General features: G+C 39.4%; 1 protein-coding gene across 4 annotated transcripts; it reads left to right on the top strand.

The window, feature by feature from the left end:
- The first annotated feature begins 38,083 nt into the window (after positions 1-38,083).
- Positions 38,084-59,447, top strand: MAP9 (microtubule associated protein 9). 4 transcript variants are annotated; one of them, XM_074589734.1, is made up of 12 exons: positions 38,084-38,262; positions 39,253-39,349; positions 40,618-41,034; positions 46,573-46,826; positions 47,711-47,769; positions 48,314-48,479; positions 49,601-49,690; positions 50,383-50,544; positions 50,991-51,136; positions 51,881-52,013; positions 55,495-55,585; positions 57,951-58,085. In XM_074589734.1, exons 1-11 carry the CDS (start codon positions 38,209-38,211, stop codon positions 55,540-55,542), a joined length of 1,626 nt encoding a protein of 541 aa, XP_074445835.1. In that variant the 5' UTR covers positions 38,084-38,208; the 3' UTR covers positions 55,543-55,585; positions 57,951-58,085. The 4 variants fall into 4 exon arrangements, with proteins under 4 accessions (XP_074445835.1, XP_074445837.1, XP_074445834.1 ...); XM_074589736.1 differs by lacking the exon at positions 57,951-58,085 and adding an exon at positions 55,989-56,155; XM_074589733.1 differs by lacking the exon at positions 55,495-55,585 and having other exon boundaries at positions 57,951-59,447.
- Positions 59,448-72,089: the final 12,642 nt, after the last annotated feature.

The following is a 72,089-nucleotide window of genomic DNA, read 5'->3' as shown; positions in this document are numbered from 1 at the left end:
AGTTTGTAGAAAAAAAAAAAACAACCCAGAGAAAACAGTCCCTTAATATGAAGACACTTTCTTTTACCCTAAAGTAAAAAAACTGAAATAACTCTTTAACATAATAAGAGTTTAGAAATCTACTTGCAAAAGCTTGCAAAATCATTTTAAATTAAGTATGTTATTTATCCTGTTGTCTTCACCATTCTTTCTGTGGCTATAGAGCCTGCAAGAAAAAGGACCAAATATGAAGCACAGCGTGTCTGGAAAAAGAAGCTTTAAAATAGCACTTGGCATTTTCCAGTTTATTGCACTGAATGTTAATGCACATTGGGAATTCATAAACACAGAGAAATGATTTAGACTTCCCTTCCTGTATAACAAACACAGCAGGACAGAGAAGTGCAAAAACTGATATTATGGTGTTTATAGCTGGGATCCAATTATTTGAATACTATTTTAATCTCAGCTAGCATCTTGCTCATACACTAGGCTGTACCTATATTCAACCCAGGAAGAAAGGTTGGGTGAAGCACATATAGGACAGCTTTAGTTTAGCTTGTTCAGGTCCTAGTACGCGTGGCCATGTGTATAGGTGTTACTTAATGGAGATGAGTCCATGGACCCAAGCACTGGTGTGTGATTACCGAGTATGCTCCTGTTGCATTCGTGCTCCCTAGCCCAGTTCTGGCCAATGCCAATTAGCACTCTCCTGGGGAATAGGCTGGGGAAGCAAAGGCCAACAGTGGCTCCCGGTTGACGCTGCAGTCCAGGACTCTCTATTTTGGGAAATGAAGAGAATGTGGCTGTGTAGACGTGAGCTATGCTGTGACACTTGCCCTCGGGGCCAGCACATAGGCACGGCTTGTTCTAGTTACTAGCATAGGCATAGCCCACGTCACCCAGTTTTAGCTACATGAGCAAGTCCAGAGGGTCTCTGGTGGGCTCTCTTCAAATCCCACACTCGCTGTGCTCCCTGCTCTGGTAGCTGGATTACAGCTAGCTCGACTGAGGTAAAACCGTGTGCTGCGGTCCAACCAGTTAATTACAGCACAGCCTGCAGCAGCAGAATGAGAAGCAATGACCTCGCTGATGAGGCTGCTGGCTAAGGTAGGAGCTCTATTCCGAGATGGCTGAAAAGGAAAGGTGCTAAAAAGTGCTTTGCCTTTCATTTGATCTGGCATCTTCTTTTTCAATAGATAGAAAGTGTGACTGATCTACTCTCTATATGTTTGACAGTGCTAATCCCACAAGTTGTCTCACTCTGTCAAACCTTCCATGGATCACCTTGGTGGCACTTGTCAGTGAAATAACAAAAACTCTTTCAAGAAAACAAATTCAATATGTACACACACGTGTGTGTGTATACATATATATATATCATATAAAATTATTAATTAACCTTACTCCTTTTTGTCCCCTTTCTATTCCAGGGTTAGATAACATCCCCCCTTGCTGGTTTTATTCACTTTTTTAAAGAAATGTCACCCAAAACAATTGTTGGAGCAGTTTATTTGTCAAGCGTGTAATTTCCTATCAGATTCCTTCTCTTTTGATTTGACTTAGAAGTTTTGGAAAAAAATTAAAACAGATTTTTTGACAGACTAAAAAACTGTGTGTTTGCCTAATGAAAAAATCTCTCTGTCTGTATGCAGTGGATTGATTTCATGTGATTCTAGCTAACCTAAACAACTTGAAAGACATCTCTGGCAGATGGGATGAGAAGTTAAAATATAAAGGGAAGCCAACCCTCATTCAAATCAAAAATGTCATAGTTGCTATCTCTCTGGCATGTTACATGCAGTCCAGACAAGTGAGTGAAATTCCTAAGTAAAAGAGTTACTCTGCATCTTCTGTTTCAGACTGACCAGCACAAAAATAACATTGCACAAGCTTTGTTATGTAACTCTAATATTCTTTGCTGTCCACGACAGAACATCATGAAAATACTGACTATGTCTATGGGAGATCCTGCAGTGCCACCCAAAAGGATCCTGCCCTGGAAAGTCGGGACATCATCAGCCAGGGGTCTGAGATAACCAACTCTGCTCAAGTGCAAGGTGTGTTAGCCAGAGCAAAAAGCCACAGCAACATGACTCTGCTGCTTCCCAACCTAAGCAGTTTTACATGACTTGGCCCAAAACAATGTAGATGCATCCCTAGGATAAAACTTCAGCCTTGTATAAATTAGCAAAGGCCAGAATTATTCCAGTTGACACCAACTGGAAGATTTGAATCATGTTTTGTAATCAGAAGACATGTCAGGATTTGAGAATGAAACATAAGCACCAAGCGAATTCCCCCCATTCCTGAACTGCAAACTGTGCCAGGTTCATCTTGTTAGGATTCTTAAATGTATTGCTATATTTTCAGTGGGCAGAAAGGATGATTTATTTTCTTTTAGCATTTAGAGACAGTACTTACTTAGGTTATTTAGTTATTGAATCAGCATGACTTCTTGCTATACAGAAGGCTGAATGCATTAAAAATATAAGAGAATGAAGATGAGCTTTCTGTTTAATATTATTCTTCCACATAATATTTTAGAATATTTTTAAAACATAAAATTTAAAGTCAAGTAATCCAGAAAACTCAGTGCTACACTCAAACAGTGTATAGAATTACATGTTTGAACTGGCTTTTCGACATGCTTCCCCTCATTTTAATTTGGCACCTAGCAGCAGTTGTGAAAATGTCCATGGCATTCACTGGGGCAAAGCCTAGGAAATAAGAAAGAAGCTTTGGAAGCATATTTGAAGTTTGAGACCTGTGAGAATTGTTGATCTGTATAAACTTGAAAATGAGAACTGCCAACAGTTTTATGAAAAATGAAAATCCAAAAATGCCACTGCCAACTAAACAATAGGCATATCAGTGAGCACAGATTATGGACTGGACCCTGGAATACCCTAGTGATGGGGTTAGGTATTACTTTGAGTAGGAAATCAATCTGTATGCTTTCTGTGGAAAAAAAATTGGTTTTGAAAAATTCACAACTTGAAGTACAAAAGCATTTTATCAAAAGTTTCTAACTGTGACATCCAATACTTTTTCCTTATTTCAGCATTAATAAATCCCAGAATCAGAAATATTAGAAATACCCTCTCTTCCTTCTCAGTCTGTCACTGCTTTGATTACATTATTTTTTCCTACTCTATGTAATGGCATATGACATGAAAGTGCTTCAGGATCACTAGTCCATTTCTTCCTAGCAATATCATTTTATGTATGCTTTTCAGACTCCTAGAGTGCGGAATTGTGCTCCCTACTAAGGTAGGGCTATGAAAAACACCAGACTGCTGTCAGGAGCCCTCAAAATAATTCACATTTTATTGTGGCTATATCTTCTGTCTCCTATCTATTTTCTCTACAAGACTCATTATAAATTGGGTTTTGATGTAGTTTCTACTGCAAGCCTATTCTTTTCTTTCCATAAAAAGAAGGGAATAGTCTTCTCACAATGTAAAGCCTGATTCGCCCCCATCACCACTTACCGTATTCTCATGGTCCTTTCTCTCTCCTCTCCCACTGTATCAGTAAAGGGATGACTTTTACTTCTTACTGATCACCCACAGCATTCAATTTGTTCAAAATTCGAAACCTTTATCTCAGAGGAAGCTTTTAGTATTCAGAATTAACATTACTCCTGGCAAAAAATGCCTTGTGGTAACAACAACAACAACAACAATAATGTTTTACTCAATACAGAATCATATGTAGATGAAGACAGACCTACAGTCTCTTCATTTTTACTGTTACATACACTGTTTGTTATTTTTCCCTTTGGGTGGCAAAGTAGCAAACGTGTTCTAGACATTACTGAGAAAGTGAAAGTTTTTATGTTCTATAACATTGTTCTGTAAATTCACTTTAACGTCGATTTCAAGCCTTTTTGGAGCAGAGAGGCTTCTTGAAACACTGTGAGCAGACCAGCTGCCATTACAAAAACTCATACATGTAACAGAGTACAAAGCCTTGTATCTCAAAAGAGATAATTAAATAATAGCATTTCAGCACTGGAGACTGTTGTAGCAAGTAGGGGTCTCCAGCTGCAAATAATCTCATCGCTGGATGCGCTTGTTTAGCAACTTTATGGACACTGCTTCCATAATATCCTTATGATGGCTGCATTCATTGTGCTCACTTATGCATTCAAAGATCAAATAGCTTCTGAAGCTACTAAGCTTATAAAGAAATTAACTGTAGTTAATCTTATGCATATGTTTGAGATGTCTGCCAAAAAGAAGCACATCAGATACACCGCATAAATAGATTTGTGTAGAGCCAGCTATTAAGACGAACCAGTGGTGGCAATTCAACAGCATGCTTTAAAACAGTGCCTGAGATGCCGCAAGCATAGAAGGCATGAGCTGATCATTCAGATGAATCTATTAGCTGGATTTTGGGAACCAAAAGGGTACCCAAGGGGAAAAATGCCACCCAACAAGAGTCCTTTTTGAGAAAAAAGGAAAAAAAAAAGACAAAGAGATGCTTCATCTATCTCTGGTGCATTGCCCATGGAGGTCCAGCCTTGGGGATGAATGAGGCTCTGGGACCTGCCTGAGGCTCACATCTCACAGACCTCTCCTTGACCATAATCCCACTTCAGAGGGAATGAGCAGGAATGATTTCTCAACCTCACACTCTTTGTTCGTGTCTTTTCTCTGGAAACCTTAGCTGGGGACAAAGTCTGAACTCCATTAAACATTTACAATATTTTCAAACTCAGTGTACATCTGATAGCACTAAATTCCTACCATATTAGCCAAACCTTAACAGAGGTTGCTATTATTATATAAAATTGCTATTATTATCCATTTACAATGGATTTTTAAATCAACTGAGTACTGCTCTGACAACTGCGAAATTATTATCTATATGTAAAACAAGATGAAAATAATGGTAATCCCATGTCATGCCATACCCTTGCAGGGATTAGGGGAGACTTCATAACAGTCCTGTTCTTCTCTTAGTTGGTCCTGAAACTGATTTCTCATGTACAGTGGTAGAATTGTAACATTGCCCTTGTGGAGCAAATAAAACTGGGACAAGTTTACCATACTGTTCAACCATCTATTTTAAACAGATTTTTGACACTACCACAAGCATTTTAACCATAAGGAAATTCTCCCGCATTAATTCTTGTAGGTTTGGTGTTGTTGTTTTATTTATTGCAAGAGGCATGAAAACATTAACGTTTAAAAAAACCAATAAGACAAAATAGTTGAAGGAAATTCCTCAGGACGTTAAAGCTCTAGGTGAAGTCTCACTCATTTTATGTATGATATAAAGTTGTACAGAAAAATTCTATGTCTAAACCAGATTTATTCAATTCTGTAAACCCCGGTAGTATAATGTTCTGAGTTTTCTGTCCCTACATATTCCTGTTTTATTTGCCATTTTAGTTTTCATTTGAATTTTCTTTTTCCAAGCATTTAAAAAACATCTTAAAAAGAGCATTTCAGCAAACCAAAAGTAAATAATAAATACATCAGTCTAATGGGATATAGCAAGCCATAAACTTTGGAATTACACACTTAATTTCATTTCCAAGTTTTTGAAATAGAAGTTCATAATTTTTAAAGAAATGTGGGGGTTGTAGATTTGCCCTTGTTTTGATATTTTGAAAGTTCGTCTTTGCACTCTCCCTCTCAGAAAAGCTTTTAAAATGAATTTCAATTATGAGTTTCAATCATCTCTATTAAAAATGGTCTTCAACTTTTCAAGAAAATAAAAAAGATAAGAAGGGTTGGAATTTTTTACCACCTTTTGCCAGAATTTATTAGTCTGCATCACTAGTAGCCTACAGATTATATATAGTGCTTTTTATCTTCAGAGAAAGAACAACTGCAAATTGTTAATTCGCAGACATTTCTTTTCAAGTTTTGCATACTTTTCTGACACCTGATTATTCTGTGATATATTAAAATGTAAGACCCTCCTCTTTTGCTTTTCTATAATTTAAATAATTACCTGAATAAAGCATGTGAATTATGGCTTTCACGTTTCCCAGTTCAATCATGCTAATTTATCTTCTGGCAGCGAATTTCAAACAAAATTACTGTCTCACTCTGAGACGTGATGTTAATAAAAGATATTAATTACTTCTTAGAAGGCATATTTCTTTATCCAGACCACAAATTTAAAAAGAGGTTTGCCAGAAAAGAACAAACTCTGCTTTAGTTCTCCCTCCTCTGACAAGTACAGAATTTCTCTCACTCAGACTCATACAAAAAAACCCTTTTTTCTCCATCTCGTTGAAAACCTTTCCATCTATTTCTGCTGTATCCTCACTGACCACTGGAGCCATCACTTTCTATAATGCCATTTAGGATACATTTACTTTGAAAACTCATCTTCCTAGCTTTGAAAATGTACATGGAGATCTCTGGTGTCTAATCAAAGCAAATGGAGAATACAGACTATATTCTATATTATTTTCCTTTCAACAAGTGTTGAAAGTATGAACTTTCTTGTTCAGTTTCATATACTATATCCTGCTGATAAACCATGCAATTTTAACTGAAATTTTAAGAGAAAAAGGCCACACAATAAAAAAAAATAATGAGCAAAAGTGCTGAATACATGTCAAAGGTTTTACACAGCATGAATCGTTCACCATTTAGGAAGAAAATCTCTTCAGATTTACTTATCTGTTTGTCAGTATGTCTGGGAAAGCATGGCTGAAAAAGCCAAATACAAATACAAAATACTTTATGAAGTTTGCATACTTGTTTCTGTTTTTCTACTGGGGAGGCGTGGAGGAGAGTTGTGATTTTTTCAGGATTATTTAGCTTCACATCACAAAGTTTTCTGCATGTTAACTTGTAATCTAAATCTAAAACTGTCCTTTCATGTCACTTGTAAAGAGTGTTCACTGTGGGTATGGAAAAGAATTTTTGAAACTTGCAGATAGGAAATGTGTTTTCATTAGAGACTAACAACATTCTATTTCCATCAGTAATACTGTAATGAGAGAAAAGGCACAGTAAAATTCCAGTTTTGGGGTGGATCTGTTACTCTCTCAAGAGGAATTTAGGGGGGTACGTCCATTTATGCGTATCACGTGTAGGGCCATTGTTTTCTCTAGCCAGAATTTTTAAGTAAGTCCCTAATCTCCATGTACGGGATGAAGATCATTCCTCTGTTCTGTTTCACCACTTGTAATAAAAAAAAAGAATGAAAACAGTACATTTTCAATGCAATACTAATGTTCTTCTCTAAAATAATGTTTTATAATGGAGACAATCTGTTTAAAATTGATATTGAGATAATTGGCAGTGAAAGAGACAGGGCTAACATTTTTTTTACCTCTTCATTCAGTGGAACATAGACAAGAGACTATTCTGGCTGCAGATACTGCAGCAAAGCAAGAGGATTTATCACAGATTGGTTCTCTCACAATAAACCACAAAATGGCAGAAGGAAACTAATTTACCTTTTCAAATAGTGTGGTCCAGAGATGCAAAGCAAGCAGCAAAAAGACAAGTACATTGTGTTTTCGAATTACACCAGAGCAAGTTATACTAGAAAAGAAATAGGCAAATAAAACCCAGAAGGACCAGATGCTAAAAATATAATGATCTCTCATTTTCCCTCCACTGTTACTCAACATTAAAGCATGATGTGGTGTCTTCTTGTTTGCTTGGGCACCATTTAATCTCTGCGTTTCACTTAGTCATACTCCTTCCAAGCAAAGCAGGCACTGGACTATACAGCAGCTTCCATTTATGTTGCCCATATTTTCAGTTTTAACCTTTCTTCACAGTCTATTGCTGTACTTCTGCCTAAAAGCAGCAAAAGCTGATGTTTTTCCTCCATTAACTTTGCTCTTTCAGAAGAGTTTTACCCAGTATTCTGTACTTAGGTTGAGTATGAATTCGAAGTGTAAGTGATAACTGTGATAGTTGTCAGCTTTGTGTATTAATTCTAGATATAACTTGGACTTCCCAGGGAGTGAGAACTGCCTTCTCCTGGCTGTGCCGCGGACACTGCGATAAATGGTGCACATGCAATTCTTGCCATGGAGCTTGGGGCAGGTGCCAGCAGCCTTCACTGCTTCTGCCACAGCAAACATTGCCGCAGCTTCAGTCTGGTGGCATGTCCTGATTTCACACAGCCCCCAGCCCCTCCTGAAATACAACCACCTTTTTGTCTGAGAGACAGTTTCTACTGAGGTACTCGCCACCTCAGAAAATCACTCTTCTCTTACCTTGTTTTACAACACCCTAAACACCCTAAAGAGGTTGCTAGTTCATTGACCTACCTACAGCAAGCCTTACAGTTTTTGCATTTTAAAATGGATTCAATCTCCATTTGTGTTTATTTCTTAGTTTCTTAAAACATTGATTACTGTCTTGACTTTTGCTCTTCAGAATAGTCTTAAATTCTCTGTTATTCTCAGCTTTGTTCATGTTTTCTTCCAGATTAGGAACATCAGGACCTGAAACTAAGACTGGGCCTCATCCTTCATTGAATGGTAAACCCAGAGCTAAGAAGAATGGGAAAAATTCGTATTATCATACTTTATCCTGAGAGCAAGACGACTGAGACAAATGAAAGCAAGCAGAGTTCTTCAGTGTAAACTCAAGTTAGGCTTATTTGCTTTTCACGTTGTCATTTTAATTTAAATTCTTTAAGTTAATTGTAATTTTACTTCCTTTCTCCTTTCTGAATTCTTGTTAAAGAGCCACTTGTAAAAAAGAAAGGACGCCCTGCATGTTTAATTAATACGTAAAGGCTCATACATGTATCCACATACCAGCAAACAGATTCAGACACAGAGAGGAAGGCAGAAGCAGACTTCAATGTTAATATTTCGTCAGAAACTTGAGATTTTATTAAGCTCAACTCACATGTTTATTTCAGAGGGCATATAATACAAAGGCTGAACTATATGATGAGTGAGAAACAATTTTCAAAAGGATGAAATTTTGGTCTTTTTTTTTTTTTTTTTTTTTTACAGGACACCTCAGAAGCATGTATAGGAACACTCAACATGAAAAATATGAGAGAACTATCTAGTGAAAGAACATCACCCACTAATTTTCCCAAGCACCACATAACTGGGCAATGTACAGAGAAGGCATTCAGCAGCCTCAGGTAATCTCTGCACAGAAGCGGAGCCAACACCTCACACATACTAGAAAAAACAGTATTCTAAATTAAGCAATGACTTCTAATGATGAGTGTGCTGTGTGTCAGAGGTGTCGGTGGTGAAAATACAAGCCTGTGAGATGAACACAAGATCGCACAGCTTATAAAATGAAATAGCCTTTTAAAATTCTGTCCTAGGCAGAATGATAAACAAAAGGGAGAGCTCCAAGTCGAAAGTAACCAATATATTTCGGTGTTAGAAGACCTATTTTTAAAGTTCCTGCTGACCACATTTTGTAAATATGCTAAAAGATAGTGCAGAGGAATGGAAAAAAAAATCCAACTCCCTTAGACCAACAGTAGTGATCTAATTAAAAAAGATTCTGAATGGCCCCCAAAACAAGAGCAGACTGGGAAAACTACTAACTGTATCCTAATCTCTAACTCACTAGCGTCTCCAGTGGGGCTAAACCTAAAATTTAAAGGCTCACTTAGTCCTTTTGGACCTCTGGGCTTGCAGCTTTTTCTCTATGGAAGCCACTCCTCTTTTTATTCATCTGGCAACACATAGTACCATGTTTTGAAATGTCTTTTTGCTTTCCATACCCATTCCTGTGTCTGGAGGCTCCATGCACTGTAAAACTCTAAGTTTTTCATTTTTAATTCATGTTCAGAATATTATTCTACACTTCCCACAGAAGCAGCTTTCTACCCCACAGTGCAAATTCCTAATGAGAAGCAATACGAATAACTTTTGATTGTACCATCCTGCTTTCTTACTACCAGGGCTTTCAGCTTTACCATGGAAGTTAAACAACTGAAAATTCAGCCTTTTATCCCAGGTACACCAGATGTAGGTGCTAAGGACCAAATAATTAAAAGCCTCACCCTGATCCCAGGTACGTTATGTAAATATGGATTAGCTCCATTGTTATGGATTTGCTGCATGGATTTTATGGATTTGCTCCATTAGCATAAGTGAGACAGTATATTCACAAGAACTGTTTTTTTCATATATTCATTTCCATTTCCATTGTTGGTCATCAAGATGAAATGTTATAACTCTGAAATCAGCCTGTCACTTATATAATTTGAAAACCTACTTGCTATAGAGCTTGCAAGCATACTACTCCTACACACATGCACTCCTAGTCAAATTAACCTTCAAGTCAATGAATATTTAATTTTTACATTATTTTCAGCATCTCATCTCTCCACAGTAAGTATGTACTGGGTAATAACATAGCGGATATGGTGCTAAATTCTTTGAGGCTCAAGAGATGAAGTAAAAAGGGCTACAGACCAACTAACTACTGTCCTGAATACTAAAAGCCTAAGTCCAAAGACAAAAAGACTTTTGTCAAGTGGTGAAATGCAAGCAGAAGGTAAGGTCAGAGAAACTCAGGAAAGACATAAAACATAATTTCCCACCTTGACAGCAGCACTAAATGTGGGCTAGTAAGGAAATTAAAGCACTGGAGGCCACTATGATACATTATAAACAAATCAATAGCATAAAATGTCACATGTATCCTCTTTCCAACATTTTCTGTAACTAAACATTGACCTTTATAAAGAGGCACAGAGCTGTGAGAAATAATCTGATTCATTTTGGCTAATGCTATAAACCTAAAAGCATCAAAGAGAAAAGTCAAGCCAACAGATAATACTTACATTTTAAATACGCTAAAGGCTTTCCTTTACTAAAAATGCTGTCTTTTCAGAAGAGTATCAAAGACTCCTACATCAGGCAGTTCAAATTTTCAATTGTATCACTATTTTAAGGGGGAAAAAAACCCAACAAACCCAACAAACCTAAAAAACCAAAAAAACCTACAGAAAAAAAATCTGTGTCAAAATTACTGTTCAAGCAATATCAAAGCATTTTATGAAGGTCTGTCTATTGGTCTGATGAGAATTTCACTTGTACTCTTGTACACTGCCTCACATCCAATTCAAATTTTGACCAGAGCACGTGCCAGTCCTTAGACTAACCAGGAATGTTCCTGTGAAGTTCAAATTCTTTCTTTGTGTCTCTGGTTTGAGGCTGTCTCATTTCTCAGCTGACTGGCCTACTTATTTCTTGGTTACACTGAATTTGGGCTCTCCCCTCTTCCTCCATGACCGCCAAATGGAGTCTCCCCAAAATTTCAAAACCTCTGAATTTTTTCATGATCAAATTGTTATTTTCTAAGCAACCCCACTGCTACTGTAAGTCATAGGCTTGATTAAACGTAAACTAGTTTTTCCACCAGTTTGATGCAAGAATATTTAAGAGACACTGAAAACACCAATAACCATAGCAGGGAACAAACGGATGTTTCCGCATTGTTGGGATTAGTGGTGGATAATGTTAATTTCCCTACTGACAGTATTCGCTGTGTTTCTCTAAAAGATGATGAACCACAGTAGGCAAATGAGAAGAAAAAAGAAGTACCTCCTTGTTTCCATCTGATTGCAATGGTTGATTTATAAACTCATGCAGCTCTTTAAGAAAAGCATGTCTTGCAAATAGCTGGTGTATTTAAAGGATTTCTAAAAGGATTTAGAAAACTAGTTTTAATCAGGCACATTCCATCTAGGTTTTGCGTTTGTTTTTATGTCTGCTTACGAAGGAGGGGTATTTATACTATTATTTTGAATCTGTTATTCATGTATTAGCTGTCCATGTCTTCTCAGGGAAGAGCTGATCCTGGGTCTAAAGAAGATATACAAACCTAGATATCTATCTGTGCAGAAACCTGGTTGTTGGGATTTATAGTCATAGCATCTTTCCTTACTACGTGTTTTCTGTGAGGCTGTAATTCTATATGTTATTGCACAGGACAGCAAGAGGAAACCTTTAAAGTACAGAAATCAACATAGAGCAACTGTGAAAAATAGCAGCAATTATAGAAAAAGGAGTAGTTGGATAAAGCCAGGCTATTCTTTTGTGCGTAACACAAGACCGAAATCCAGATCAATTATTTCTAGGTTTACAGAAAAAAAGTAGAGGGAATATCTTGGAAAAAAGACTTCAGTTTGCTTTCTGTTGCAATACTTTGAAATGGTTTATTTTTCTTCAGAGATGTACACTGCCTAGCCATGAGGCAACAGTATATGCTGGAAAGGTATTATTTGATGTTATAGCTTACATAAAAGGAAAATGTTCTCTCTTTCCACTCCTCTCTTAGCTAGCCAGAACAGCCACATATTTTATGGGTATCAAGCAGGAATATTGAAAGTGTGATAGAGGCACTGGATTCTGAATTTCAACAGAAATTTTTTCCAATTGGGAAAACCAGCTCCCAGCACCACTCCGAAAGAACTGTAGTAAGAGAGTAAGACCCAATGTTATCTTAAGACCCAGTATGTTCCTTTCAGTGGGAAAATGGAAAACCGTCATTTACATGAAATTCCCTAAATAGCCTTGCCGATGATTTTTTTTCCAGTATTTTTTTAAAAGTGGAATTTCAGTTCTACATGCCAAAGGAGATGCGTTGCTGATTAAAGTTGTTTGATCACACACCAGCAGACTAAAGACCTCCCATTGCCCACCCTAACTGCTCCCTCACTTTCTCAAATGCACATTTTTACTATTTTAACTTCATCTGCAGCCTTGTGTAATAAAAACTAAGTCATTTGTCTGGTATGTATTTACATCCTTATGATACCAGTCCTATGTTTTCACAAACTGATTTTTCAATGTGTCATTTCCATGTATGTTACCCTATTGCACATTCCAAAGGTGCCCCAAAATATTTATGATGAGATGCTCATGCTAATATAGAGCTGAAACTACATTCCTAACATGAAGCTGCTTTTCAATATATAGTCCATGGAACAACTTTCTTTGAAAACAGTAATACAGTGCTGTATTTTGCTGGTACTTTACTAATGCTACGCAGAACATCTGTCCAAAAGAAAAATTCATGTCAGAATAATGAACAATACATGTCGCGACTCATTAGGATCAGCACATGAAACTATTGCTGCTGGCAACACAAGTGACACACACAAGTCAGCTAGTGGCAAAGACGAGTCGCTCCCTCTAATCACAGAAGGGGGGGACATGAGATCTCTGCTGATCACAAAGCACCTTCTCAATTTAAATTTAGTACTCATGTTGATTAAAAGGTTTTCCACTTTAATCTTACTTAATCAGATAAAAAGACTTGGTACCATGTGTATGAGGCAGTATCTGTGACTCATGGGAAAGTGCTGCTTAACAGAATGAATGCAGAATACATTTCACACACAAAAAAAGAGGAAATTATGTTTGTAACTGCACCATTCCTTGAAAAACAGCAGGGTTCATAATAAACTACATAATGAAATAGTATCATACCTTTTTATCATACATAATAGAAGTAGTGTGAACATGTGATACCTTTTTATTTAATGACCAGAGTGTTACTGAAGGCAGACAAAAACCATCCCTTTCTTGAAGAGGCAAATTAACATAGAAATAAAAAGGTAAACGTAACTTCCTCCAAAATTGCAGAATATTATATGCAACAAGGTGTGATTATAACTAGTATAGCTTGATTATAGCTTAGGTGTATGCACCATTTTCCAGATTGTATGAACAGTCAGCTCACCATTTAACTGGTCATTCAGCCTCACAGCAATCACGCCTGTATGGTTGCAAGAGAGACGTTAAATTCTTGCACGCACAGTTTTGTTGCACAAATATTAGCCTGGGTTTCTTGCTGTAGAGGACTGAGGTCATGTCTACACCAGAAAGTTCTTCTGGCAGGACTTTAGGCTGATTACAGCTTGTACACATGGCACTGGAAGGACAGATACATACTTGCTGAACTGCCTTTGCCAGTGCCAAGTGTCCTCCCCTTAAAAGTCCATTTTGGCAAAAGATATGCTATACACACTTTATATTGACCCTAGCAACTCTGCTGAACACAGTTCCTCAGGGGCTGTGTGTTGTGGGATATCAACAAGGAGCTCAGGTTCGAATTCTCATAATTCCCTTTCTTCCAGCCCACTATGTTTTTCCCATTCTTTGACATTTCTGTTTTAGATTTTTGATTACGCCTTTTCATCTCTCTATTCAATCTCTCAATCAGAAATAGGGCCCCAGAGAGATAAGTAGCACACCAGAACCCACTCACAGACAAGAGCTCCCCACAGACTCAACTCCCAAGGTAGCCAGCGGAGCTGTGGTAGACACCAAGTGGAGCGGCTGATGGTAGCAGTGCACAAAACCAGCAAGGTGTCCTAGGCATTTCATGATCAGCACTGCACAACAAAGCAGAAGGAGGCAAACATTAAAGAATGTGACATGTTATACTGCAGTACAAATCCAGGAAAATCACCAGTGACTCCAAATTTCATGAAGGTTGCTATGTCCTCTGGCACAGAGACACTGGTGACAGCAGATGGAGATTGTTCATTTGCCAACCTTCAGCCCAGATGCTGATTCACTGGGGGCAAGAAGGGCCAGGGAGTTTACAGCGGACATAATCCCTCCCTTTGCACAGCTACATGAGCTCAATCTGCCCTGGCATAGCACAATATCCTCACAGCCATGTGGATACCCAGCCTTCCTCTCTTTTCATATCCAAAATTCAGCTCTGTTGGGCCAAGAGAGTTACCAAAGGTTAATGAGGTTTGGGGCTGGAAAGCCCAGCATGGGAACAGATTGTCAGTCAGGTGTGCCAGGACTGTGGCAACAGGAACAACAGGCAGATTTGAAATAATGGGACACGTGAATTTTGGAAGAGGCAAAAGTGTGGTGCATAACCCAATTTAACTCACCATGTTGTGCCTCTGAGTACACAGGAACAGAGGAACAGCTACACTGGCTCAGACAAAAGGTCCGTCTAGCTTCGTACTTCTCTGACAGCAGCCAGCAACAGATGCTGAGAGAAAGAGGAGACCAGGCAAGTGGTGGCTTTTCTCCAGAACACCTTGCCAGCCTCAGGACTTCCTAGGTCAGGGGTCTTCACATGGCCTTTCATAGTCTTTGATTAATTCCTTTTCCAGTAATTTCTGCTGCTGCTTTTGGAAGCCCTGTAAAATTTTAGTATCCACAAGCAGCTGTCATAAGAAGTTCTACAATTTTTTTGGAAAGTTCCCTATGGAAGTACATTAATGAGTTTGCTTTGAACAGGTAACTAATTTAATCTGATGCTCATTATATCATACTGAAGGAGACAGCAAGAAATTGCTTGCTATTTACTGTTTCATGGCCATGTGGGACCTTACAGTCTTCTACGATAGCACCCAGGCTTATGGAATGCAAATGCTTCATGAACAGCATTCACTAGGTGGGGAAGGTATGTGACGCTGCAGCCTTATAAATATAAAATCTTTTCCAACAGAACCTATAGGAATACAATTCGGGACCTACATTTGTGGATTTAAAGAGCCAGCGCTGATCTTAGATGACCGTTTGCTTCTTGTTGACAAGCAATTGAGAACCATTTGCCTTTTTACTGAACAGGGACAACAAAGCTGTTGAATGTGTACCAAACAGACTGAAAAATCCTGGCAGTGATTCATGGCTAGCCTGAACTGTAATGAGTAAGTATTCTTATTGTTGCTACTGTATGTTATGTTTTCCATAATACTTGTGGAGCGAAAACTAGTGGGATGGAGGAGCGAAGTGTAAGGACTGCTGGTTTTGAATAATCTGGCACAATTAGAAGAGCTCAACAAGGCTGTAAAGGTCCCTTTAACCATCAGTCAGAACTGCACAGCATGCTGCTTTTGTCTAGTTGTTTGCATAGTTGGCTTGGATTTGGATTTTTCATAACTTGTAAATGCCTGTGATGAATAGGGTAGAGGAGATGTTAGTGCCTGTAAATATGTATAAATAGGAATGTCATACTCATTACCTAGGTCATGATTTGAAAACAAAGTTATATCAAATTGTGCTAAACAATGTGCAAATTGCAATACACTTCAGCGCTTATGAACCTCAACATTAATTTTTTTTTATTTTTTTTTTACACTTAGTCACACTAAGATGTGTGTGAAATGTTTTCTGACACATCCTGGTTTTTTTCCCACAGGCCAGTGTATGTTTCCTTCTAGCTATTTGTCTTATCCATGGAATTCCCATTACACACTTACTAGACCTCCTACAGCTTTCACCGGTCTTCTAATATTTTTCTTGTGCGTTCTGCTTTTCTTCAGCCATGTTGTGCATTATCCCTTCGTGCTTCTCCTTGAACTCAAGCATGCTCAGCCCTCGTATCATGCGCTCCCCCTGATCCCTACTATTACACCTGACAATCACTGGGGATGTAAGCTGCCCTGCTTGTTCTGATTTTCCTTTCCTAATCAACGTCAATTAGTAGGGGGTTCTGAAAAGGGCAAATATGCACATTAAATAAAATATCAAGGAGAAAAGATAAGATAAAACCACGTTGGTGAAAATTTGAAAAGGGTTAGGTCTGCTTCAGGGATGTTCCACAACTCGAGCCATCACAAACATTAAGGTGTCCTGAGAGCCTTTATGTGAGGTGTTTGTGGCACGAGAAAGGACTCCCAGGGTCACTGGAGACACACTGGCACCAGACTACTAAAACTGAAGCAGGTGGAGATGAGCAATGACTGCTGCCTGTAGTTACACTATTCATGACCTGAGTGTGGGTTCTTGCCATGGATTCTGTGCAGCATTGTCCAGCCCAGATCTACGTGTTTTGAAGTCCTCCTGGTTATCTGAAGGGTTAATGTCCCTGTCCCTCTCCTGAATGATACCGGGTGCTGCCAGGAATCCTTCCTTGCTGTCAAAAAGGGTGTTCTCTCTCCCTTGTGGCAGCAGGGATCCAAACATGGCTGGAAGTTTTTTGGTAGCCAGAAACGGTAAGTTTTGGAGAGAAGCAACAGATTATCCTTTGCCTTTCTTCATCTAATAGTGCAACTGAAACAGCTGATGTTTCTTGTCCTTGCTGGCTGAAGAATTATGTTGCTTGCAGAGGTAATTTTACTTTGGAGGCAGAAAGCTGGTTTAACGAGCAAGAACTTTAGCCAAAAACTTTGCAGTGCAAGCTAAGTTTGAGAAATTGTTATAAAAATTACTGCAAAAAATCACAGTCCTAAAGCACAAGCACAAAACAGAATTATGACTGACCCTCTATTGCTGTGCTTTGTATTAGAAAGACATTTTGTGTCACGAAGACATGAATATTTCAAGTGTTTCTTGATTTTCTTTTTATGAAAACTAGATATAATCAAAAAACAATCATATCAACACCGGTATTCCATGGTTTAGAAACTGTGCAGTAAATGCCATAAACAATTAGCAAATTAGCATTTATTATTTATTTTACATGATAATGCCCACAACAAAATGTGCCAGTTTGGGAATGTTGTTCAGGAAAACACTTGAGGGAGGAATCCTGCCAATGATAGCTGTATCAGCAAACAGCAACAATAGCACATATGTTTTTACATAATTAGGATAACTGGCTTTATTTCTTAAAATGCAGTTTTGTTTTCATGGATTAATTGACAGGGTGAACATTTGTGATACCTTAAATGACTCAACCCCTGTTAAGCTGAATGTATCTACCACAACCTTACTGAATTAGCTGCTAAATTGAGCCTTTGATAATCACTCCTATTCAGCTCCTGCTCTCCTATAGCTCCTCCATTCACTTTCCCAGTGTACTCCATCGCCTTCCTGCCTCTTTCTCATGCAATGATCCACTGCTTGGCCGCCTGCTTCTGTTCTGCTTCCTGCTTCCTGATGCAGTGATTCACCACCCGGTCTAATCTCTGATTTACAAGTGCATTAGATAGCCCATAGTCAAGGAGATGAGGCAGTGAAAAGGACTGACTGCCAGAGGAAATTAAATAAACTTGGAATTTATCCATCTTTAGAAAACGTTGCAAAGTCTCTTCACCCCTATCGCCCCGAAGAGTTTCTATGGCAATTGTTCCTCCTTCTATGTGCCCTCCTACCTCTCTGAAAAAAAAATGGTAAAAATAAATGCAAGAAAAATAATGAAGTCAATAAAATTACCAGAAAAAGAAGGATACCACCTGACTTCAAGCAGACATGGACACTCCGAGAAAGAAGAGAAACTCATTAAGCCCATTAGGAACCTTGCAATTAAGAAGTGATTTTACACAGAAGGTGCGCCCACAGTATGACAGTACAAGATCCAAAGAAAGGATAGGCAGATAGAGGGAGATGCATGGACATGAGATTTTAAAGCAGAACCAAGACAGCTGTCAGACAGAAGAAAAAATATCAAAGCTTTCTGTAAATATTCTGGGCCTGATATAGGTATCAGTGAAAATCAGTCTTATTTCCTTGAATTTAATGGAACTATATTATTTAAAACAGCTTATTTTGAGCCCGTCTGTCCCTTTTGGTGTAATTGGATGGCTAAGAAAAGAATAAGGGGGCTGTTTACTAATAAGATTAAACACGGGTCATATTTTCTGGGAAAAGTCATATGGGACAATACACGTGTCATTTCCCTTTGTGGCCATATGTTCAACCTTTCTTTGGCCAGCAAGTGGCATGTCAGTCTTTGCAAAGGTGCTTCTGCCAGTGCATGATCTTGTAATAAGATTTTACCACAGGAAAAAGAAAGGCTAATTAGTATCCTTTCAAAATTCTGGCACGCACACGCATACAAACCAATTTTGACAAAGCGTTGTACACTCTAATTTTGGATCAAAACATCTCTAGGCTCTTACTTAAGAGCACCTCCACTCAATTACTACCAGGTACTTATGCTTTATTCTTTTCATTTTTGTTAAGCAATAAGCTGTGACAAGAAGGTACAGCATCCCACAGAGCTTGGTTTTGTTTCCTTTCGTAATTTTTATTTGGAATTTATTAAGAGGGACTGGCTTTTCCTTGTTAGCTTTGTAATTTTGATTGACAACTGGGGTGACTTTATGGTCCTCAGCACCCGCATGCATATCTCCTGTTATGCATTAGTACACTGAAGTGATAGAAGTGCACATTAAAATTCAGTCATTTGGAGTTCCTCCCTCTTCCCCCTACACAAAATACTACCTGTAGATATGCTCTCCCCCTCCCACAGCGAGATAAAGAGGCTTAATCTTCTCCTGGGCTCTCCATGATCTTCTTTTATCTCCTTAGCTGTGTTCCATATAATGAAAGTGACATCACAGGGTGGCTTTTTGCCTCTTTCCACATTACTTTCAAATTAATTAATGTCCTAAGTTTAGAATGTTTAGAAGGATTTTAATTTTTACTTGGCAATTTTAGTTTGCATAAATAATTTTTATCTTTTTCTTGGGATGGATATTTTTAGATCAGTGACCTTTTGGATGTATGATTCATGCTGATTTAATTTTTCCAGCTGGTACATTTTCACTTAAGCTGATACAAATGTGGTGAAACTGATACTTTTGCAATGAAACCAGCCATTACACACCTGTGCTCTCAATTTTTTTATTGGAAATAAAAAGATCTTCTTTTCTTCTATTCTCTATTTCTCCCAACGTTTCTGTAATAAGCTTTCAGGAAAAAAAATATATATAAAAAAGCCCAAGCACCTGTACACTAATGCCACCTGTCAGACCCGGAGCTATTCCAAATCAGATAATGCTACTTAATTTATCGTAAAACTATTAAAAGTCAAGCACACCTTCTATTTATTAATGCAAGTAACTAAGTAGATTAAATGTTTTATGCATCTATCAGACTGCAATAAGCTCTTCAAAAAGGCTTTTGTGATTCTTTGGGTTGTAATCTACACCCGTGTGCTTCTCAGACCCACTCTCAAGAATAGTTACAAGCATGTCCATCAGCAGCTGAACATTCAAAAAAATAAACGTCATATCATGGTATTTGTCCACCAAGAAGCACACCAGAGCTTTTTATGGGTTTCTTTCACAGAGGGTCTATGTAGAGTGTGGGAGCAAAGACCATTTCCATGCTTACACAACCAGGCATGTGTCCTTTCTGCATTCTTATTTTGTCATGAGAGAAAAAGTCACCTTACCATCTCCAGCCTTGGTCCTGTCCCTGAAATTCTCCTCTTCCCCTACAAAACCAACACAGACACATAGACTCACTCACAGTTTGAGAATTTGATTCACCCTTAACCTTTGGAGGAGGGACAGGCTTCACTTCCATATTACTTCTATATTCAGAAAGACACCTCTCTACACCTACATTTTTCACATAAAAGGGAGAATTATAAATCGTAGACTGAAAAAAAGTAAAGAAATAAATAAAACTGTTGACAGGACTCTGAAAATGAAGGCCTTGGGAAAAAAACAGGGTTCAAGTACAAGGGCAACATCACACTTCACAATCATATTACGTGCAAAATGTTAGGAGAGAAAAGCAGCCAAGAAAATTTTTAAACTTTGACCCTCATCACCTTCTTAGTGTGATCTGCAGCAAGTAGCAAAGTCCATAAGGAAGCAGCAAGCCAAGGTGCCGGTCAAAAAAAGGCACAGATATTGTTGATATAAACAGATCTTGAAAACTGGCACTTAAATGTGCTATAAACATTTCTGTTTGCAATTATATTAACAGTATTCTATTTACTGGAAATTTTTTTTAATGTTCTTTCAAGTGAGTGCAATGTTCTTAATGGTTTTGTGTTTCTCATAAACTGTTATTGTCTGACATAGGCTTGTCCATTACTTATTCTATGTGACCCATAAACCCAAAGAGACAATTAAAGTACAGACACCCGCTGCAGCCATAACATAATTGTGTATCTTTCTGGAGGACAACGGTATTAAATAGTTTTACTATAAAGAGTTCCAGATGTTGAGTTCATGGGGCTGAGTCTAATGCACAAAGAAGTGTTGATATTATTTTCTGTGAGATGCTATTAGGAGTGCTTGAAGAGCTGGTGATATAAATCAAAAACTAATCAGGAAATACTGTGTAAATGCAAACAAAGAGATCAGCTGCACATTATTTGGTAGGACACTATTATTTGTTGTTAGTTGGTGAAATATTTCTGAAAATATTACACACTTGCTCAGATTTTATATGTATTATCAGGATAATGTTGATTCTAGAAGTATTTAGTTACCTGTTAACACCTAACTTCCACCGTTAGCTACAGTGCCAGAGAAAATATAGATGCACTCTTTTGGGGAGCAGAATTTGTCCCCTCTTATTTGAGTGAGCACTCACATGCTATGAATAGTGAGGATACAGTATAAACCGTTTCCTAACCTTCTACTACAGTCTGAATTTTTCTAAAAAAAATATTCAAGAAATACTTATGAATAATGGATACACATGTAGAAAACGAAATTAGTTTGCCCATACTTATACACAAAAAAGAGCTGCAATTTCAAAAAGCTGTTGGGCCAGATTCCCCTGTCATTCTTGCTTATGTCAGTGTTCATTTCTTCTACAGATTTGCTGCTCACCTGGGATCACCTTCAAAGTGAACAGGTAACAGAAATGGCCATAATTTTTTGTTGTAGTACTTGCTTCTGACTTCAACTTTGAGCTCACACTGCTCTGCGTGATAAAAAGCCTTAATGCAATCAATGTCATTATATTCATGCAAAATCATAACAGGTAGTATAATACAATAATTTAGATTAGAAGAGACTTCCGGAGACCATATAGTCCAAACACCTGCTCAAAACAGGATCCAGCTTCAAAGTTAGACCAGGCCGATCTCAGATCAGATCAAAATGGAAAATAACCTAGTGACCACAATCGTGATTTTCCTCTGATACTTCGAAGTTACATCAATTACACTCCTCCATATACCATTTAAAGCACATAAGAGTGATTATTTGAATGATTTTAAGTTTTGCAGCTTGCTTTTATCACCTTTGTCAAGACCGATTAATTATTGGCCCTTTTCATAGAGCAGAGATTATATTTAATCTTGGTTCTCAATTTTAACACTTAAAAACCCACAAAGTTTGACTGCTGAATGTGATCAAGAGGGCTTCAGTATGGACAAGGACAAGCAGCTTAACAAGAGCATTGCACAACACAAGGAAAGGGCTAAAAGCTTAGAGTAAATACTAGGAAAATGTCTTGGACTCCTAACACTGAGCCTTCAGGCTCAATGTTCTTTAAAAATCCCAGAGACTTAAAAGTATTTCAGGAGTAAAATGAAAGTAAAATGTAGGAGTGGAATGAAAATAAAAATAAACAGAGAACTTCACTGTGCAAATGTAGCATCATAATAGCAGTAGCAGCCTGGCACTGGTGCTGATTAGAACTTTATTTGGTGTATAACTCACAAGAAAGATGGAACCCTAGAAATTAATGAACTACAATCAAACACATCAGCTAATAAAGAAGTGATCACAACATTAGTATGATTGACCCAGAATGATTGTTGGTGAAACAGCTAACATGAAAAACTTTCTAATATAACATTTTTAGGTGATAATACAGACACCAGATACTTTATATTGCATTGATATTCTCAGTTTATATGCATTTTAATAACTGAAAGAATTGAAGCTTTGTGAATTGTAAGTGAGAATATTTTAATTTCATAAATCAGAATCTCTCCCATAAAGTATAAGATGGAGACTGAATTATGCTGAGCTAAATCATTCAAAATTAATTAATCAGTAGCCTTACAATTAACGGCTGTAATTAACAGATTAGGCCAAAAAAGGGATTACTGCCTTACCAGCCACTTATGCGGCTGTTTGCGGCACACTGAGGAAAAGGGCTCTGCAGGGCTGCTGCAGATCCCCAGCACAGATGGACAGGAGGAGGTGAAAGAGTTGGAGACTGAGTGCAAGGCAGCATTTTCGTCCCAGCAGTCCCTCAGAGGTGGGGTGATAACTCATAGGAGAGGTACAGTCCAGCAGGTAGCCTTTCCTGGAGCAGCTGGAAGGCAGGAATAGCGTTCCCAGGCTGCTCTGAGGCTACCACTGCAACACATTACCATTTGCTATTGCTTAATTGCAAATTGATCAATAACAGTCTGGATGACTGTGTTGGTAAGTGACGGCATTTCAGCTCTTCAAAAAGAACTTGGGGTCAGATGACAAGCTTCTTGTTCACATGAAGTTTCAAAGGTTGTTTCACCAGAACGAATCAGACAGCAAAGCTGAGTCGTGCATCTTCAAATCTGTGGTGTTCAGACTACACAAAATGTTTTCCTGTTCACAGCATGCAAAAAATACATGCTAACAGCAGAAGAGTTTCCAGTGGCTGAAAATAAAATATCAGCATTTGTCACTACTGTGAGTAGTGATTTGCTTCTGATCAGGGATTACAAATGCTCAGTAAGGACTTCGCAGCCATTAGAGCTTCATCTCCATGCATTCCATGTGAGATGGTTTAGATGCTATTATTCTTGTATTAAAGCAAAATGCGTAAGGACAGATCACAACAGAGGAAAAGAAATATGCAATTTCCTGTATCTGGACTAAATAGAGGAATTTATGTCTGGAAGGAGGAACATTTTTGTTTCTCATGTTCATATGCAATCTTAATGGGATTAATGGGAAATGTGCCTAAATCGACATGGTTTTAATAATTTTAAGGACTAAACTTCCCTCTGTTTTATGTGGATGGTCAGCAAGAAGTGCTCCCGCTCTCCTAAAGCTTGCATCCTGGCTTCCTCCACTCGTAGTACAAAGGAACTCTGCGTAAATAGCAACATTCAAAAGACCAGTGAGGAGGTATAGGGCAAGAGTCACTCCACAGATCATTAGCAGAAGAATCCACTGACAGTTGTTAAATATAAGTAGAAAGCCATTACCCATACCTCAGGAACCTTCTGAGCTACACACAGCCATAGGGTGAGAAAACTGAGGAAATACGACTCTGTGCTTGCCATGTTCTTGTGGTGCTACCGGTGACTGAGACAGGATGCTGAAGTAGATGGACCTTTGATATAATCTGATATTCACACAATTTTATTACCTCAACTGCACCAAATGACATGGACAGTTGTGAAGAGTGTGCAACTAATGAAACACTAGAATTTACAAGAGTACCTGGATCACAACTGAAATCTGTTGTCCCTTACCATACACGAGTCCACTGTAAAGGCCAAAACTGAAAATCGGTCTGAGATCCAATATTCAGTTTTGCCAGTATAAATAGATTGCAAGTAAACAAAACTCTTATTGTTAAAGGGATAGAACAAAGGGTTGAATTTCTCACACTAAATCCAGAAAGATAGTAGTTCTGCCTGTAAGGATGTTTTTAAAGACTGATGTGTTTATTCCATAGAATCATAGAATCATAGAATCATAGAACAGAATTGTTGAGGTTGGAAGGGACCTTTAAGATCATCGAGTCCAACCTTTAAACATTCCTTCCAAGCCCAGCATGTATGTCTGTAGAAGGACATTCTGGAGAGAAATACAGGTTTTAAATATACTGCATGGTGATAACCTTGTGTGACAGGTGGACAGAAAGTCAATTAGCAAAAATATTTACCTTTAAGATTTGAGAAGGGCTTTTTGGCTGTGTTTTGTAAATGCAAGAGCTGTAAATAGTGGTGAGGGATTTGATTTTTAAAACAGAATACCAGTTAAAAACTTGTCATGAATTTGGAAAGGCAGCAGCATCTAGTCAAATGTCTCTGATTAATTCTATGAAGGCACGACCTCTTTAACCTCCCTCTGAAGTTTAGTTCCCAGAAGAAAAGCAAAGCCTCATGGCAAAATCTTAATAAGAAAAAACTCTTGGGAAGGATATGGCTGGCTGAAAGACCTAAAGCCCTGTGTGTAAGAACAAGGCAACAGTGGAAAGAGTTGTTTGTAAAGGCAAATGCTCTGTTCTAAGGTTCACATGATCTCACTAACACACTCTGACACTCTGTGCTGTAGCAGCAGATGCCTAAACTTCCCAAAAGGCAGTGAGACAACACACTTCTGGACTTTGATGATTAGTAAGAACGCTCTTATAATTTCATGCAGGTAGAGTTCCTGTGCATCAGCTGCACCTTGTCTTCTGGAAGGAATGCAGTTCTGATCCACAGTCCCTATTTAAAACAGAAAACACTGAAGCAATTATGACTTGCCTAAACGTGGTTTCTCTGTGGGCCACAGACAATTACCAGTAACGTGAAAGTCAGCAGAGAGGATGTACCTGTCAGTATCTTCCTTTATTACTGACAGATTATTTGAAAAATGGGTGAAAAGATCCTCTGTAGTGTTTTAAGTGCTCACCACTTCTAAAACTTCATTTTCTTAAGAAAGCCTTTGCTAAATCTCACGGAGAAATGACAAAACACTCTTCAGTCCTTACAGGTTTCTTCCAGTAACTGGGATCTCTGCTTTCTGGGAATAACTTTGGAAACACTCTGTTGTCACAGTTAATGAACACAGGAATGTTCGCTTAGACCCTGGGTATGTTTTTATAGCGGTTGTATAACACGAAGTGGTCCCTTTTATGTGCAGGACCAAGGTTTTACAATTCAGTTCCTTTCTTCATCTGATTACCATCTCTAACCTAGACAACAAAAGTATTATACTTTATTCAAAGACTTCATCACGGATCCTGGCAGAATGTTTACGTAAGCATTTGCCATAAAATTAAAGATAGCAGAACCCACATAATTTAAACTTGATTCTCCTCAGCCTCAGGAGAGGCTGAGGAGATTCTCCTCTCCTCAGGATTTATGTCTGCCAAAACCTTGAATCTTAGGAGCGTCCTCCAGTCCTCCTTAATAGGCTGTACATTTCATCATCACCTCGCTATAACTTTAGAGACTGCAGACATCACAAGAACCTTTAGCACATCATTATATCTTTTCTCACCCCATTAAAAGAAAGGAGAAAGAATCTGGATATCTGAAACCTGGTTCCTAATTACAAATCTTTACCCTTCAAAAATATATTCTACCATTACAACTCTTTTTAAGTAAGTGAGAGTTACAAAGTAATAAAGGGTACAGGAGAAAAACTAAATTAAAAGGGATTAAATACTACCTCTGAGTTCAACACACTTGGATGATTCCCCATGGAACATGTTATGTTTTTTCTCCCATGTGAAAGGACGCCAAAGCTAATTATAGAACATAGCACTGGGCAAGCAAATACATCAAGCTTTCCACTGCTCAGTTCTCACATCTGCAAATTAACAGCTATGGGTCTGTTAGTGCAGACTCTTCTGTTACAACAAAACAATACCAAATATAAGTATCATTGCTTATCTTAGGATAAGAAGATATCATCCAAAAGGAAATGCCCACTTCACAAGAATTCACAGCCGTGGGCTAAATCATCACACACAGAAGTGTGCATTAGGAGGAGAGCACCAGCTCAGTATATAACACTGCAAAAGTCCACCCACAGTATCTGTGTAAAATCTGTGTATGCAGCATATGATTTCGGCACTGGAAATATAATCTCAAATACTGAGGCCAAGGTATTATTATAAGACAGAAGGAAAAACATGAAAGTAGCCTTCCAAACAGAAACTTCCACAGAAGATAACACTCACATTTCCATGTAACTGAAACTGCGAAAAAAGCCTATACACCCATTGCACACCCAAGAACCTGTAGCATCACCACCATATGAGCAAGCCAGGTTGACTAGGAGACTATTTGAAAATTCAAATTGAAATATTAGTTTAAACAATCCCATTGGCCACTAGCTTGCATGGTTCATCCACTCGGAAAAATTGGTGTCAAACTTTTTTTTCTGCTTGCCAACAGTAAGCATTTTAAGGCAGAAATGGAAAAACACAACATCAAAAACCATCCAAATCTGTGTGGAGACTGTTTTGGAGGCTAAGTATTGTAGTATGCAGTATATATTTTAATGTTCATTGCAGGATTCTGCTGCAAGGCTCATTTTCCCTGATTCAAAAGGCAGGTAATATTTACTTGCTGCTAATTCACTTGGCTGCTTTTAAGAATCTCATTTGTTAATGACAATATCACACTTTGTACACGTGAAATCCTCTATAATGTCACTAGCACTGCTATTACAGGAAGGAAAAGGCATCACCTGAAAAACAAATCTCAACAGTTACTTCTTCTGTCCCCACTTTGAAGAACTGGAGCTCACGTGTAATTTTAACTCTCTCTATTTTGTTCTTTAGCTTTGTTTCTGTCTACTTGGCTATCATCTCTCAAGAGTGGCATCATAAGCTTGAGGAACCATTCTCATTACAAGACATTGCAGGATTACTCCAGCTCTTTTCAAACTAATGCATTCAGCCCAAAGCCAACAGAAAAAAACACAGTCGCCCCACCCCACCACTCGCAATCATACTCAGGTGCTTTACTGCATTGATTTAAATGTCTAAATACCTTTCTGGATTTATTTTTTTTTTCCTACCTGTTGCATTTGACTGCAACACAGGATAGCTGTCTCTAGGCAGCCAGCTTCTAGCATAGCAGAGGTCAGCTGCTAAAAACACATGCAGAGCTATCAACAGGATTTGCACAACATGTAGGAAGGTCTCTGCGGTCCCAATTTCATCAGTCTTTTTATCCGTATTAGGCGAGATTAAAGCCAGCTGAGACAGCTAGCAGAGGAGGTGCTGAATTGTGTAAGGGCGCCGTTTGACTGGGGAGCGCCTTTCTGCGCCCAGTGAACAACTTTGCTGTGCTAAATCCATGCCTGGCTGAAGCCATTCATTACACAGCACTAAGCCACAGATAAAAGACAGGAACTCAATACCTGAGGAGCATGTCCTCACTGAGATAATGCAGTGGTAAAGAATTAGAAAAACCCTCAGCATTGCCCAAGCTCTGCCCCTGCATGGATCATTAAAGTCCTGCTGCTAAAACCACTTGTGCAGAATTAGGCCACCACTGAACACTTTAAATATCTCGAATGCACAGACTGGCATATATGAAAGCCACTGCCTTTTATTGCACTGAATCCCTTTTTCTTCAGTACGTATAATGGACATTGTATTGCTGGAGTTTTTGCTCTTTTTTTCAATGAGCTAGACACTGACTGGATTGTATGAAAAAGAGGGAAAAAACCCAGGACTTTTGTAAGGGTCTTCTTTCAGCAGCTGGCCACACAAATTAGAACAAGAAGTCAGAAGGAAATAGACCGGTTCTGGTAGATCCCCCTGATTTCCAAGGTTCCCTTGGCGATTTTGGAGAGAAAATGAGAAACAAAAAGTCGATAGTCCTAGAGAACATGCCATTAGATCTGTAATAGGTACTCTTGTGCAGTGGGCTATTAGCATCTGACAGTGCTGCAGCTGCTCAACAGACAATATAAAGTGAACTGTGCTTCTTATTAGCAGTGCCTGAGTTGCATGGTGTTTCCCTAGATGATTTGGAAATACAGTTGCTATATTTTATTTGAACTATGAGGTAAATAACTGTGTTTAGAAAAAAAAAAAAGAAGAGAAAAAGAGGCAATAATATTGTCTAAGAAAAACACCGCACAACCCATTTGGCAATTCACTGCAATGCAAATGGGTCTCACATCATTAGCAAAAAGGGTTTTTGTGAAACATTTAAACTTTGAAACGTTGCATAAAAAGATCCGCGTGCGATCACCACCTCATTTGGTCTGCTTTCCATTCTTCTTCTACAGGAAAAAAAAAAGGTTTGATACAAGACAAAATGCAGTTCCCGGCTGTATTTTGTCATGAAATGGCTTTCATAGCCCACAGCTCTACTATCTGGAAAAGATTCTCAGCAGCTGGGTAAATACATTCTGCTTTGTTGGTGCTGCCTGTTAATTTGGCATCTAAAGCTTGCCAACGTTATAGAACTATAAAGCCTCAGAAAATACCATTGGTGGGAAGTGCAGTTGCTATACTATGGATAATTCATAGGCAACAGATGAAAAGGACCATGCTGGTTCCTCTCATGAAGTATTCCAGGATCTGTTTTCAACACAGAGAGCCCAATGATTAAGTAGACAGGCAGGCAGTCAGGTGCTTAGATAGATATTGTAGTAGAAATGTCTGTGTATGTATATATGGGCTTACTGCCAGGCTGCAAGTAGTTTTTAAACCACTTGTTTTAAATAATAAGTTTTAACCTCAGGAAAGAGGTTAAAAGGCTTCAGCATCAGACACTGTCCCCTTAAAGGTACAAGTATTGAAACTAAGACAGGAATTAAAATTGGTGATGAAAGTTCATGTTACAAATGGTCTTCCAGATAGGGTTTTAAAATACCATTTTCAAGTATTAATCTTTGTTTGTAATGCTTCAGTGTGTTGGGTCTGTACCTGGAAATGTTTGCATGCGCCTCAGACATTTAGAACATATCTTTATGGCATAAGGTATCGCTGGCAAGACATACCAGCCTTACAGCGTTACTGCTGGCTGCATTTTCTTCAGAAATGGAACAGCACGGCTGTTAGCATGATCCTACAGTACCAAAGCTAAATAGCTCTCCTTCCCACTTCCCCAAACAGCCTGGGCGGACCTATGTAACTGAAAATGCAATTTACATCAGCTAATCTGAATCTACGCACGCATGAAATGTACTTAGAGGAGGCACCATCTCTTTCCTGAAGAGTACACAGTCAAAAATACTGTGACACTGAGCTTTTTGTTTATCCCCTTCCATCCCCTGTGCTGTCTCCTCCCCACCACGGCTGGCCCAGCTCCCTTCTGCACTGAGATGCTGCTCCTCTCTCCCATATTCCCTCCTGCGCTTCTTCCTTCTTGAGAGAGGCCTGGCACTCAGATGCTCTCCCACTCTGCATGTTCTTCTGGCACGCCCATTAGCTCCCATCTGGGATTTTCCTCTGACAAAACAGGCTGAGGAGCCCTGGCACAGAGAACCAGTCTTAGGGCAGCTTTTGATAATCCCCTAAACCAGTGACTAATGAATTTGAAAATGAAACAGTAAATAGAAAGAAAGATCACTTGAAGCACGTCATTTAGGCTGATGACATTTGCTGTTAAACCAAAGCTAAGTAATCTTAGCAGCTGCAAAATTTCCAACCAGTTACAGTGGCTATAAACTAAGTCACAAACGGAAGGAAGGAAACATGGAGAACAAGAAAAAGATGAAGTGTTAAGCTTCTTTTGCAAATACGGAGTTTGATTTAATGTTCCAGATTGCTAACTTGGATTATTTGATTCCGAGTGCTGGGGTTAATCAACACTTTCCCTTAACATGTTTGAAAGAAATGTTCTTTCCATAGCCCTTGTAGAGATGACACTAAAGTACACAACAATATCAATCATTGGGAAAGTCAATATAATCCTTAATTGGCACGAAAAATATCATGAGGTAGCATGGTCTCCACAGGAACTATACAAAATCTGGAGCTTGTGTTTTGCAGGTCTCTCTGTTGTTACCATTGCAGAACTGAGCCTGCAGCCCCTGGCATGACCAGTGGACACACTTTGCCTGGCCTAGAAACGGCAAAAGTGTAGGTAAGTCCCCTCCCTTAAAATGGCTCTCTAAGGGAGCAGTTGAGTACAGTGCATCTGAAGTTAAGGAAACCAGGGCTCCGATCTTACAAGATATTCAGTGATCTACCCATTTATATGCTAGATGGAAAATAGGAAATGCCCAACTAGATGCTACAGTCATCTATATATTTCTTTGGGACTAGGTCTGATGTTGTAGCTTTCTCTACTATATTATCATAAATACATATCTTGTCTGCAGTGTATGCAGAAAAAATGCCACTCAACAGCTCTTTTACTAAAAATACCACACACACAAAGGGTGGCTGTTAGCAAGTGCTTAAATGTTCTATCAAGCACTGAAATACTATGGGTGACCTTCAGATCCTTCTGCATCTTGTGCAGCGCTGCCTCTGATGGGTACAAGCTCTTACTTAACGATAAATAAATTGTCTTCGCTGGTTAAGGGCGTAAGTTAGTGAAAAACAAAGATGATGGAAATCCTCCAAAGTTACAACACCATAGAATTTTTGCATGCCTTTGGGTCACTAGCACGGCACCTGAGTTTTATCTCTATGAACAGAAGATGGGAATAATAATTCCCTCTCTCAGCAGTGTAGCAGGGAAAACTGCTAACTCCCTTGAAGGCTAGGAAGTCCTTAGATATTGTAGCAGCGAGGTGATAGGTATACCAGTAGACATGCCAATACACTCCAAAGATATAAAAAATATTGTCTTATATGGTCAATGATAAATTCAAGAAGATTAAGCAATACAGTCTGTGCTTCCAATGGGCCTCAATTTTGCTACACTTAATCAAGTAAGCATACATCTTTACTTGCTGAAGCTACTTGCACCATAAAGTTCTATCTTCATTAGGGTAATGGTAGCAAAATCAAACATGGCAGCTCTGTTTTCCTTTAAATCTTCCTGCCCTAGTGTAACTAGAATAGCAGTGAAAATTAAAAGGAGACAAGGGAGGAATATAGACACAAAGAGCTGGAGCAGACATTATTATTGTCAGTGAGAATTAGCCAGTCAATCTTTCTGACCACAAAACAATTTAATTTGGCCTTTTACTGCATCCATTTTCTCCGATTAATTTTAATGATGTCAGACTTCTTGTCCCTTGGGGCTGGAAGGCTGCGGGACATTGTCCAAGTCTTTAACCCAAGGTCCTGCGCCCGCCTCTCTGGTGATCCTGCAGGTGGAAGCAGCCGGAGTCCTGACACTTTTCAGCCGCACAGGTGACAATCTGACAAGCATTCTTCCTCTCGCTGTGAAATGTGCCATAACATTAAAGGCCTGAGTTACTGCTCAGCACTTAACAGCTGTTGGCTTTTCCTGACAGCATAAATACATTATTAGACATAGAAATGTTTCGACAGGGAGAGATGTTTAATGAAATTGCAGGTCTGCAAGGTTTCTATCAAAGGTGTTTATTCAACCAGATCTCACATCTGCAAGACTTTAAAAGAAGAATTTATCTATATACAAAAGACAGCAGTAGCTTGAGTCATTTGCACACAAAGTGACTCCCCTTACAGGAAGTCTAATCCGCTGACACCAACACATACAAGCTTTGTCTGTTTGAAAAGTTCATTGTCTGTTGCTATGACCAAGCACAACACCCAGACAGCTGGGTCTCATTCTTCTGTGTTCCAATGCTTTTCCCTAAAATCACATCAAGTACTATTAACAAAAAAAAGGCAACTTAAAAAAAAAAAAAGCTTAAAATAACTTCTAAAAAGAAGTCTTTTCTTTGTTGGTTTTTTTTTCTTTTTCTTTTACCTTTTGGATATCTACCTCCATCTGCTGCTTCTAAGTCTAATGCTCAGGAATAAATTAACCAGTCAATAATTAGTGTATTCTGCATAAACTGCTACATAAATTACGCTGTTGTGAATTTATTCATCCTAATCAGCCCCTTCTTTTGCCCCAGTTTTGCAGGCTGTTGCTTCAACATCTATGTTTATTCCTGTATAGACTGAATCTATCAAATTCAAGTTCTCTGGTAATATGACTGAGAGCAAGAATCTACTAAGTGAAGCTTGCATACCTCCTTATCCTGACAGCATCTTCTTTAACTATTTACGAATCAGGATCAAGATGTAAAAGTGAGAGGGTGAATTTGATGACAACATGGATTTCTACCTGACTTCCATGACAGCACATTTTATGGATATTACTATGTCCAATGCATTAAAAATGCATTATCACAAACGTAGCTGCTCTCTTCTGGAAACATGGTAGGAGACCACTGAATATCGTTCCAGTAAAATAAAAAATATTTTGTTTTCATATCATTAGACTTTCTACAGGAATGAATGAGGAAGAAAAGGTCATGCTAAATTTTAAGTTGATGTTTCAGTCTCACAGCTCTTCTTTCTTGTGGTCTCAGATGTGGTTAAAAACATAGTTCTTTTGCAATCTATTGGAATAGATCCTTTCTTCTATGTAGTGGGGACCAAGCTGCCATGTTAATCACTGAATAATGACAGTTTCTTTTAAGAAAAAATAAAAAAGAAGAAATGTCTATTTTTATCCTGAAAAAAGCTTTTGTTATGTAAGTAAATTATAGAATCACAGAATCACAGAATGGTTTGGGTTGGACGGGGCCTTGAAGATCATCTAGTGCCAACCCCCCTGCCATGGGCAGGGACACCTCCCACTAGACCAGGCTGCTCAAAGGCCAATCCAGCCTGATCTTGAACACTTCCAGGGATGGGGCAGCCACAACTTTTCTCAGTTAATCTTAGTTCTTCTTCTTAGTTAATAAATATTTAAATTTAGTCACCTAATTAAAGACTATATCGTAGTACAAATGCAAAGGGAAAGGGGGGAAAAGATACATTAGCATCCTCAAATTTGGTATTTCCTTCCTCATATCCGCCTCACTGTTCAAACTGAGCATTAGTTTAGCCATCGTTTTTTGTTTAGAAAAAAAAAATAAATCAGATGGTCAAGAAGTACGCATAAATCTATCTTTCCAGAAGTGACTGAGAGGTACAAAAAATATTTTTAGAAGCAGCAACACAAGTCCTTCAGCTCTTGCAGGAGCAGCTGTGGAATAATCCAGGGATACTGGCAGAGGACTGCCAATCTGAATTAAGTTAATTAAGGTGAGTTGTCAAATCCTTCCCAGTTAGACTGGCGATGTCATAGTTTGAACAGATTGTTCTCTGAGAAAGAATGATATTTACTCGAAGTAATATAGGTGAGGAGAACAAAAGGCTGAAGTAGTCTTGCGTATTTCTCTGCAGTGGCGGGTGGCTGTTTTTGCAGTTACTCCAAAGGGATTTTAAGGTGGTTCGGGCACCTTTGGGCTTCCAGGTGACTGATGTGGGACAGCACACACTGCGGGCTGGAAGCTCACCAAGAAACCCACCCAGTTTTTCCTGTGCTTAGACTATGCTGAGTATCCTTTCCCAACACAATGACACTGCTCTCACCATGGATGACTTGCAGTGAAGGCATGTGACTTCCCCAGCACAGCTAACCCTAAAGGCATAAGGTTGGTTATATTTCTGGTTTCATTTCTACACAAGCAAAATAAGAACATTTCGGCAGATTCATTTTGCATAGCCCTGCAAAATGTGGCACACTGTAACAGATTGTTTCATTTGAACTCGCAGGAAAATGAGATTAATTTTTAATGTTTGTGCTTAAAAATGTTTGGAGAGTGGACCCATAGGTAGAAGATCTCGTTGTTTAAAACTGAAGAAGCTACTTGACCTGTTGACTATCTTACTCTGCAAAATCCACGAGCCAGATGCGCTCCCAGCTAGATGTCTAATTCCCATCGATGTCAAGAACAGGAACAGTCATTTATGAGGTGAGACACTTGCAACCAACCCTAAAAATCACATTCTAAAGGAATGTACATCAACTTGGGCATTTTGTCATACCATTAACTCTCCTTTCAAATACAACTTTCAACTTTGGGAAGGAATACCAACGCAACCAGAATACCATTTCTCACCACTACGGGGTTTTATATATTTTGACTTAAGATGACTTACAGTATATGACGGCAGAAGTTTCAATCTGTGTGTCATTTTTTCAGAGGAAATCCTGAATCCAGTCTTACAAACTCTGTCCACATGAATAAAATAAACCACTTCTGGAAGTTGTTTATATGCATATGAGCTAGGCCTATGAAAAATTCATCATACCTGACTGCTTTCTGTAAGTAATGTCCTTCTTGCAGATTGGAATTACATTGCATCATGATGTTTGTTTTAAAAAGCTTTTTTTTTAAGCTTCTAGGCAAGGCAGAGTTTAACATGTGTTTGGGCAGCAGAGTTAAATGCTACCTCTAAGTTTATTTTGGCCAAATTAATATAATTACTGTGATTATTTAGAGTATTTTTTTTAATGCTGCATGTATACTTGAGAGAGAAAGAGCAACTTCACCTTCAAACGTTCATTTCCTTGTCCAGTTCATACTTGTGATATATTCACCAGTTATTAATTAAAAAACAGATGTTAATGCTCATTTTTACCCCACAAAATCTCCTGCTTTTTGTCCTCAATAAGCCTCCTACATTTATATTTAGGCATAAATCCCATTCACCTCAGTGGGTCTGGATGGGATTTTTGCCTGAGGCAAGACTAGAAGATGCAAACCTGATGTTCATACGTTTTGACAAAAACATCTTCACACATTTTGAGTTCTTCAATGCTGACAGTATTGATCTTTTTTTTCATACCCTACCAACTCAGTGCATTGAATATTTAATAATACAGGTGATACTAGGCCCCATTTCCTGACTCATGTAGATAACATAACAATTGAAACGAAATCTTTGTCCTTTATAGTGTATGCAAGGCCGGAAAATTGATCTAAATGAATATATGTCTTTCAAAAAATCCCAAGTACATCCACAATAATGTAAAAGAAGCTAGAATAAAGTGGACATTAAAAAAATGAACCAATTCTTAAATTTTAAAATATTTTGCTGCCACCTCCTGGAATTTAATAAAATAGGCATCTCAAAAGTTTGTAACATGGACATAATTTATCCTTCAACAGGAATTGCTAATGTTATTACAGAAAAAGAAAACATACATTTCATCTTTACTACTTTTTATATTCTAAACAAGTATATGCAACTTCACGTTCCACAGAGAGATGGAATAGCATGGATTCAAATTTAAGGCTTTCATATGTGAATACAATAGAAAAAAAATTGTGCATCAAGCATAACTCTCAACAAATGGTACAAATAATCAGCAGATCTAGCATTATTTGGTCATAATGAAATACAGGTAAACAAAGCAAGGAACTGTTCACAGATGATACATAAATATCAATAATCATTCATGAGTAATTGTTAGTTTAAATCCAAGGTTACTTGTTAGAGCCCGAGGCCTGTTTCCCCCAGGTGTGTTGAGGCCTTTGCGTAGCTGCACTGCTTTTAAAATGTAACTCCATATAAATAAACAAGAGGCAAACAAGTCCTAAGGCTTTGGGCTCTGTCCTACGTATTCTCTCCCTGTTTCTGTTTGATAGATTTTCTTCTGCACAACATGTAAAAATGTAATGCATTTTGGGGAAGATTAATATCTGCAAATATAACACCAATACAGAGAGTATGTCGGAAGTTCTTTAGTATTACTAAGACAACCAAAGCGCTAATCTTATTTTAGAAAAGGAGCGATCACAAGCATTTAAACTGAAGGAAGAATATAGAGTTTTCCATGTCTGTACATGGTCCTGGAAGTCCACAGTTTTCTTTTGATGCAGAAGATCCACATTCCCAGAACATCCTGGGGTTTCTCCGCCTCCATCACTGCTCCATGACCTCTAGGATAACCAGCTGTCTAGGACCGTACATGTGCTGCTCGGCAAGGTGCCTGGTCAGCTGGGGGTTGGTGCTTGCCAGGTGCGTTGCATGACCATCTCCTGGGGAAATAAGAATAGGAGTGTTAGGAGATGTAGGCACCAGGCGATTTACTTCTACGCTACTGTCATTCCTTCATCTCTAAAATGTCATTCAGATTAACGCACAGGTGCTAGGAGATTTTCTTTCTAGAGAGGACTAAAATGAGTTTGTTCCTTATGGAAAGCACCCATGTCAGCACTTAAATCCTAAATTTGAAGTTCTGGACAATTACCTGACCATAAGAGTCCAGTTGATGAACCTGTGTCACTCCTGTCTCCGACTGTGATGGCATGTCCTAAGTGGCACACATGTACATACATCTTGTGGTAACAGCTATGTGGGTTATATGTAGAATATGGCCATAAGTAATACATCCTGTTGACTTCAGCTGGCTTCTGCAGAGCATGGGTGAAGTCTGACTTTGGCTCAGGTCAGAAAGTTGCTCAGCGTTGACAGAAGGCCCCAGTTTTGACACACAGATCATAGAATCATGGAATGATTTGGGTTGGAAGGGACCTGAAAGCTCATCCAGTTCCAAGCCCCCTGCCATGGACAGAGATACCATCCACTAGACCAGGTTGCTCAAAACCCCATCCAGCCTGGCCTTCAACACTTCCAGGGATGGGGCAGCCACAGCTTCTCTGGGCAACCTGTTCCAGTGTCTCACCACCCTCAGAGCGTTAGCAAAGACAGGCTTCTGCTTTTTTTTATAACCATATGCTAACTAAAATGTTGCTTGTTTCCTACTAACCTTCTTACTGTGTGAGAAAATAGCTAATTACTGACCTTCTTACTGTGTGAGAAAATAGTCACTGAGCTGATGTTACAGATAGTGATAATGAGGAGACAAACAGAAGTAGCTTATCACCAAGGATGGGATAACAAAAAGTAGTTAATCACTTCAAGGTTCTTTTATGCGTCAACTATGTACCAATTGGGTACAATACCAATTAGGATAGAGCTGTGGCTACTTCAAAGAACATCCTTATTATCAAGAAGTTGGCAAACTTACAGTAAACTTTTACTGTCCTGAGATGACTCAATACCTTAAAAGGATAATGTGAGGAGGGTCTCCTTACCCATGCTTGCACAGAAGTGTTTTGCCAACACAACAAAATTTAATACGCATGTGCAAAAAGGCCATTCGGTCATCCTAATGAATATGTAAGCCTAGGTGGAGTTATGTATTAGGTAGGCGGAATTATAAGACTCTTTTGTGTATAAATAATGGATGAATATCCCTGTAAGGTGTGCTAGATTTGTGGGTTTTCCCCCTAGCACCTGACGTCAAATAAAGCAGTATCTCCTCTCTCAACTGCTTTTGGTATGAGAGCTTTTATTTCAGGTAACAATAGTGAAAGATTTCTTCCTGATCTCTAATCTAAATCTACCCTCTTCCAGTTTGAAGCCATTCGCCCTTGTCCTATCACTACAGGCCCTTGTACAAATCCCTGTCCAGCTTTATTTTAGGCCCCCTTTAGGTACTGGAAGGCCACAATAAGGTCTCCTTGGAGCCATCCCTCCTCCAGGCTGAACAACCCCCACTCTCTCAGCCTGCCCTCATGGGAGAGGTGCTCCAGCCCTCTCATCATTTTTGTGGCCCTCCTCTGGACCCGCTCCAACAGGTCCTATGTTCAGGGCTCCAGAGCTGGACGCGGCACTCCAGGTGGGGTCTCACCAGCGTGGTGCAGAGGGGCAGAATCCAACACACCCCCCCCCTGCCTCGACCTGCTGGTCCCCTGTGCCTGTCCCCTGCTGCACCCCACGCCTGTGCCTGCAGTTATGGAAAACGGCGGGCCCCGAGGTTTGGGGGGAGCGTTGGTGCGAAGCTCAACCTCAGAGGGCCAGAGCTGCCGCCGCCTCCCACCGGCCTGCAGCCGCGGCCCGAAGGCGGAGACACTCCCCCGGGCCGCCGACCGCCCTCCATCAGCCCCCCCTGCGCACGGCCGTTGCCGGCCGACGGGCGGGACGGCTGGCGGCGGCGGGGCTGCCGGGGCTGTGTGAGGGCCGGGCGGCGGGCGGGAGCGAGCGGCCGCTCCGGCATGGCGGGGGAAGGGGCCGGCAGCCGGGCGATGGGGCGGCGCAGCGCCGGGCAGGTGAGCGGCGGCGGCGGCGGCAGGCCGCGGGCGGGGAGCGCGGCCTGTGGGGCCGGGAAATGGCGGCGGCGGCGGCGTCTGCGTCTGCCTGTGAACAGGTTTCTGCGAGTGCGAGTACAGTAATGTGCTGTTAAAGACAATAAGCACAAAAAAAAAAAAAAAAGCCGATTTGCTATCAAAATGAAAGCAGGTTCCCTTCTGTTGCGGAGACTAGAAGCTGCTCCCCACGCGTAACCTAGGAAACGGTCACTCTTAGGCCCTCTCTGTTCGTGATAGTCCTGCCAAAATGGCTCTGGCTGGAGGAGCAGCAGTGCCAACAGCGAGTGCCTCGGGAAGAGGGTGAGACCCGTGTCAGACAGCCTGCTGTCGAGCCCTCAGTGGTTTGTGGCTCCGGGTCTTGCAATCTGGGGATGACTGCTGCATTTTGTAGCATATTTTTAATCCACAAGTAAGGCCAGTTGCGTTCAGAACCGTGGTGTGTCCGTCATGTCTTGCAGCAGAGTCCAAAATAGGCTCGTGTGAAGGTCTTCCATGGTTTTGGACCTGCCGCCTGCTTCAGGTTCTTGTGCTGCAGCAGTCGGTGGGGAGGTCGTCAGTCCCTGCTCACCCGCTCTGTCACCCGGGACTGTACACACCATTTTGTTGTACTCTGGCCCATCAAAACATATAAAAGGGGGAAAAAGTGTCACATGATGATACAAGGTCACTAATTGCCAAAAATGAAAGAGCGATCTGGAAGGTATGTTGCTTATGAAGATTAAATATGAATTTATACATGGAGGCTTTTTTTTTTAACACAGAAAAATGGATGGAATGATAATAAAGTGAAAATGCTGTATTTTACTTATCCTTCGCAATAATTTTCAGCTAAACAGGTCAATCTCTGTTGCTCAGTTTTGCTTATGTATGTGTGGGAGGGGGGAATTAGTGCTGAATTTGAAGTAGTGAATTTTCCCCTCTGTGTAAAAGCTATTTGTGAAACCATTTCAGGATGAGCTACAAGAATCAATTTCTGCTCGTGCAGTGAGAGAGCAAACAGCTGAATACTCAGACGACTTTGAGAGTGACGAAGATGGCATGTTAAATGGTAAGACAGAATTAAATATTTTTCCTCGTGTCCTTCCCTTCTTAACTCATTGCTAGATCACAGAGGATCTTGGTGAGTCAGTATGATTTAATGTTCCAAGATTTCATATTTTAACACTTTCTAAATCACTTAGTCTTCCTCTTCCAAGTTAGGAGTAGGATTCCCAGTGAAATCAGAGGTGGTGCCAACCTGCTAGACCAGATGCGGTCTGTGCTTTTTCCTACAGTTGTGATGGCCAGTTTTACTCCTTATCTATATTGTTTACTGTACACCTGGACGAGGCAGTAGCGCGCAGCACTGTGAATGAAAGTGGACATGGTCTGAGAAAGCAATGGCGTTGTCTTACAGTTTTCCCAGTCTGTACAGTCAGTGAATAAGGATGTAGGACACACTGCAGAGCATGCTTGCCTGGCAGCGTACACAGACCAGGAACAGGTTTGATCTGGCTGTTTTTCTTGGGCAAGGATGCCTTTGATATTTGGTAATGTTTGTGTTTAGTCTAATGAAATTGGCCAAATGGCTCTTCTTCCTCCTGATATGGTGCTGCATGTTAAGGGAAATATGAATCTTAACATCATAGTGTTTTTTTTTAAAAGGACTTCCTCTGTGTCCTGTTTTTCATTCACATCTGAAACATCTTTTAAAAGTTCATGGGATGTTTTGATTTCCCTTTGCTGACAAGATTTAAAAAAAACCTCATCCTACATTAAATATGTTACTCAACCATCATGACATTCTTTTGTCACCTTTCTCGAGCTTTTGAACGCTGAAATAATGTCAGTTAGAAATAACAGGCTACAGGAAGATAATATTTTGTTTAAACATGTGAACCTTAGCATTGGAGCAGATAACTCCTTTGAGTATCTTTGAGTAGAGTTCAGATGGGACAAAAGTGAAGAGAATAGAAGGGGAGGATGGATTCTGGTAACCAAACATGCCTAGCTTTGTTCTTGTTGACTTGCTTCCACTTCTTACGGAGACATATTTAAGCTGCATTTAAACTTCATGACAGATAATAATTAACCAGTGAATATTGGAAGTATTTTCTTCAGGTTGGGTCCATAGAAACAGATGACAGGAAAGGAAGTAGAATAAGGATCTAGTTTGGTGGCTTTGCAGAGATCAGAGGTGCAAAAAGAGAAACGCTCAGAGCCTTAAGTCAGGAGAGTATTATATGAAAAATTACGTTAAATTATAGAAGGTATAGTTTCTGTGTCCCATTTTTTTCCACTTGTTGCAAATGGAAGTTGACAATGTGCTATTTTCAGGTATTGGGGAAGAACTTCCTGAGAGTAATTCAAGTGCCGAAAGCACTAAGAAATCAGTTGCGGTTGAGTGTCCCGTCTCAGATGATGATGCCTCACAAAAAGCAGCATATTTGGAAAACAAAGCTGCTGATGACTTGACTTCATCCTTTCATGAAAAGAAGCTTCAGCAAGTAATGCTTTTAGAAGGTGAAAACATACAGGATGACAGAAAAGATAGTGAAGAAGAATGTTTGAAAAGTCAAAATGTGGGAGATGACAGAAAAAATAATGAAGAGTGTTCAGCTGCTGAAGAAGATAATAGTGAAAGTGACCACTGTAATGACTTGCCTATTCACGAACTACAGAAAAAAAGAAATCAAGAAGACAAACCTATACCAAAGCCACGGGTGCACAAAACAAGAAATGCTTTGGCATCAGGTGAAAAGAAAGCATTTGAATGTTGTTGCTCTTATTGTTTAGCCATATTACGATACTTTAAAGTGTTGCAATTTGGGTTGTTTTCTGTGTTAAGTATCAGCTGCTTTGGTTTGCAGGGAATTTATTCAGTATTCTTCTAGAAATGCATATTTTGATACATCCAGCTGCCAGGGGGTATACTGAACCAGCGTGGGCTGAGTAGCAGGAGGTGTCTGTTTACTTTTTGCTTTCAGGAGATGTAAACCAGCAGTTTGGGTGCTTAAAGTTCATCTCTCTATCAGTGCATGTCCATGGAAGGTGTGGGGGGGGGCTACAGAGTTGCGTCTTCTCTGTGTGCGTAGCACAGAAAGCCATATTCACAGTGTCCACAGCATCTGTGCACCCTTTAATGGAAAGGTCTTAACGCAGGCATCCCTTCTCTATCACCAGTGAAGTTGGACCACAGTGTTTGCAACTGTAATGTTGGAAGTCGTGATGCTGAGATATCATGATGCTGTAATGTAACAGAATGACACAAAATGAGCTGTAACCAAAACATTTGTGAATGGTAGACTGCTCCTCATCACTGAGTTAAACATTCAAATGATCTTTTACTTTGATGATAGTGAGACACTTTGGATGTAAAGTCCAACATGTAAAAAAAGAACTTTAATGTTTCATTATCAGAATAGCTAATTCATTTTTAATATTCAAAGCAGAACTTGGAGTTCTGCTAATTGACTGTCTGTGCTTTTACAAATATAAATTGTCTAAAGTCTTCATATTTTTTATCTATTTCCTAATTGGAGAAGAATTTGTCCTGTTTGATGTTGAGAGAAATTTATGGCTGGTCATTACCTGTGATGGAACATTACAATTTTGAAATTGGTAGAGCATGGTTAACAATATCGGCTCCTTTTTCTCTTTCCACATGATGGCACCAAAGTGCTAAATATTTGAATGTGCAGCTGGGAACTGCAGGTGCCTGTCTTTCCTGGCCAGTATGCCTGTGCAGGCTGGCAGAAAAAAGGTTCCTTCATGTGCATCTAAGTAATGCAGTGATACTAGCATGTTGTCTGCAGTAATCAACCATTTTAAACTTTCATATATTGGATAAATTGTTCCCTGTCCAACAGAGGAGGTGACTGTGCAGATACTAGTCAGCTTTTTCTGCTCCTTTGATTTTTCTTGTGATTCACTGCATGGAAAAACTGTCAGTGCACTTGTAGGAATATTGTTGTTACCACTTAGCTCTCTAAACTTCACACTAATCATATAATTAGACTTTATGCATCTGAGTGTGCTGGATAGGCATGGTGATTCTCCCATTTCCTGCAATAAATTTGTATGAACTAGGACTTAATAAGAAATGTGTCCATGGCAATGTGCAGAATTAGACACACATTTCTATGTGAATTGGCATACATAAAGGCAGGTAGAAAGCTGTTGTATGGCTTGATCTTGTTGGGGGCAGGACAGGGGGAAGAAGACATGAAGATAGGATTACTAAAGAGGAGGAAGGTGAGGAGCCAGAGGATAGGAATCTGTAAGAAACTGTTGCATGGTGGTTCTGCTGCCCAGTGACTGCCTTAGGGAGGGAAGAGACATCATGAAGAAGCTGGAAATATACTGAAAGCCCGTCTCTTCATCTGCATTTCTCATGATGTCTCCTCCTACCCAAAGTTGTTTTGTTCTGCACCATGCGGAGAGAAGCAGTCTTACCTCTCTATCTTCTCTAGTAGATACAGGGACAAGCAGAACAGCAAAAAGTTTTTCTTATAGCAGTGCTGTGTTAGATATGTGCTCTCTTTTATATTCATGAAAACTCTCTCTCTAATTGCAGATAAGCTCTTGAGTGTAGCTTCAATGTATGCACAGGGATAGTAAATTGTCTATCTAGAGATTATGTTAGAAGCTTTAAAACTTTCATTAAACTTTCTGAAATAGTGGCTGCAACTCTTTATATAGCTGTCTGTATATGGCCTCACTATATTAAGCACAATAGTGTTCCAGACTAAAATGTCTTTAAATAGGTGTAACTGAAACTATAGTATTTGTTTTCAGCTGAGAATATCAGCATTCTTTCATTAGATGGCTGTTATAAACCATTACATCAACCAAGAAGTATTTTGAGAAAAAGTGGTCCTTTGGAAGACAATAAGTTTAATAGGTCAGAAGGAAAAATAACTTCTAGAAATGGATGGTCTTCGTTTTCAGCACCATCATCCCTAATTACACTGAATGCCCAAGCTGTGCCCAAGAAAAAATTGCTTGCCAAAAGCCCTGATCCTGAAGTAAGATAATATATGTGTTGATTTTTTTTTTTACCATTTACATTGAAAACTTTTGAAACTAACTTTTATTTAGCTGACAAAATTTTCTGGGAGAAGAATAGGAGCAGGAAAAAATGTCTTTGCCAGTAGCATTCTTATGATGAGGAGCAGATAAGAGAACATCATTCTTTTTCTTTTGAACTAGAAACAAGATTTTGTGATGGTTTTCAGCTTTATGTGCTGATTGGTTTTATTTGTCCAAATGTAAAACAAGAATTACACTTCTCCAGAGAGTTCTGAACAAGCATTCTGTTAAAGTGTTACAAAGTCAAATTATTCTGATTTGTTATGAATGGCTCACTTAATTACAGTATCACAGAATGGTAGGGGTTTGAAAGAACCTTTGGAGATCATCTAGTCCAACCCCCCTGCCAAAGCAGGTTCATCTAGAGCAGGTTGCACAGGAATGCATCCACGTGCATTTTGAGTATCTCCAGAGGAGACCCCACCACCTCTCTGGGCAGGCTGTACCAGTGCTCTGGCACCCTCAAAGCAAAGAAGTCTTTCCTCACGTTGAGATGGAATTTCCTGTGTTCCAGTGTGTGCCCATTGCCCCTTGTCCTGTCACTGGGCACCACTGAAAAGAGTCTGGCCCCATCCTCTTGATGTGCACCCTTTAGATATTTATAAGCATTGATATAATTGCCCCTCAGTCTTCTCGAGGCTAAACAGGCCAAGGTCTCTCAGCGTTTCCTCATAAGAGAGGAGCTCCATTCCCTTGATCATCTTTGTAGCTCTAACTGTCACTTTTTGATCTAAGGGTCCATGGCTAGAAAGTGCTTCACCACCATTTTCCATTAATTTTAGTTCCAATGAAAACTGGAGACTCCAGTTTACTGATGTGTGGAGAAGCACCACCTGCAAAAGGTAGAACTTAGATGCAAGCAACCAAATAGTTGTTATCATTTGTACCTTAGTAATATCTAGTAGTCCAACATAAGTCCTCTAAAAAATCAGTGGTATTCTTAATTTCCTTTTTACTCTCTTTTAGTTCTTTCTCATGCCTTTGCATCTCCTGTTCTGGATTTGAGAATGGCCCAGTCTCATTCTTGCAGTTGTGTCCAAGTATGGTATCATCCCAGGTACTGAGAAATTTGGCTCTAGAGGCATCCCAGGAATGGAGAGGAAGAGATTAAAGTTTGAGAATTTAGTTTTTTTACTGTGACTTATGTCAAGTATATGTGTCATTGTATAAGCATCTTTGAGACTTAAAACAAGTAATTTTAATTTCATTTCCTCTTATGCATTCAGCATGACTAGGCTAAATCTTTCACTTCTTCCTGCACCTTCTCCACGAAGTTTAATACAATCTAAGTAGCACTTTTCTATTTATTTGGATTTGTGAATCCTTAACGGTTCTTAGGGGATGCGCAGACCCTTTAGGAAATACCAAATCTGTGGGCTTCTCAGTGGTATCCATTGAATTTACCTTTCTTAGTCCCTTTTTTCAGACTGGCTACAAAAAATCCATGGACCCCAGGTTGAAAGGCACTGGAATAGGCTTAGATACCTTTTTTAATTTGCTAAGGGAATCATGCAGAGGGGTAATTTGCAGGACTGTAACAGGACCGTAACAGGACCGTAACATAGAGCGTCAGATGCAGCAAGAAAAATGCTATCTGCTTGGCCTACGTAATGTCTATGTGCTGCAGCCTAAGGAGATAAAAGATAGGACTTGGCTTGAAGAATTTAGTGCAGAAAGGTGAACAAAAGTTGAAAACTCAGACAATGTACTGAGTAGTAAATAACAAATATTAGCTTAGGTCTGTGTTTAATTTCACTTCTTTTTTTTATATTTTGCTGATACCTTGGATTAGAAAATTTGGTCGGTATAGCTTGATGCTTTTAAGCATCGTTAATGAAACAATGTCTAAGGAGAGTTTGTATGGGGAAAAGGATATGAGCATCAATGTACTGGAACAGGTAGATTCTCCAAGTGCAGGGACAGCGTGAGATAAAGACAATGATAAAGGTGGTGTTGTCAGGACAAAGGAGGACATAGAAACAACACTGATACTGACTCTGCAACAAAAGTGGAGGAAAGGGGATTGGAAAAGATTGTTTAAATATGGTGCTAAAGTGTACAGGTATAAGAATTTCAAGCATACTGATCAAACATGTATAGCTTGAACTGTCAAGAAAGGAACTACAATAATAATACTTACAGGTTTGATGTGGCATTTTTCATCTAACCACAAGAAGGTTAGTATTTTGTATCCATTTTGCAAACAGAGCCAAACTGACTTGCACATTAAGTTCTGTGAAGTTCATGCTACGAAGTGCTCGTGGTCAGCAGTATGTCTGCTGTCTGCAGTTTCCTGTGCACTCAGTTCTGCAGCTTAATTAGAGTTGTACAGTTTCTGATGCCTACAGTTTATATACAGTTGTACTATCTGGTAAGTGTGAAGTAAGATGTGAAAGTTTACATACCAACATATCAACAGAGGATAGAAAATAGTTGATATAAATTCGGAATTCTCCTTGTCGCCTCGAACTTACCATCGTCACTGTAAATCTAGGTTAAATTTCTTAGCTTGTCAGCATCAATATTCCTTTCTTCAGGTAACATGGAGTTAGTATCTCATCCACAACTTTCATTTCTTTTAAGAATTACATCAGAAAACTGTGGAAGACTCTAGTTTGGAATTTACTGTGGCCTTTTTTGATTTGTGTCAGAATTGTTTTACAAGTTCAGATCTCTGCATTAGTGGCAGTTCAGATCTGATAAAAATGTTCTTTAAGTCTTATTAATAAAATGTTTTGTAAATGACAATTTCACCACTTAGGCATGCATTTAAATTGAGGGGATGTTTTGTTTAAATCCCTACCGTGGAATCTTTCTGTTATTTCCTTCTGTGTCCGACACCCCTGAAAAACACCACACAATGAAAGTAGTTTTTGTTACCCAAAGTGTCATGCAGACTTCATTAGTTATTTGCTAGGTGTCAGATGAGCTTGTGCTGTGATTGCAGTGGCTCTTGATTGTGGTTTCTGCACAAGAACGATGTTTGGTTGGGGAGGCAGACAGGAGGTTTTGTCATGCTCACACATTCTATAACATTTGTTAAAACTTCAGTTGATACTCCAGTCTTACATTTAAATACAATACAAGTGAATACTCTTCTTATTAGTCCATATAATTCTTAGAAGGAAGTATGCAAAAAATACATTGAGAAACGATGAAATTCTTGTTCATGTGTCCCCTCAATCCTTTTTCTCCTGTTAGATCAAGATCAGAAGATCAGCACCAGTGACTTGAGACTGGAGGACAATAGTAGAAAATCCCCTTCTGTGACAGAAGCAGTGATGACCACAGCATATGAGAAAACAGAGAAATTAGAGAAGTCAACAGATGACAGTTCAGATGAAATGGTGAAAATAGTGGAAGAGCAAATAGTAACTGATACAATACAGAAGGTATCAGTGAATGATCAATCAGAGCATGGGGAGGCAAAGAACACTTCAAAGGACTCTGTCAAGGTATTATTCATATGCATTTTTACCATTGTATAGAACAATGTCCTAGGAGCATGGTGAAAGGTTTTGTGAAGTTACTGTGAAGTTTTGTGAAGTTAAATGTGTGGAACTGTAAAGTGTTAGTACCTTAAGTATGTAGAACTCTGTAAAGCTGACGATTTATCTCTGGCTTCCAGAACTGAGGCTCTTACAAATTCTGTGTAGGTTTATGGAAGATGTAGGGAGTACTTTTTACACAAATCATTTAAACAAGATAAAGGTACTGAAACGTGCATTTTCCAATCTTAATGAAATATCCTTATCCAAGTGAAAATGTCAGATCTCTATTGTGAGGTTAGCTGAATTGGAATGAGCAGGGTATGTTGGCAGAAGATGTAATCCACGGTGTGACTTGAATAATGGGTGAGATGCGAAGCACTTTATGCTTTATCATAAGAAAGAAAATACATAGATACACGTAACTGTTAAAGCTAAATATTAAAAACAGTTAAAAGAGTGTTTTTATAATAACAGGGAAGCCCACTGCCCAGTTGGGTTATTTTTATTCCTTCGTATTTCTAAACTATAGACTATATTTTTACATAATACGAAGAAACATTTCTAGGTGCCATTCCAAAAAGATACAGGCATTCTGAAAGGTTCGTTGGTTGGTTTGTTGGGTTTTCTTGCTTTCATACCTTGTACTGTACCCTTTCTATATTAGAGTGGCTTTCTTGCATATTTTCTAACATCATAGAATCATAGAATATCTCCTGTTGGAAGGGACCCGTAAGTATTATTGAGTCCGACTCCCAATGTCCTTGTTAGCTTGTAAAATCTGTTTCATCCTGGTCTAGTTCTGTTGCTTGAGAGAGTCTGTAACTTTACTTTCCTTCCATGTTTCTTAGAAACTAAGTGAAACAAAGGAGAGAGTTCTACAAAACCCAAAAGCTTCTTTATCTGACAGGTAAGAGAAAGATGCCCTGTATCACAGTCTTACACAGCAGAGTGCAAGATGCATGTAAATGCCCTGACAACGCTGCTTCACTCTATTTTCTGTCAGCGTCGTCTTCACTGCTGACAACCTCTGACCATCTGTAGAAAACAGTTTAGTAGATGTGGCATGTTGTTATAACCCTTGCTCAGGGTTATATGAGATCAAACTCCAGTCTCTTGCGAGTGTCTATGATGAGTGTGTGCTACTGGATCCACAAATTAATCCAGTCCATGATGTCTTTACAGGTTTTAAGCTGTTTTGTAGATGAAAGTATAAGGAATTTGTAAACTTTCTTGGGCTGAATATATTGAGTAGTGGCTTGTTTTGGCATTAGTAAAGCCCTGAGAAGAAAACAGGCTGCTTCCTCCTTTCCCTTTTCCCCCATCCCCAGCCAAGTGCAAGTAAAAACAGCATCACAGTAACTTTTGGTATACACTGAAATAAAAGGAACACTACTTGGTATCAGCCACAATAAATGGAAAGATCATTAATGTGTATGTGTGTATTTTTATAGGTCTCTGTCTTCTGCATGCTTAAAGAAAAAGGGGAAAGCTGTTCCATCAGCTGCACCTATTTCATCTCAGTATCTGGGAACATTAAAGGTGTTGGAGGATAAACGTGTGCAGAACAACAGTACAGAATTTGACAAAGCAGATAGTTTACGAGCAGCTGTTTTCCAGGTAGATCTTAAAAACAAACAAATAAAAACCAAACAAAACTATGCACGTAGAAGTGCTGTTGTAGAAGTCAACGCCTATTTTCTTGAAATCGGTATTTCTGAGTATATTCCTTGCATATGCTTACAGGTGTAATAATCCTTTTATTCTATTGGCTATGCCTTTACATCAAATTATAAACTAAAAAGCTAAGTGAGAGTGACATACAGTGGTTCATAATTTATTATGTCATACTATTTTCAGACACGTATAATATTTTGCTTTATTTCTACTTCTTCCTTAACGTAAGTAAGTGTGTAGTTTAAAGTTTCTTTTCCTGGTGTGTTCTATTCACTTGGCATTCAGGAAAAGTGAAAACAAGTGTACTGTTCTCTTCAGAAGGATCATCTATGTAGATTCTGTGTAGAATTTCATAACAATTAGTTTGTGGGTTTCAACAGTTTTTTGCTACTAATCTGTGAGAAAAACTTTCATTAACAGATGCTGTTCATATTAGCATGTGTTTTTAATACTTGTTATGGTTCTCAAACAAAATTGAGAACCTCAAATCTATATTGTCTCCATAATTTATAAAGGTAAAATAGGCTTCAGTTAGGACACTTGTATCTCTAAGCAGCATAACAAATATATAATTAAACCTTGAAAAATTAAGCCTGATTCTGCAAATGGCTAATAACACTTTATGAATGCCTGAAGTCTCACTCTTCCCAGTTGGATTGTATTATCTTTAATTGTAGGTATTTGTAAGAGATACCATAAATGTAAATTGTATTCCTGTATACCAAGTGATGAGAATCTATTTCAATCTTCTTTTTCATTTTTCTTTAATGCTTACTTTTTTGGTGTTTTTTTCAAGATTCTTTATTTTAAAGATCCTTAAGCTTTTTGGCATTTTGTAGCTATGATTTTAGAATCTTAGACTTTTTGATCATAGTGGTTGTGTGATCACAGCTTAGTGTTCCACATGGGGTAGTTATTTAAGTAGCGCATGGAAGAATTAAGAGTAATTTTGGTCGTCATTATATTGTGCTGCTTTAGTAATATTTGGTTGTTTTAACAGGACTTTTTTAGTTATACCTTAAAAAGACTGTAAAAGTATAAAAGTCCTCTAATGATTCTTGCAGAATTGGTGGGAAAAGAAAAGGCTCTTTCTACTGGAATCAAAAAGAATTGAAAAGAAGAAAGCTGAAGATCTAAGGATCAATGCTGAAAGGGTTTGTTTGCATTCTTGTTTAAAAAGAAGTTGACAAACTGTAATCGTTTGCAGTACACTCACCTGTGCTTTCTGCCTAATTACATCACTCCGCTATTCTAAGGCATCTGAGGCATCTGGTGAGTTGAAACAGTAAATGGCACGTCCCCCTTGTTATGGTTGCTCTAAAGCTTGTGTGGCTGATGCTTCCCTACACATTTACATAAGTTATGTTAAAAGTATGCTTCTTAGATTAATTTTCGGGTTTGTTTACAACTACCTTGGGGTGCTTGACCCTTGAGGTGTTAAGTTTTAATTTGTCATCTGTTAGAAAATGAGATTGCTCCCTATTTCAAGAGATGCTTATCTACAGAGGACCGTATTTTCAATAGTACGTGCACAATACTTAGGTTTGTCTTTTAAATACTTAATATGCTTCTAAGCGTTTAACATGTATTTCATATTCTTCTACACATATTTCTCAGGAGTAGTTTGTCTCATTTGATTAAGTTAAATTAAACATGAGCATAGAAAAAAACGTTCTATATAGTTCAAATTGAACTCTGAGTATTACTTTGAATGTTGCATGCAAATCAGTTTCCATTTCTTTCTTGCTCCATCTAATCCTACACTTGACAGAGTTTAAAGCATACTATTTCGATTATACTTTTACATTTAAGTGTATTTAAATGTAGCCTGTTATTTTCACTGTAGAAAGAAGCTGTTAAGAGAGAGGAAGCAATTGCGTCTTTTGAAGCCTGGAAAAAAAAGAAAGGAAGAGAAGCAAAGAAGTTAAGTGAAAAAAAGAAGGTTGAGGAACTTAAGAAAAAGAAAGCAGCAGAACAGAATGAGCAGAGAACAGAAGCAGCACAGAAGGTCACGTGGAATATGTAAATAAATGTGTATCTGATATGGTTCGTGGTTATTGAGAATAATTTTGGTTAATCCAGCAAGAGATGAAAATAATTCTGAAATCTAAGTGTGGTTAATCTTTGAAGAAAGCTCATATTGGATTCTGTTCTCTTTGAAGTATGTAGTGTTTACATTTGCATACAAACAGGTATTTTTCCATATTTGGATTCCATTAACTGAAGGTAAAATAAACTCCATGTAAATACACTGGCAATGAACTGTTACTTACCGGGAAAAAGAATTTATTCTTTTTAGTTATAGTGATACCCACTTCTGAGCAATGCTACAAACAAATATTCCAAAATTGGAATGTGTAGAAATCACAAGAAGTAATAATACAGAATGAGCAAGTGGAGCATTGACAAAGAGGTGGGGAGTAAGATTCCTAATGAATTTGTGGTCCTCTTTAGGCATTTGAAAAATGGAAAGAAAGAAAAGCAGAATATTTAAGAGAGCAAAGCAGAAAGGAAAAACAGTCTGAAAGAATCAGGAAGAAGAAAGAAGAGGAACTGGTTGCAGAGAAGAAGAGGGATAGCATGTCAGCAGTTGAAAAATGGTACTAGTCCACTGGGTTTTGGAATATCATAGTTTCCCAAATCTTTGCTTAGAAATGTGATAGGTCTGCTCTGAGTGCTTGGCGTGCTTTTCATTGGGAGACAGTGGCATGCTTGACATCAAGCTCTTCAGATCCAATGGAGAACAAGTATAATAATGAGAACAAGCTGTACAGCTTCTTTCAGTTTAGTAACTTAAATGCTTTCCTCCCCAAAAGGCTACTGACTAAGCCCAGGCAGAAATACTGAGACTGAGAAGTAAGATTCACTGAGTAGTATAATGTCTTATGTGATCAGTCTCATACTTCATTACTAAGGAAGGAAGGTAAATCTTTATGTTAAAGTTTTTTGGAATACAGTGTATGAATGTAGGTATATTCGCAAGCAAATGAGATGTGTCTGCTGGAGAAATACTTTGTTAGTTTTACAAGCCAAGAGTTTTCACAGGCCACGTGCAAGTCACTGTTACCCACAGAAGTTTTGAATCTCATTTTTTATATGATACCAAACAGGAAGAAAGTAGTACAGAAAAGGTGATGCTATAATAGATAGAATAGTAGGTTAATTTATACCTATATGTGGTGATATAGTGTATAAAGATGGACTTTGAAGTTTTGGAACATATATTCTCAGTCTTTCATTAAATGTGTAAAATATCTCTTTTGACTCAATTTAGTTAATCGGTCACAGATGCAGCATTTAGTCTGTTACATGATGATCTCCTGTTCTTCCCTCTCACTGTGTAGGAATGAAAAAAAGGAAGAATATATGAAACAGAAGAAAGTAGAAAAAATCCTAGAGAGAAGAAAGCAAGAAATACAACAGGCAAAGAAGGAAGAAAAAGATAAAAAGGCTATGGAGGAATATGAAAGATGGCTGGTAATTTTTATTTTTCTTTTGCGCTTTGTCAAAACCGAAAAGGTTAATGTAGTCACGACTGTGGGCACTTTTGCATTGTAATACTCATGGTTTGTCATGCTTTTATGAGAGGGGCCAGACGATGGCAGCATTACATAGCTAGTCCCCCAAAATTCTTGAACAAGAAGATAAAATATGGTGTGCTTGATATTTAGTGTCGGGAAAATATATTTCCCTACCTACATGTCATAGCCTTTTGAATTTCATAGTTAGTCTTCGTTTTTTGACATTCCATGTCAGGAGCAACCATCTCTGAAGGGCCAACTCACCACAGCACAAAACCTGCAAAGCCAAGCAGTATCACCAGCTGCAACAGTGAGTGCATATCAAGGAAGCATGTAAAGTGAAGACTTGTATAACTTAAAATTGATAAAAGCACATGTAATGAGGTTTCACATTACTTCCATTTACTAGAAAGGGTGGAACTCTGATGCGCCCAATTACATTTTTCCTACAACAGCGTACTTTAGTCACAGTCGTTAAGCAATGAATTTATCTAGTAATCTAGTACTCTAGTCTCAACAATAAGGCAGTGGTGCAGTGTTTTTTTTCCTTGCTACAGAAGGACAAACTAGGAGAGATCAGTAATATTCTTAGCATATATTGTTTTCCTAAAGATGTATAACTTAGTTAAAGAAAAACCTGCATTTTTTATCCGCACCCTAAGACCAGTCATATATCATACTGACTTTCATAGTTTTCTTAATTTGAGAGTGTTTCTTCTGTTTTCTCTCTTCCTTGTGATTTCTGGCATGTGTCCTGTACACACAGTCTCTGTTGCCATGTATAAGAATGGCGTCTTGCAACTCAGCTGGCTTAAGATCTTTACAGGGATTCATTTGTACTGGCAATAGCTTAAAAAAATCTTTTCAGAGTCTCGAGTGGGCTTTCTATTTTTTTGGGGGGGCTTAGGGGGGATCGATGGGAACTGAGGTAGGCTGATGTACGGCTGTGGGACAGATTTTCAAAGGACAGTCATCCGTAACTTGGTTAACTCGGAAATATGCAGTAATGTAAAAAAACAGAGTCTGCCTGTTTTCCCTTCTCTCTATTTTCAAACCTTTTTAGTCTTAGGTCTCAGTCTTTAAAGATCTTACATGACCTGGTCCCCTGTTGGAATACCTCTGATTTCTGTAATCGTTGGTAAGAAGTGTTTTCTCTGGTCCCCTTTGTGATTTCTGGATCAATTTTGTCAAATGATTAATGCCCAATCTTAGATTATTTCTTGCTTAGTCAATATGCCTAGTTCCCAAGGAAGGAAGTATTATGCTATGAGTGCTAGCTAACACACTGTCCCAGTATAACTGCTTACTGAGACTATCTTCAGAATTAGCGTAGTGGTACCAAAGCACGAATGTTACCTCTCATTGTACATTTGACTTCCTTGCTGTCTTGGACTCTGTACAAAGGTAAAAAAATTACCCCGTTTTAGGAAATGAAATCTGATGCCTTGCACAGGCTCCCTTGATCAAATTGTGTATAAATTCCTCAGCTCATCACTTCACTTGGATTATTAACATAAATTTTAGTGGTTGGAGGAATGACCAGATCTAATTGGATGTGCATGTGCCTACATGAGAGGAGCAGTTCAAAAAATAAGCAGGTGTTGGAGGATGTGATAGCTACTGAATTGGTTGGCAGAGTTACCTCTGAAATTACCTGATTTTCAGTGTCTATGTGCAAGTGTTGACTGATGTGTCTCATTCCCAGTCTTCACATTTTTACTTTCTGAAATTGTGCTGATTCTTGCAGCTAACACACTTCTGTTTGAGAAGGCATATTGGGCAATGGCTCTGTCATCATGTTTGGCCAGAATATTATCTCACTTTGTATAGTAATACAGAAAGTACACACCTTCGGTGAACTGCAGGAGAGAAACACCTGTAAAGTTGTCAGTGTATTATCAAGGGAACAAAGGTGATATCTGCCTACAGGTAGATAAACAGGCATCAAATCTAAGAGGGCAGAATTGTGGAAGTCTTCTAAGTGTATTTTTTCAAATAAGAGCATTTTTGTTTGAAGGGAAATAAAATAGTAGTAATATAGTGGGAAGTATTCTGATATGTTTTCATTAGCATTCAGCAGAAATTAATGTGTAAATTCATCCTCAGCTTTTGTGAACCAGATGTTGACCATAATGCATGGGTAAAAGACACATAAAAATCTCCTTGTAGTTCTTCTAAAATATAAGAAACGTTCTGCTTTTATGTTAATAGAAATTCTGTTACTTATACTTTTAGAGGTCATTGTGTGAATGTTTGGAGAAGATTACTTATTAAGCATGAAAATAAATGCCCTGAAAAAGGCTATTAACACTTGTAAAATGCCAACATAAAAAGGATAATCTTGAGCTGAGATACTTTAGTATTGCTGAGGAAATTTAAGCTTCTGATTTTTTTTTGTTTCATACTACTTGCCTCTTGCTACTCCCCAAGTACTCTTCAAGCCAATCTAGATGTTGTGTTTGATAAATGATCATTTTTCACTTAATACATGCTATCAATGTCTGACACTTGTCATTGACATGTACTGATTCTGAGGAGTAGAACGTGGAGAAGAATCATGTAGGAAGTTTATAACAACAGATCAGTTTAGTTTCCATTATTTTTGGGGTAGTAATCTTGATACCTGATTTCTGTAGAGAAAAGTGAGTATCCTACATGTGGTATGTTCTCCATTTTACATGATAAACATTAACCTAGTATGAGTTGATGAGAAATAAGTCTGCTCTCAAATAATTCTTGAAGATAAACATAGTAAGGTTAAATGCCCTAAAAAAAGTTTGAAATTTTACCTTGAGGTTCAGCATGCTCAATATCTATTTTTGGCATACTAAAGCTGTTCAAAAACATGAGGAAATGATGTACCAGATGAGTCTCATGGATTTGTTGCTTTTCTGGGTTAGAAACAGCTGACGTGGGTTATTCATTTAATGTAGTTTAATAAGATCTACCTGAAAATACTTTCTATATTGGAATTTTAATCTCCTGGCATTGCAATGTGTTAGAAATAAGGCTGTTATTGTTATTCCTCTTAAATGTTGTAAGGCTTCTGTACTATCTAAAATTCAATTATTATGTGGCAGTCATACTGCTAAAGAATGGGATCTTCCCAGAAGGCTATCGAGTAGGAAACTTCCACAGAGAAATCAAGCCATACAATTGAGTTGATCTGTTGTATGACAAACTACAGTTATTGTTTTTCTCTCTCACTATTTCTATTACTATTACTCTTCTCCTGTTAGTGCAAATAACATCTTGTTTATTATTTTAGGGAAGACTTATATCAGTTATGTCTTATGAGAATATGAACTGTGGTTAGGACTAGAATATAGAAAGCTTTGTGTGTGTTGACGGCAGAGAAGAAGACACTAAGTCTTCATGTCAAATTTAATCTTCTAAAGACTAGATAAATTAACTCAAGACTGTTTCCTTGGCTCTAGGATTCATTCATGAAAGTTGGATCTTCAAACCCCAACGTACAAAACTGAGACATGATTAAAAAATCCAAAGCAACTTTCATTCTCTTTCTGGGTGGGTGTGTGCTTTGTCTTTGGTTTGGGTTTTTCATACGTGAGTCTGTTGTGCAACGTGTATTCAGTAAAGAGTGCTTTATAAGCATAAAGTACGCACATTTCTTTGTAACACTTGATTTCTCAAATAATTGCCAACACTGCAATACAGTAAGTCCTATTTTTAATGAGTTTTCAATTACCTGTCCTGATGTGTCTTTGAATGCCAAATACATATACAGGTTCTAAGATTTGTAGAATATAAAAATTGTCTGGATATGTGAAATACTCCAAAACAGGAATATGAATCCCATATGTGTTCCATTATAGAGCTCATTGTTCCCAAGCTCATCTGTACTGCTTGCACATACCTTGTCACCTTTTTTAAAAGATGTCACTGATAATGCAGACTTCTTTCCTCTTAGGGTACTAACCAGTTCCCTTTAAGAATTCCTGAAAAAATTATCTTGAACTTCTTCTAAAGACCCAAAGGCCCCAGTTATGTTCATCTGAGGAGGATGTCTATGGAAGGAGAAAAAATGCAAAAGTGTAGGATGACAGAGAAGAGTCAGAATCTTATAGCGCTACAAGGCCAGTTTGTCTCAATTACTCCATATAATCAGAAAGATACAGTTTGTACAGAGAGATAATATTTTTTATTCTACTAACTGTGATGAACTTTTGTATTGCTTGTTTTAGTAAAGGGCATTACTTCTCCATGCAAACCCTATCTTGCTTTTAATCAGCTTTACTGGTAACAACGTGAAATAATTCTGTGTTTATTTAGCCAGACCAGACATTCCTAACTGAACTGGATCTTCAGATTTATGTTAACCTAAAGGGCACAGATTAAAATCATATTGATAGGGTTGATGTTTCAGTGCATGTTATGCTTTCTTAAATTTTTCTATGTATCACATGTATAGCTAGCATTAATACAGTTTGACTGCTGCGTATATGTGAAACGAGAAAACTTCCACTTAAGCTCCTTCTACTTTCATTTACCAGCCTAATCTCTCAGCCACAGTTACCTCACTAGTTCTCTTCTCACTTACGAATAATAGGCAAACACTGCTAGGATCTTGGGAATTTTCAGGATATACAGTGTCCCTCAGAGGGGTAGGATCATGGGTTATCTGAGAGTGCCAGTTATTTTTTGGCCATCTTCAAGGAGCAGTACTTCCACTGCAGTGCAGTTTGTACATGTGACTATATGAAACTTTTTTGGTGCTTCAAAATACTGGCTGGTAGGCTGCAAAAGAGGAAAGGACCGGGGTTGGATTTGGCACAATTGATGATGATTTTAAGCCTGCATATCCACGTTGCATCCTTACTAGCAGTGATATGTATAGTGATATGTATGCCCGTTGTTGGTCCTTGGAATGAAGGCACTGTTCATGTGCCAGAAAGCCATCCGCTCGAGGACCTTTTACCCACCTGTTACGAGGGGCACTGTAAATTATGCTCTGGTTCATAATGTCAGCCTTGGTTCCACCTAGAGAGAAAGTACTTTTAAGTCAGTAAGTGGTGTGCTTAAGCATGCACTGCAAACCTGCAAGTATGATGCAAGGGGAATTTGCACCTATGAAGAGCTCTCCAGTGTACTAAATTGCTGATGCAGATGCACCTTTAGATGCTGGTCTTCACAATGGTGAAGTGGCAGTCATCTTTGCAAAGAAGAATGCTTATTTTATATAGAACAGAAAAATATAAAAATTCAAAAGAAATTATAAATAATTGCACATAACTTTTTGAATGACACGTGCCTTGAAAATCATTAATTAATCATGCACAAAAAGAATATTGTTGTTTGAAACAATAGAAAATATCAGAATCTTGCAGTGTTTAATATGTTAGATAGATATTTCTTTATAAATAAATTGTTTACTTCCCAGTTTGTTCTAGTACATGACAAGTGTGATTTAATAAGTGCAGAAACTTAGAAAGATGCATCCATGTTCTCATGTAATGAGAACAACATATTTAGCATTGCGATTTAGGTATCCTCTTAAAGAAAAGAAGTAATTAAAATGAGACTAATTATGTACAAGACAAATACACTACTTAATCCACTAAGCCTTCTGTTGGGCTTTTTGTTTAGATAGTGCACAAAACAGCCTCATCCTTGAGACAGTAACCTTAATTGTAAATGACATCAAATGTCACAGCCTCTTGTGTTGTGTTGTGCAGTGTGTGTGACTGAATCCCTAAAAGGGATGCGCTAAGCTCCAAAAGGCAAATCTCCATTGCATGTTAACTTTTCATTTTACACAAGAAAGATATAACAGTAATTGTAACTTTTCTTTTGGTGGAGTTAGCTTTTTATTTGGGATTTTTGTTGTTTGTTTTTTGGTTTGGTTTTTTTTGACACATCTTTTTATTCTCAGGAAAAGAAAGAGAAGAGAGAGCAGCTTGAGAAGAAGCAAAAGAAGTTGCAGGCTGTCCATGGGGATGAAGCGCCTTTTCCCTGGAGTCCACCTGGCAAAGTCACATATTCAATGAATTACTGAGCAGTTTGTTGCCTTCTATGAGAAGAGATGATACACAAAGTTCTGACAATGGCTAGTCATTATTTCAGTAACAGCTGATTTTCACTGAATCCGTAATAGATGTTGCATCTTTATTTTTTGTTTATTTTCTCTCTGGAGTTTAAATAGATCAGATGTCCCTTTCCATTGCTTTAGAATCATAGAATCATTTAGGTTGGAAAAGACCCTTGGGATCATTGAGTCCAACCATCATCTCCACTCTACAAAGTTCTCCCTTACACCATATCCCTTAACACCACATCTAAACGAGTCTTAAACACATTCAGGGATGGTGACTCCACCACCTCCCTGGGCAGCCTGTTCCAGTGTCTGACCACTCTTTCTGTGAAGAATTTTTTCATAATGTCCAGCTTAAACCTAGAAAATGTACTGATTTTTGTAATTCCACATTTAACTTAGTTTTGCTAAATCCTGCGTTACTTCATTCCTTTTTGATGAAAGTGTATATTCAGGATACATAAGGCTGGACTCTGGCATTTTTTTCACCTAATAAGTAGCACAATGGTTATTTTAAGTTACTGGGCCACACTGCTAGGGGGTTAAGTCTGCAAGAAATGCTTTGTGAAAGAGGGAATGATGGGTGAAGAGATGTTGGCGCTCTTGTGATAGAAAGAAGACAAAAAGCTAAGCAGTATGGTAGGGGGATGTAATTTTCATACACGAAGAGACAAGCTACATAGAACATAATATAATTCTTAGATTATATTACATTATGAAACATAAAAATAGTTTTTAAATTAAAGCTGCATCAAGCAGGAACAGGATTTCATGGGGCCAAAACCAGTCAGCCATGTGATGATACAAAAGAATGAAACTGGAATCCATATCATGTAAAATGATCCAGGACTAAGGCAGACTGTAACTCTTCAGTCCATTTCAGGTCCTCATATACATTCCATAGATCTCCTGCATCTTACAGGCAACAGCAATTTTAGAGGCATGTTTTTGCAGTTTACACAAAATCTTACGTAAAAACTGCAAGAGCAGAACAGTGGTGCTCTTATGAGGCAACCTTAGATACTGAAAATTACTTTTTTGGAACTTAATTTGAAGGCTTCTGTCATTGTTTTAACATGATCAAGTAAATCCTTCCCAAACACGTTTTCATCGTTGCTAATGAGCTAGTTGGTGTAGTAAATTATTAAAATTTGTTGTTTTTTTTCATGGCTATTTACCTCACTATTTCGTCAACAATGGCAAGACTACATATCTTTAGAGATCTTCACATCTCTTGTTTGCCTACTGTCTAAACTCAAGCTGTTACTTGTGCTTGCGTTTTCTTATTTGAATTTCAAAAATCACTCTAAATCACATTTGCTCCTCAAGCGTATATCTAAAAAAAAGAAATGAAAACATCACTACCAACCAAGAAGTAAAAAATCTAGTCTTTAAATTATAGATGTAATTTCTCAAATGAGAATCTTGCTCCTGTTTAGACTGACAGCCTCCTTGGGAAGTCAAAGGAGCATTGGAGAAGTAGACTTGCCTTTTTCACTTGAGTCCTGTGCTGTTCATGTAAGACTGGGGCACCTCCTCGGAAAAGAAAACCCACAAGACTGGCAACCAGATGGATTTCTTTAGTTTCCTGATGTTTCTTGCTTGTGTTTTTATTTTTTAGGAAGAGCCATTGAGGATTTAGAGATGTTTGTTTTGGACATAACTCACTTTGTTGTCAGAACGCTATACAGGTGAAATTTATTGCTGGTACGTATGTAAAAGTGACATCAAAAGGATATCTATTCTGCCTCATTGCTTAACATGGTCCTGTTCGTTATTGTTAGCATGAACTCTAGTTCTGTGAATTTGTAGTTCAGGCCTTTTGCAAAGTTTATGACAGGCAGAAGTGGGTGCTAGAAAGCAAAAAGAAGATGTATTTGTTAGAACAGTAGGTAGGTGTGTAGTTCTCACAATTAACATAATTTCTATCAATAAACAAGTGTAGAAGGGTTGTAAGACATACACTGTTTCTGTTGCATATGATCTGTTCAGTGTCAAGAAGTATTTGCTAATCTTGAGAATAGTGGTGAGGTTTCACTAGTAGTGTTGCGGGATTTTTGTACAGCCAAATCATCTGACAGATCAGATTTGATCGTTTGTGGAGTGGTTTCAGATTTGATACAGCTTGTTCTAGATTATGAAGTATATTTATTGCAGGATCAGGCTTGAGTGTATTGCTTGGTATTTTGCACTGCATGTCTCGACTTCCAGTTGCCTTGCATGAACTGTGTTCATGGTGGCCCTGCTCTGTATTGGGATTTTTGAGCAGGTCTCTGCTTGTCCTGCCTCTTGCTTCTAGTTCTGCCTCAAAATACAGCATTATTGGACCTGGCTTTTATTCTTTAATTTGTTTCCAGCCTTCTGTCACTGGGCCACTCCCCTGGAAACGTGGCTGGAACAGCTTTTGTTCCACTAAAGAGCATATAGAGAAGCTAGGGACCTTTATGACACCCATCCTTTGATTATACGCAGTCTGCAGGTAATGCACACGTGATGTCTTCCAGTGGACCTTAATGACAGTAGTGACCTTTTTGCCCCTTCTGTGAGACTCAGTCTGTGCAAAGAGTCATCACTCAAATGCTGACATTCCGTATTGGGCAGCATTCATACAGGTTCATGCTAAGCTCACTGTTGTTCATTGGGGCGGAGGAAGACATTGGTCAAGAAGGGGAGAGGGCATGGCAGAGGGGCTGGAGTGCCGGCTGGAGCTTTCAGAAGCGCCCTGAGGCCTGCACTCTGCTCTTGCCGAACCGCTGGAGTCTGGTTGTGTTCCTAGGCCATTGGTGGGTTTTCTTGTATGCTGCCTTCACAGTGGTACCCACACTGAGCTTCCTGCACTGCAGCTTTGCAGTACATTGCATTACCACAGGCGTTTCCAGTTAAGGAATCCTGCACGTTAGTTTTTTTTGGAGAGATCCAGCAAATCGAGATTGTTACCTGACTTAAGCCAGGTTCTAGCACAGATACTGCAGACAAGTGAATACAGGGCTTTCATAAACTCTGGGTCTGGCTCTGGCTGTTACCTCATGGCAGGTCAGGCAATTTTTCCAGCAGTAGTGGTATCACAATGACAGTATGGGCATCCAAAGAGAAAGCAGAATCTGCCCACAGAAACTTTCAAGAAGTTGAGAAGAGCAGCTTCAGTGGGCAGGGTAGGGTAAAATTACAGATACCAGCAGGAGAGAGGTAGCAGAATTACAGCACAGGCAGAATGCCACACACCTGGCAACTCAGCCCACCAATATTTTATGGGGAAAAATAATGGAATGAATTCAAGCATTTAGGCTGGAGCGGTGATGTGCATCATCTGTCCACTAGACTTTTAGCACTTGCAACCTTGAATTCAGGTTTAGCACCTCAAGAAACTGTAGCTAAAATACCACGGGAAGATGAACTGTGTAGCAGATAGCAGAGTTTGCTGCACGGCTGTTGTGATCAGATCAGGAGAGAGTGAGGCAACGCCTGCAGCCTGTGTGAAACAAATCGTCTGTATCTTTAGTTTTGCGGTGTCCAGCTACAACAAGCAAGGCAGGTCCCTGTGCTGGCAGGCTTATAGTTGAGGGATGCAAATGACAAGGATGGTAGAGGTAGTAGCAGAGCTGGAAAAGGGTTTGTCACATGCCTGTGTCTAAACTGGGTACTGCATCCTTACTCGCTTTAAGCCTTCAGATGAGTGGATAGAAAATTTTTGACAGAAGATGAAAGTGGGAAAATGTTGGTGACATCTTTCAGAGGAGTGATATACCCAACACTCATATAAATTCACAACTTTTCAATTACAAAAAGATGCTAAAGATCAATAGACATGGAAAAACAGTTGCTACAACTGTGTGTTTGACTTCTATAATAAAATTTTGAGAGCTTTGCCTAATTTTACATTGTAAAAAGTTGGACATGTTACAGCATGATGCAATCATTGTAGAAAAAAATGAGAAATATGAACGTGTGTACATTAATTTTTAAAAATGTACATATATCTGTAAATCCTGTTAATACATTTATTGATGACAGAGGGAAAATATTTTGGTATTTAATAAAGTATATTTTAATATAATGTCCTCAATGTTTTAATCAGATCCTAGGATACAGATCTTTCATTATTGTTAATATGACAAATAGATAGGGAACTGTCCCACTGAAGTCAGATCTTCTGGCACGGCAGCTCACAGACTACAGCTCAGGTTTGCTTGCTGCCACACCTGTGCAAATAAACACGTGGGGGCTTCCAAGTAATGACCTGGAAGATGATCAGTATCTCTCATTTTTTCCACAGTATTTTTTTCAGTCATAAGTTGTTGCATTGGTGCACTAAAGGGACAGGCTGATGACTCAATTGAAGTTAAAAAATTGACATGCTATATACAGACCTGCTAAAAACTGAAGTGCTGATCCACCCAGTGTTGCCCGGTCACGATGTAGCCACATGACAAAATGCCTCACCTCTCTTTCTCAGGAACTGTCTCTTTGCAAAGGGAAGTTTATATAAATCAACTAAAAAAGGAGATGGGATTACATTAAGGATAAATAATTTTCTATTCCAGTTCTCCCATTCTGGGTAAGAAAGATTGTGCACTGTTCTCTCTCGTATCTTCTTTTTCTTTCATATTCACTAAATATAAGGCCATTAGATCATCTTACCTGATGTGTGTATCATGGACTGCTTCGTTTCACTCAGTTAATTGTGTGTTGCACTGAGTCACTTGAATCTAACAGGGATGAACTAGTTTGGGTTGCAAATGCTGATGGCAGCCTTGGCGGCAAGTCAAGAGCTGGACTTGCTCTAGAGCGTTGGTATCTTTCTTGCATTGGGGAGCCCAAAACTGAACACGGTGCTTCAGATGCACTCTTGCACCCAGATGCAGTCTCACACAAGCCAAGTAGAGGGGAACAGTCACTTCCATCAGCCTGCTGAATACACTCTTGCTAATGCAGCCCCCAGTGCCATTGGCATTCTTTGCTGTTAAGAGCCCGAGAGCACATGGCTGACTTATGTTTTGCTTCTTGTTGTCTGGTGCCCCTAAGGCCTTTCCTGCAAAGCTCCTTTCTGTCCTGTTGGGCTTCAGCCCTTAACTGTTGCATGGGGTTATTTGGCCCTAGATGCAGGACTTACTCTGTCTTTGTTGAACTTAAAGGTTCCTATTAGCCCGCTTCTCCAGCTCCCTCAGAAACACCCTGTTTGGCTCCATGGACTTAGCTATGTCCACTGAGAATCATAGAATTGCCTAGGTTGGAAAGGACCTTTAAGATCATCAAGTCCAACCATCAGCCTAACACTGACAAAAACCACGCTAAGCCATGTCCCTTTGCACCACGTCTGCTCATCTTTTAAATGCCTCCAGGGATGGTGATTCCACCACTTCCCTGGGCAGCTTAGCTAAGTGCTCCCCTGTTCTGCCATCCTCTTCAGGGCCTGAGGGCAGACCTCACCAGTAAAAAAAAAAAAAAAAAAAAAAAAAAAAAAAAAAGGCAAAAAAGATATTAAGTACCTCAGCCTTTTTTATGTCCTCTGTCACTAAGTTACCTGCCCCCCTGATCAGCAGGAACACATTTTTTTTCACTGTCAGCATGCTTATAGAAGCACCTCTTGTTGCCCTTCAAATCCTGTATGAGCTTTAACTCCCACTGAGCTGTGGCTTTACTAAATCGTTCCATGCTCACTCAAGTAGTGCCTCTCTATTGCTCCTGGGTGGCAAGTGCTCTCCACCATCTGTGCGCTTGCTTACTGCCTGAACTCTGGCAGGAGAGCCCCATTCATGCACACTGGCCACCTGCCACACTTGCTCGACTACCCACGTGTCAGGATGGACTGTTCTTGCTCTCTGATAAGGGTGTTCTTGAAAGTCAGCCAACTCTCCTGGGTCCCTTTGCTCTCCAGGGCAGTCTTCTGTGACATCCTGTCAAACAGATCCCTGAACAAGGCATCATCTTCTCTCCTGAACACCAAGGCTATGATTCTACTGTTTCTTTTACTTGCTTCTTACAGGATTGAAAGCTTCATGATCTCAGCGTTACGGCAGCCAAGCAGCCATCAGCTTTCACAACCCAAACTAGTTCATCCCTGTAACCATCCAATAACTATGCTGTAGTCCCAAGTACCTCTTAGGTCATCAACACTTCCACCTTCGGATTTCTACTGAACCGTTGGCCTTTAAAGACCAATTTCTAAGATTTTAATAACATTTTTTGGATAGATTTTCCCATAATGGATAATAAAGTAATAGCAAAACTCTTACCTTCTTATTTCAGCCTGGAGCATGGAGAGGTCTGCTGGTATTAGCAGATTGCATTCAGGCAGTTAAGCTATGTTTTCAACATAGCACGTAATTTTAGCACCTACTCTCAAAACAGAAGAAGAGTGATAATAAAAGCCCTTGGAATTGCAAGGTATTTTTCTTTTTTACTACTGTTTCATTTATGAATAGTCTTTTTCTGTGATGCTTTTATTTCTGGGTAGATTCATACTAGAACAGCTGAAAGTTTTTTCATTAAATCTTCATTTAAAGAAGAAGTGAGAAGTCCCATTATAGGTTAATCATTTTTCATGAACAGAAATATAAAATGAATATATATTCATTTTCACTAATATAAAACTGGGATGTCCAGTCCTTGGTGATAACAAATGATAGGAGGATAACATTTGTTTTCAAGCATCATTAACTCTCAACAAGTGAAGTAGGACATTCCACCGTTTAACTGTTGTAGTGCCCAGCTGTAGCATAGATATTAACAGTAATACCCCGGTTGACTTATATTTTCCTTTGCACCTTTTAACATGGTGTAATACACTGTGGACCCATCCCCACATGCTGCGTTCTAACAAAATAATTAAGGAAAAACAACAGGAAAAGAAATTTAGAGGAGGGGAAAATATTCAAGTCATCCTCGATCTATTTCACTTTCTTGAAGAAGCTTCTGCAGAATCATGGAGAATAAAGGACATTTTTGGAAAAAAATTTCTTAGCGACCCTGAATTCCTGTATGCTTCTCAACACTTCTAATATTGAAACATGATGATGTGCAGAGGTGATTTAGCACCTGGTCTAACAGGCAGGTCATGAAACCTTGCAGCTGGGCAGAATTGCTGCTCCCATCCTGAAAGGCTTCTGGGAGACCTGAGGATTGCAAGTTCTGCTCCCTGACACAGGCAAAATATGGGCGGCATTTAACTCAGCCAGTAACTAACCACTGCTGATAACTTTCTAAACTTCCCAGATTTGACTTTTGTCTAAGTAGACCCTTGTTGATATGCTTTTTGTTGCTTAGATCGTCTGCTGCTGAAGGAGAATGTTGTCCTTGATAGAAATGGAAGCAAGAAAGATTTATATTGAAAAAGCTCAGGGAGCAAAATGAAGACATTCAGGCTTTTATTTAAACATTTATTGGCTGTCATGGTGAAAAAGAGGATACCAGGGAGAAAATAAAAGTGACAGGTACTGTCGTTATTAAATTTATTATTTGTAGAAACATTAGTGGTTATGAACATGGTGCTGGATACTGCATAACCAAAATGGAAAAATGACTTGCCACAGAAGGGTCCCCATCCCAGAAAACACGTAACAGTCAAAAGCACAAGGTGAATGAGGATGATCTTGGGAAGGCAGTGGCAGTTTCAGAACAGCAGCCATGGTACAGTTGTATCAACAGCTCCTGGCGGTTTGATTTCACAGTCCACCAGCTCCTGTCCTTGCTTGCTATCTGGCCTTCAGCAGACAAAGCCAACACGTTCCTTTTCCTCTTGACTCTTCTGCAGACTCTGTTGTCAAGCATGCTCTGGTTTCCTTTCTTCTGATGTACCAAATTTCCTGTCTTTCCTGCTTCAGGTACCAGATCATTCTGTCCATTGTTGCTGCCACACAGCACCTCCAAAAGAGATCCGTCTGCTCAAAGAATGAATCTGCCATCAGCGTTGCTGTACAATTTAAAGTATTTTTATACCATTAGACCCTAAAATCAGCTTGATACTTATTTTCCTTTGAACAGACGGTAGTGCATCAAGCTGTTAAATTTCACTGCACCAAAAATGACATTCTGCTTAAAGTTTCTATTCCTCATGAGAATCAATAAAATGTAGCAATGCTGCGTTAGAGAAATGCTCTTTGCAAATGGCTGTGTTTTTGTCACCTATCCGAAGCAAGGGCTCATGATAATGACCCCTGCTTTTCAAGGGCAGACTATATTTTCTGGCTTACCGAGATCACTAGAAAGAGAGGTTATGTGCAAATAATATTAGGGTAACGATAGGTGGAAACAACAGAATTAATAGCTCAAGGCTTAATGTAGCAAGTGCACGTTAAGTGTTTCACAAAGCCTGTCTACCAATTTGCAAGTCAAATAGCCTGTACACTATTCTTTTTATGATTCACCTTTTCTCACGCAGGTATTTGTTTTAAATAATCATGTGGACTGGTTAAAGCAGTCATAAGAGAAAGTGCAGGGAGATTTTAGCTGTATATGCAATGCTTGCTGTCGGTCTGTAAGCTACATGTATAAGTAAAATCATAAAGTGGTCATGGATGCAAAACAGAAGTTGCTAAAAAAATTTAACTGGCACAACTGTACTACTTGAAATTACTGCTGCCAGGGAGGGATACGAAGTGTGCCAGCCTACAGCCCGGGCGCAGAGCCTCTGCATCAGATGCCACCGGACCTGGTTTTCTGCACAGCTGTGCCACTGGGTTCGCATAATGGTGTCCTGAGGGGCCATGCCCCAGAGCTGCGGTGACATCCCAAGCTCGTGGACTGTCCCCCCAACTGACGGGGTAAAACATGGCAAGGGCAAGACTGGCCAGTGGGTTTTCGTACAGGTTTCACTCTTTGTTATAGGCTGAATGCCTCTTTTCCACCCTGCCAGTTTGGGAAAATGCCTCTGAACAAGCTTCTGCCTACACGTGCCGGAACAGGACTTAACTGTGGGCAAGTATGTATTATAGTGATGGCTGGCAATGCTCTGTTTTCATCAATTTAAACATATATTCCTTAAAAAATAGATAATCTGTTGCCACAGTAAAACGCTCCATGGGCAATAAGTGAGCAAAACAGGCAGTCAAGAGTTTGCATACACGTCTTCGTTGCTCTTGTATGAGACCTAAATTGCCTTTTAATACTATTAAGAATATTTAAGGGAAAAAAACAAGGATTGTTGTTATGGCCACACTTAAAATCGTAGCAGCTCAAGGACAGATCCATCCTGCCTTATGAATCCTGAACCCCAGCTCTGCAAAACAAAGCAGGATTTTCAGGTGTTAAGCATCTGAACTTCCCAGAGATTCCACTTGCATAAATGTCCAGCCATGCCTGGAATAAATTAGAGCACTTACTATCCATGGATAGTGGAATACATTTGATGCACAAGGTATCATTAAGAGATCCTCCCAATGTGCCGTGGGAACAGGTTAGAGCTGTTATCCCCCATGTTAGACAAACGTAGTTTCTCAACCCTGAGTCACGACCGAATCAAAGGACGGAAAATATGACTTCTTAATTCCCAAACCTGCATTGTCTCCTGCAAATGTTTCTGTTTTTCTTGCAGGGTTTTAACTGTGCAAAGATCATCGTAAAGGTTTCAGGTTCTGCCAGATTTCCCCCACACATCACATGCAGTCTTTGTTTGTTGAGGAGAATGGGAACTTGTATTTCAGATATTTATAGTGTGAGGTGTCGAAGACTTACATAAGGACATCGAACGAGGCTTAGCAACCGCACCAGTGTGACTGGAAAGATCCTCTAAGCCCCAAATTCTGGTGTTAGTAGCCAACATGGCCTATCTCTAGGAGAAAATTCAGTGCCTGGACATTAGCACTTAGTGTGCTGCAGATTCCTCAGGCTAACCAGGGTGACACTAAGAGTATCATGCTCTACTGTGGCTGACAAGATCAGTTCATGGGAATTTCCATGGGAAACGAGTGCTGGAGACAAACCTTAAACAGGGCAAGCAGAGAATACCTGAAACTGTTCATTTTGATGGACTGTGACCAGCGTGGCTGAGCAGACAGAGACATACTGAGATTTGAGTGAAAAGTTGAGGAATAGAAGGGACCTGGACATAACCAGAGGAGACTGTTGAATCATCCAACAGTTTGAGTAAAATATGTATTAAAAGGTTTTTGAGAAACAGGCAACCAGCTTCAGACCAAAAGTCATAGGCTGCATTTCCCCTCCATCTAAACACGTAAGAACATACCCCTTTTGAAAGATGGTGATTCATGAAGCCGACCAGCAGGATCCCCTCCCGTGCTCGCTGTGGCATGGATGGCAGGGTGCCTCCCGTGACCGGCACCTGACTTGCCCCCAGAGATGCACACTCTTCACGAGCAAAAACTCTAGCAAAAAAAGTTACGTTTTCACATTTTTTACAGGGTTTAAGTTCCAGATGAAACAGAAACTTTGGGCCACCTGCTTTTGCAGTTTGGGCTGCTGGATGACCTGCCACTGCCATGCCACCAGCTTCGCCCCTGCTTGTCCCCTGCCACCCTCATTGCCCCACTCACACCCTCCGTAGCACTTTCCTCTCCCCATTAGGCTACAGGCATTTTGCCCCAGACACAACATCACTGCACTGGCTCGTGAATGGCACGCACCCTGACTGCTGGGGAGCCGTAAAAGCATTCATTATATATTTATAACTACCCCCTGCTGCCTCACGGAGCCGTCAGCACGCGGATGTACCTCAGGGATGGGGATGGAGCAAACAAGATGGCAACGGGGAGAGGCGGCTCAGAGCCTGGCAGAGCTCGCCGCAAGCAGAGAGGCTTTCTGCTGGTAAGCATTGCTTCTGCTCAATTACTTTTTTTCCTGACTCTCACCAGAAATGTTTGAGTATTTCTTCTGACCACTGACCGCAAGAAAACAGGTTGGGTTTTTTTGTCTGGCTCCAAACTTTTTGAATGCAATTGAAAAAAAACAACCCAACAAACTACACCCCACTTTATTTCATTTCTGATATGTTATTCAGGCTTCTGGTCTCTCCTGGGAGCCAGACCCCTTGTAAATATGATTATGGTGAATATTCCACTTGTATTGCATGTGGTCCATTACACAAAACCTTGCGTGAGCAGGGACCCAGGCTGAGGGGGCAGACGGGGTCGGCAGCTCTCCCAGGCGACTGCTGGAACAGGGCTAAGTGCTGCTCCTGGCTGGTGCTCCACCGCTGAGGAACGAAGCACTTTGGGCAGCTCAGTAAACCCAAATCCAGCATTCAATTATGGATGGGGAACGTCTGTTTTGATTGAAACTGTCGAAATAGCTTAGTTTTTTTTCTTCTAAGAGGGAGAGCTTTGGAAATGTATATTTCTGAATTATTTTTAATTGCCATGCAACCTGGAATAAATGCTGCTGCCCTCCCTTCACTGCCCGTGGGAAGTTGATTTGTAGCTGACATTCAGTTTGCTGGCCAATGAGGGAGGCTGCATTAAATGGCAGTAACAAGGACAGGCCATGGTCAGTCCATTATAACCGCCTGGAGAGCATCCAGGAGGGATCCCACTCAGCCGTGCCCAGACCCAGGGTGTGGAGAATCGCTCTTTGTCCTGAAGGTCTCCTTATGCCGGCATGATCCTGCAGGGACCCCCTGCCCACTCGGGCTTGGCAGTTGTAAGGTGTGAAACAGTTAGTGTCAATGTCTTACTAAAGGAGTGTTGGTACAGCTGGACCTTGGAAACTAAAATCCCATGAACATGGTTGCACACATCTGTGCAGGGCACCAGGAACTGCTTATTTTTCTTCATTCACACGTTATATTGGAAAAAGGGGTGTTGCTGTAGTCTTATAGCAAAGAAACTTGATGAAAACAGTAGAGAAATTAGAGACTCTTCTTTTATTACTGTACTGAAAATGTTCTAGATGTGTGTCCCAAATGTTGACTCCTGCATCTAACAGGGTTGTGATATGGTATAACTCATCCCTTGTATTAATGTGGCCTATATAGTATGCTTGCTGAAATGCTAGCAAACTCAAAGCTGGTTGAAATGGCTTCTATAAGGGGGATGGCGCATCACCCAAGCCTGTATATGATTTATAATGCAGCATTTGGAAAGACTAAAGCTGAGTTCAGTGTACTGCTGAGAAGGCCTGGTGGAAGAGCCGCCATGCTGAGGCTCGGCATCACCCTGGTGAACCCCCCTGGCCAAGCTTGAAGGTGCTCTGCTAGCTACCTGGTCTCTGTGGGACATTTACATCCCAGCAACAGCAATAGAATAGAGAACTAAGTCAGATTAATGAGATATGCTTTACAGGGTCACTTGCATTCAACAGCAGCTGGAGGGTTCATACGTGTCAACAAGGGCCAGGAACCTGGGGAGGAGGATGTTCCTAAAAAGCATATTCAGATGATGGGGAACAGCTGTGGCAGCTCCCTGAGCAGTATCCCAGCTGTGGGAAGTGAAGAATAACAAGAACTTTTCATCAGTATGTTCAGGTATAGTCTGGGTTTCACTCTTCATGCTGGGAGTTTTGTGGTGTGGATCCTGGTCACTCCTGAGCTGCCTTCGTCTGGGTTTTCCTTGCTGGCTTAGGGCATAGGTACGTTGCCTGATGTGAGTGGTGTGGGAGTCCCAGGAAGAGGAGGAAATCTGGATGGGCAATGTCCAGGGGACATGGATGATGCCAGCACTGCATCCAGGGGATGAGAAATGGAGGCTAAGGGCAGTGGTCATTGAGGAGTGGGGATAGGCAGCATCAGTGAAAAGGATGGAGTGGAAGTCGCAAGTCCTTTCTGTTCATTCCCATCTATATTCTATTCTGCTAGACACTTCTGGCAGCATTAGGGCTGTGTATTGGTTGTTGTAATTAGCAACAGCCTTTTATTTCTACATTGGTTTCCCTGATGGTTTGTTTCTCCACAGTGTTTTCCTGTGAAGTTTCCCTTGAATGCACATTATTATTCAGTGCACTTCCAGTGTGATTCCTGTGTTTCAAAAAGGAAGCAGATAGATGGGAAGGGGACAGACAATCCATGGTAAAAAGCTGGGAAGTGCTAAAAAGGAAATACGGTGAAGTAAATCTCGCAGTGAGCCTTGCCAGAGGGAGTACTTGCCATGAAAATACACAAGTTAAAAAGAAAAATAAATGTAGCAATGAAGGAAGCTTTCACTAAATGAAAGCATAGAAAAAATAAGAGAAAAGCTGAATTCCAGTACCTAAACAAAAGCACAAAGAAAAGATTAAGCTAAAAATGTTGGTACAATTAAAAAGGTGGGTGACAGAAAATGGACTAAACCCAGCAAAGAAAAGATTGATTGGAGCTACCTACTCAACAACAAAAAGCCTTGGGGAAAACTTGGCTTGCCTATGCGTGCTGGAGAAGCTATACATGGTGGCTCTGAATGTTTATGTCTGCTCTCCAAAAATAGTATTATTGTAAGATTATTTCTGCTAATCGTATGACAGTCCATAATCTCTTTTTGCTAGACATCGTACAGCAAGTGTGATGATATCAGACAGCAGTGATTTGATTGTGATGTTTAAATGTTCTCAAATGCGTGGTTCTTTGGCTGTGTAACAGCAGGCTCAGAATATCTGTAGTGAAATAGTCTTGTGGAAAATGCAGTTAAAACTGCTAAAAGCACGCTTTAAAATTCAAGCTAGTACTTAGCACTATTAAATTACAGCACAGCACCCTGGAAGCTAGCACTGCCACTTGAAAGTGGGATTCTCACTTGCTGAAGTGTTGTTTAATAGAAAGCTTTAAAACTGGAAAGGTTAGAAAATCTTCACAGCCAGGGAAAGTCGTGTGCATCTGTGTAAAGTGTTTGGTAAAACACAGCCCAAGAGACGGTGTTCTCTTTTGAAGTGATTTTGTACTTCGATGAGTAACTAACAAAGCAGGGGTATCCTCTGAGGAAATGGGAAGTCTCAGGATCTTTGCTGGAGATGTGTCCTGGGTCTCAGTTCCTAAATGGACCTGGCTATTGAGGGGTGAGTTCAGGCCACATCAGCGAAAAGGACTGAGCAGAGCCTGTGGAGACTAGCACCTATGGTAGTCTG

The sequence above is a fragment of the Larus michahellis genome, chromosome 5 (assembly GCF_964199755.1).
Source record: "Larus michahellis chromosome 5, bLarMic1.1, whole genome shotgun sequence".
NCBI classification, from domain to species: Eukaryota; Metazoa; Chordata; class Aves; order Charadriiformes; family Laridae; genus Larus; species Larus michahellis.
Note: the sequence above shows the minus strand (reverse complement) of the source record. Positions and strands in the feature narration are given on the sequence as shown.

Coding starts and splice junctions, on each gene's coding strand:
- MAP9 (XM_074589733.1), top strand. CDS start 38,209: ATGGCGGGGGAAGGGGCCGGCAGCCGGGCGATGGGGCGGCGCAGCGCC. Junction 38,263..39,252: donor GGCGGCGCAGCGCCGGGCAG/GTGAGCGGCGGC, acceptor AAACCATTTCAG/GATGAGCTACAAGAATCAAT. Junction 39,350..40,617: donor CGAAGATGGCATGTTAAATG/GTAAGACAGAAT, acceptor TGCTATTTTCAG/GTATTGGGGAAGAACTTCCT.